Source organism: Malus domestica, chromosome 07 (genome assembly GCF_042453785.1).
Source record: "Malus domestica chromosome 07, GDT2T_hap1".
NCBI classification, from domain to species: domain Eukaryota; kingdom Viridiplantae; phylum Streptophyta; class Magnoliopsida; order Rosales; family Rosaceae; genus Malus; species Malus domestica.
Window position 1 is genome coordinate 20,345,972 of NC_091667.1, and position 72,089 is coordinate 20,418,060.

The following is a 72,089-nucleotide window of genomic DNA, read 5'->3' on the forward strand; positions in this document are numbered from 1 at the left end:
CTTCTGATGTTGACACGTGTCGCGTTATGATTGGCTTCTGATGTCGACATGTGTTGCACTATGATTGGCCTCCTCATTTGAGGGAAACTCTTCTGGGTCCTTGACGGTATAACGTTGACCGGTGCTCAGTAGTTTCGGGATTGGTCAAGTATGGTACAAACAAAGTCAAAATGTAACTTTTGTTTTGTAGCCGTCTTGGAAATCTTGTTTATTTCTTTTGCATTAATAAAATAATGTTAATAGTCATATTTGTTTGTTTGTCCGTTCGTTTATTTCAACTTAATAACAGAACAAGTTTGATCGTTCTGAAATTAATCTGCTTGTGTTAGGTATCCGTTCGTCTGTCGAATGTTTTTGTCTAGTTTGGATTTGTAAATATAGTTGTTAGCGGTTTTAAAATTAAAAAAAATTGTTGAACATTGAAGCTGGAGTTGAGCCACGCTAAAGCTACACCAAACTAAGCCACTGTCTGTTGTTTTCCCAAATTTGACTGAAACCTTCAACCTCTGTTGTCGTCCCCCCAAACTTGTTGATCTCGCCCACACCAGACTTTCTGCGCACCACCACCATCTCGCACCAAACCACCAGCCTCCACCGCCGTTCTGTCCAACATCACCCTCTTACCCATCGTCTACACACCTTCGTCGAATCTTTTGCGCTTTCATCCCAGGAAGAAAAAACGAGAGGAAGTGATAGGATTTTTACAACTTTCAAAAGTAAGGATAAAAATACTCAAAAATATTTGCAAGAGAACAAGGTAGTTTGTAGTATAAACGACTCAAGTAAAATTGTTTCCACAAGGATTGAATGAATAATTTAGGTAAAATTAAATCTTAATTAATTATTTGAAACAAAGTTTGAGAAAATGTTGATTTTGTGACTTAAAATAATAAAAACGCAAGTCAAAATGTAGCTCGGTTTGTAGCCATTTCGACAATCTCATTTATTTCTTTTCCGTTAACAAAATGATGTTCATAGTTATATTTGTTTGTTAGAGTAAATTGTAGCAATCGTCCATCAACTTTAATCAAGTTGGAGCAATGGTCCCTCAACTAAAAATCCACTACCATTGATCCCCCAACTTATCAAAATGTGTAGTTATAGTCCTTTTCATTAATTTTGTCAAAATTTTGTCAAAATAAGTTATGTTGGAATAACCATTTATATAATTAGGATCCCTCAACTCATTACAGTGTGTAATTATGGTCCTTTTCGTCAACTACGTCAAAATTTTTGTCAAAACGAGTTATGTTGGAAGGACCATTGCTACAATTGGGTTAAAGTTAAGGGACCATTTCTCCAGTTGAACTAAAGTTGAGGGACCAATGGTAATGAATTTTTAGTTGAGGGACCATAGCTGCAAGTTTTGATGAGTTGAGGGGCCATTGCTCCAATTGAGTTAAAGTTAAGAGACCATATCTACAATTTACTCTTGTTTGTTATGTGTTTGTGTACATTCAAGTGTGGGAATTTAAAAAAAAAAAAATTATAAAGAAAACCCAATTATTAATTTGGTTGTAGTCTTGTGGACTATTGGGACGTGCTATAATTATATGGTTGCAATATTTCCTTTGTTGTTAATTGTGTTAGTAGAACCCATAAATATATCCTGTAACACAATTGAGAGATTATAATCACAACCAATCATTTTATTTTTCATCATCATCTAAAAATTATATTTGCAAAATTTGAAGATCGTTTAGTCATCTATACGTGTTAAGGTTTTAAAAGATGTTAGGTGCTAGTCGGGCAATGAGTTGGGGCCTAGTGCCTAGGCGGACTAGACAAATTTAAGTAAATTTGTTATATTTTGTGTAAATAAGTGTTTGTTTATACTTAAAATATATATAATTACATCATAAATTACAAATTAGAATGACATATATATTATGAAGTATTGAAACATAATGAAAACATGGGGAACAAACATTTAATTTGTGTTCATTTTAGTATTCAACATGTTTCTTACAATTTATTAAAAAAATAATGCAAAATGATAGTTATCTATTTTTTGTCTAAGTGAGTCGCAACCTAGGCGGGGTGTCTAGGTGTGTCTGGGCGGGCTAGGCGGGTGCCTAGGCGATCTAGGAGGGCACCTTAGAAGGTCTAGGCACCATGTCTAAATTTTCAAACACCTAGGCATTAATCGGGACGGTGACCAGCCGTCTAGCGCCTAGGTGGGGCCTAGGTGGCGCTAGGCGGGGATTTTAGAACAATGATACATGTTAAACCAATCAACGGTTTTGATAACAAATACCATCTTTATGATGAATCGTCTATTTCTTTTATGCATAGGAATGGCTAAAATATCTCCAAATATTTGAATAATTTTTTGTGCGGATGACCTTTTGATGATGATACAATGAACGATTTTGATTATTATATTAAGATGATAAAAATTTTATAAGTGAAGGACAAGTAAGTTTCTCCATGAGAGGACACAAGCATTATCCATAATTCAATGCTCTCAACACTACCAAATATTGCATCTTATTCAAAACGAGGACAGTGTTATTTTTTAGTTGAATGAAGTCGAATAGAATCGCCATCAACTTTTTTCCTAGACAATTTTTTTATAGGGAGAAAATTAGACCATTTGTTTATATCTCATTCTATATTCTCTACTCTAGCCTGTACCTAAAATAGAGCTTTGGACATGTCTGCTGCTAAATCATCAGATTACATTGTGTCCATTTATATAGATATCACTAAAGCAATTTTTATTCAAATGAAAATAAAGTTACACCTAATTAGAATACATTTTATCACAATCAGAAGTCAATACGCTATATATATTGACTTCTATACATAATTATACAACACATTACACATAGATAGACATAATGCAACAAGTAGCTAGCTAGCTAGACACATTACACTAATTAACTAAGCATCGGACCACGTAATATCTAAGCCACCCCAATTGTCCTCGGGCACGCCCAAGGCTTTCCAAACAGCCTTCGAGGCATCAACAATGTTGTTAGGACAAGGAGGCTGGTAGTCGTGATCTGCATCACATCCCTCAGTAGAGTCACACTCATCGACCACCATCGCCACCACACTACGCCCATTAGCACTAATGGTGATGTTGTTATGGCACCTTTTTCCATGGTTGTACCACCCAGTCGACAATGCAACAACCGGTGTGTTATCATTGTGATACTTGTTGTCACATTCTGATGGACCGCCTCCATCACCGTTTTTCTCAAAACTGTTAAGAGTGAGGTAGGCCTTGGTGCTGCCAGACAGTGGTGGTGAACATTTGTAGGTTGTGTACATTTTTCCGGCCTTACAGCAATCAGAGTCATTCTCCTGGTTGCATTGTCCTGGAGGGGCCTTCCTTCCTCTAATTCTGCCGCTTGGACGACATTGCTGAGCTTCAGTGACCAAGCAAATTGCCGAAAGAAGAAGTATTAATACGGCAATGGATTCTTTGGAAATGAAACTCTTCATTTTCTCTGTTTCTCTCTATCTCTCTAATTGTGCTCTTGTGGTGGATATGCTTGGTTTGATGCTGTTTGGGCCCAAATTTACACCATCGGCCCGTGTAATCAAGGCCGTTGAGTAAGCATAGTTCTCAACCGTCGGATGGAAAAGGAAAGATATTTTTTGTTAAAGGATAATATTATGGTTTTTATCATAATTATCTTTTAATACGAATTATATGCATCTTCTTAAACCAGATAAATAGGGTTCAAATTATATCTCAACAGAGAGACAGCAGGAACAATCCGATTTAATTTGAATTTGTTAACAATGTACCGTGTGGGTTAGAACAACTCGGCTATATATATATATGATTATATACATATATATATATATATACATATATATATATATATATATATTTTGATTGATGGCTGCCGTAACATGCATGTGGCAAGAAAAAGAGGCCTAGCCTAGCTAGGCTTCTAATTTGATGGAAGGTTAGGTTGTCAGGATGACAGCAAGGTGATATTTTTACGTGAAGAGCCGTGTAGAACCATCCCAAAAGATTCAGTGTTTGGATAGAGATAAGTCAAAGTTGGATAAAGCGGGATTGGCATGCAGAAGTCCCTATTTTTCAGATTCACATGTGGTCATGATTTTATTTCTCAGGATATTCCGTCACAAAGACTTTGGGTGCGATTGAGATGTTTATCATCCAACCGCGACAAGCAGATGTTCTGCTACTATAAATACAAGACATTCAGCAACAGAGAAAAGCCCCTGCAAATCAACACAAAAATTGCCCTGCGCAAACTCTCACAACTTGAGATCTTTTTCTTTTCCTTTTTCGCTGACACATCTTCCATTGGCATCAACAGCACTGTGGAAGCAACCGGTGATATCTTAAGTCGGCATAGATAGCTCTGTCACCGTAGAGTCGGTCGGTCTCGCAGTATCTTCCGTTGGCATCAACAGCACTGCGGCGAGAACGGTCGATTGCCTATCCAAGTCTCGGTCGAGAAGGGTTTTCGAATCCTTGTTGGTCGAGGTCATCTCATTAGCCTTCTCGGCGAGGTGAGGTGTTACAGTTATTACATTCGGCACATTGCAAGCCGAATTCGGTTCGTGAACTTTGTAAGAAATAGCAGCCTTGTCTTCAGGCTCGAGAACCCAAGAGGCCGAGACGCGTTCCTTTCTCGGCCGCAATCGCAAGACGCAGAAGTCAGTAGCGCGACCCAACGCAGCATCATCAAATTTACTCCTCGGCCGAGCCTCGGCCGACGAGTTGGCACGCCCCGCAATCACCGAAGGACGTAGTTAGCTTAGAATATATTCGGCCTGCGCGCCACGTAGGCTTTGTAATTTCTAGGGTCAACATTTTGGCACGCCCAGTGGGACCCAGTGCTATACTACGAAGTTCATATGATATATCAAGATTCCAATCTGGCTCAACGTAGCCGATTGTACGAGCTCCTGGAGGAATTGAAAAAACATAATGAGGAATGTAAAAAATCTTTGGAAGCAGAAAAAATTCTTCGTGGCCATAGAGAGATGCAAAAGTCATTCGCTTGCATGTTGAAAATAAAAGCTCCTGTTATCCTACAAGGGCAATGGGTAAATGAAGACAGGGCTCGATTTAATGCCTGGCTAGATGAAGAAAATTTTCCTTACGTTTCTGACTACAGATCAATTCCATTTGAAAAATGGTTAGGCCCAAAGGCCGGGGGGCAATTTTTCGCTTCGGCCGTAATCAGACATCGGCCTAAGAAAATTGTTAATTTGGCCGAAGAACAAAAGCCACCTATTTTTTCGGTCGAGACTGAAAGTGTGGTAGGCCTAGACGAAAAAATTCAAGTTCTTGAGCTAGATACAAAAATTGACTTGGAAAATGATTCGTCAGAGGAATGCTCCAATGACGAACGAGGCCAAGATATTGGCCTAGCCCAAGAAACTACGCCAATTGATATGATTATTGGCAATAAAGCCGATATGGAGAAATCCTGTTTGGCTAAGTTGTTTGAATTAAAAGCCAAAATTATGCCTGGGGGGCATAATAATTGTTCAATACATTCGACGGTCGATAAAAAATATTTTTCCAAGTTAAATATATTTGGAGATCATTTTTTATTCGGCTTAATGCAAAATTTGAGTGGCTGTGTTGATATACAAAGATCTCGTTTTGGAATAAAGCATCGTTGGCCTCCTCCTGATTATGGTTTGGCCACTTTTCTTTTCGTTTGCTAAAAATATATATATAATAAATTATTTTCTTAACCATTCGGCCCCTTGACCGATACTTAAGAAAATAAGGGGGCAACAAGTGATGTGCTTGGCAAGTGATGTGCTTGGCAAAATTTTGGTCGAGCTCGGCAAACAAGCCGACTTGAGAAAAGTTGTTTTCGCTACTAAATTTTGGTCGAGCTCGGTAAACAAGCCGACCTGAGAAAAGTTGTTTTCGCTGCTATCGATAGTGCCATTCCTATGGTCACAATGTGGGAACAATTTCCAAAAACATTTAATCAGGAATATGCTAGGGTCAAAGTTTGGCCGAATAAATCATGGTTGCTGGTTTGAGGTTTAATACATACATACATATATATACATATTTATATATATGTATATATATATATATATATCTATATATATATAGTCATGATTGCTGATAGTGGGTTTGATATGTATATATATGTAGGCAGGCCGAGCTGCCAAGAAAGACTTTTCTCGACCTCGGCCAAATTTATCCTCGACCCCAATCCCAATTCTTCTCGACCCTGGTTCATGACTGTTTATTACTTATCTTCGGCCACGAGTTGTTCTTTGGTCGAAAGGAGCCGTGAGTGAACAGCAGCATGGGATGACGTTTAAAAGTACTTCTGATTAGGCTGGAGATATTTAATTTCCTTAATCATTCGGCTTACAAGCCGAAGCTCAAGGAAACTGGGGGGCAATGTTTGGGCCCAAATTTACACCATCGGCCCGTGTAATCAAGGCCGTTGAGTAAGCATAGTTCTCAACCGTCGGATGGAAAAGGAAAGATATTTTTTGTTAAAGGATAATATTATGGTTTTTATCATAATTATCTTTTAATACGAATTATATGCATCTTCTTAAACCAGATAAATAGGGTTCAAATTATATCTCAACAGAGAGACAGCAGGAACAATCCGATTTAATTTGAATTTGTTAACAATGTACCGTGTGGGTTAGAACAACTCGGCTATATATATATATGATTATATACATATATATATATATATATATATATATTTTTTTTTTTTTTGATTGATGGCTGCCGTAACATGCATGTGGCAAGAAAAAGAGGCCTAGCCTAGCTAGGCTTCTAATTTGATGGAAGGTTAGGTTGTCAGGATGACAGCAAGGTGATATTTTTACGTGAAGAGCCGTGTAGAACCATCCCAAAAGATTCAGTGTTTGGATAGAGATAAGTCAAAGTTGGATAAAGCGGGATTGGCATGCAGAAGTCCCTATTTTTCAGATTCACATGTGGTCATGATTTTATTTCTCAGGATATTCCGTCACAAAGACTTTGGGTGCGATTGAGATGTTTATCATCCAACCGCGACAAGCAGATGTTCTGCTACTATAAATACAAGACATTCAGCAACAGAGAAAAGCCCCTGCAAATCAACACAAAAATTGCCCTGTGCAAACTCTCACAACTTGAGATCTTTTTCTTTTCCTTTTTCGCTGACACATCTTCCGTTGGCATCAACAGCACTGTGGAAGCAACCGGTGATATCTTAAGTCGGCATAGATAGCTCTGTCACCGTAGAGTCGGTCGGTCTCGCAGTATCTTCCGTTGGCATCAACAGCACTGCGGCGAGAACGGTCGATTGCCTATCCAAGTCTCGGTCGAGAAGGGTTTTCGAATCCTTGTTGGTCGAGGTCATCTCATTAGCCTTCTCGGCGAGGTGAGGTGTTACAGTTATTACATTCGGCACATTGCAAGCCGAATTCGGTTCGTGAACTTTGTAAGAAATAGCAGCCTTGTCTTCAGGCTCGAGAACCCAAGAGGCCGAGACGCGTTCCTTTCTCGGCCGCAATCGCAAGACGCAGAAGTCAGTAGCGCGACCCAACGCAGCATCATCAAATTTACTCCTCGGCCGAGCCTCGGCCGACGAGTTGGCACGCCCCGCAATCACCGAAGGACGTAGTTAGCTTAGAATATATTCGGCCTGCGCGCCACGTAGGCTTTGTAATTTCTAGGGTCAACAGATGCATAAAAGCATTTGTGAGTGAGTATATATAGGAACTTCCCAACAACATTATCCTTGGATGTTAGCCGAATGACAAAATTACATTCTGACATGGAAGAAAATTAGTTTTTCTTTGCAACTTGGCTTTGCCAGAACGCAACGATGAAAGAATCATGATGTTTAAATTCAATAAATTATATACACTCTATTAACATGACGGTAACGTCACAGATTATTTTAAATGAAGATTCCACTTACGATTAGGGTTCCTAATACTTTTTTTTGGGGACATGCGATAGCATTTGTTGGTTGCATTGTTAAATGTTTGGGGAGGAGGGAGGGGTGGGGAGGGGATCTGTGGGGAATGAACCCGCACTCCTAACGATCCCCTACCAGGGTGTGTATGCATTATTAATTTTCGTCCCAGTGGTAATGCGCCATTGACGGGTTCCTAATCCTTTTTTTTAATCCTTTTTAATTATGTGCATTTACTAAAAATAAAAGTTTAATACTTTGATTCTACTTGGAGGAATTTTTAATAGAACAAAATAGAAATACTAGGAAATAAAACCAAGCAATAACCTTTAGAATATTATAAGTAAATTGATACTTTGAAATAATTTTTTTTTTAACATACGATATTATCTACACTAAAGGAGCAGGGGAGTGGGTTAAGCCTCATGATGGTCTAGCAATAATATGGTTCAAATTTTACGTTTGACGAGAATCAAACTTAACCTCTCACTTATAAACAGTATTACTAAGTGCCCCTTGGAATAAAGTAAAAACAAGCCTATAATACCTTAGAAACAAACACAAAATTCTTAATTACATCCATCTAAAAATTTCCTTTTTCTATTTCACTTTTTGTTTTTCCAATAGCATTTAGAAAGCAGGGCTTAGAAGTTAGGACTATCATAAATAATCCAACTTTTGCACTCAGTAGACTGTGGCTGTTAATATGGTACCATCGATGTTCTGAATATTTGAACGTCAGCTCATGTTGATATTGGAAGAGGTGAGTTTTAGAACAACGAAATTTATTTTGTATTTCAATCTCAAGTTCCAAGCATTATTAGGTTTAAATTTTTCGTCTTCTTGGGGCAAAAGTTTTGTGAACAACATAAGATTTAGGACGTTTCAAGTTTGGAATCAACCAAGTTCATCTGATACACTAATACATATTCAAATTGGGTACTTAACAGTAATAAAAAAATTATAATTATATGTGTTGCTACAATCACTAAACGTTTCGATATTTTTAATTCTGGCCTTAATTTAGATATTACATTCATGACTTCTTTTTATCTTATTGTGATTAGAAGGCAAGTATGTCTTGACATGAAAGAAAAGCTAAAAAATGACACCTGCTTCAAGGTTTGATCATATTGGTTTTTATTTCACAATAGTCAAAGTATAAGAAAACGAAATTTTAATATATATGTTCGATCACATAATTAAACGAAAGTCAATCCTGTATGTTGGCTTCTTAAACAGTATAGTACATGAACACAATCCACATTAAACGTAAACGTAAATCAGCAAGCTATAGACCGAAACTAATTAATGTCAGACCAAGTGATATCGAGGCCACCCCAGTTGTACTCAGGCACACCCAAGGCTTTCCAGACAGCCTTTGAGGCATCAACAATGTTGTTAGGACAAGGAGGTTGGTAGTCATGGTCTGCATCACATCCCTCAGTAGAGTCACACTCATCCACCACACTGCACCCATTACCATTAATTCTGATGTGGTTATGGCACCTATCTCCCTTGCTGTACCATCCGGTGGACAATGCCACAACTGGTGTGTTGTCATTGTAGTATTAGTTGTCACATTCTGATGGACCGCCACCATCTCCATTTTTCTCGAAACTGTTTAGAGTGAGGTAAGCCTTGGTGCTCCCACCAGACACTGGCAGTGAACATGTATAGGTTGGGTACATTTTGCCGGCCTTGCAACAATCAGAGTCATTTTCCTGGTTGCATGTCCAGGAGGTGCGTTCCTTCCTCTGATTTTCCGCTTGGACGACATTGTTGAGCTTCAGTGACCAAGCAAATTGCTGAAAGCAAAATTACTAATAGAACAATGGACTCCTTGGAAAAGAAACTCTTCATTTTCTCTCTATTTCCTTATGTGTCTCCACGCTAGCTGTGGGATATGCTTGATTTGATGCATAAAAGCATTTGAGGGTGGGTATTTATAGAAACTTCCCAACCAAATTATCCATGGATGTTTGTAGAAAGACAAAATTACATTGTGTCAAAGACGAAAGCTACTAGCATTTTTCTTAAATAAAAAACAAATGAAGAAGAATTTTTTTTTAAATTTATTTGACACTCCATCATGATAGGAGCATATTTATGCGACTTAGTAAGATTGTTTCCTTGCGTTTTCATAGTTATTTGTGTTTATTATAGTGATTTAAGCTACTTTCGTGTGTTTGTAGATCCAAATGACAAAGTTGGCAAGAAAGTGCATTTTGGAGCAGTTTTGAGCACTAAATGGATACATGTATGGGTCAAGGTGGATGGACGTTTTTGGAGTTCAAAAGGCTAGGAATCTGATAAGGAGATGAAGAAATTAAATTCAAGACAAAGAAGATAAGGAATCAGCTGAAAAAAAGAAACATTATCCAAAACCTTATCCAACCTTATCTTATCCAAACCAACCTTATCTTATCTTATCCTATCCTAATCTTATCATGCCTTAATTCTAGCTGCAAGGGGACCTAAATATCTATTTCTAGAAGCTATTTCTAGAAGCATTATCTTCTAGAAGTCCCAAATCAGCCACAAAACACATTGTTTCTAGAATTCCTAAAAAAGTAGCGCCTATTCCCTTCTAGAAGGCTTTTGCCTTGCCTTGCAAGCCACTCCTTTTCCCTCCAATCTGTGCCGCACCCTTCCTTACCCAATTCCCTTTGGATTCTGATTTAATTAGCCTTTTTCCTTGTGGATTTGGGTTATGCAAATCCTTTTCAGAAATTAATTGGGCCAAACCCTTTTCTTGGTGGATTTAAACCCTTGTGCCGCACCTTTAGGCCCTAATCCTCAAAATCTACTAAGTTCTAACCCTAATCTGATTAACCCTAGCTCTTGCCATGCCTATATATATGTGTTTTTCAGCCAAAATTCGTCACCACCCCATACCATTCAAAAATACAATATGCCGCAACTCATACACCATTCTACATCATTCTCCACCAACATACATCTTTGCTGCACCCTTTTGTGAAGAAGAAGATCCTTGCCATGCATTCTATTGATGAAGGAGGACCTTGTGCACAAGCCACCTGCATCATTGGGAATTCTAAGAGTTCTTTCTTCCCTCGTTTTAGTTTCAATGTTTATTTCAATTTGCTTTTCAATTGCTGTGAATATGTGTAACTAAGTTCTTATTAGTTAGTGGTGAATTCGAAGCCATGGACATATGTTAATATGAATTGATTCCTTTCAGTTATTGTTTCGTAAAACATGAATGTGATTTACTTATCTATTTGATTGATAACTTATTCTTGTGTGTTGATTACGGATGCATACTTAGTTTGCATACATGAATCTGATGCTAAATTGTAAGGGATTTTCACCTAATCGTTACGAACTTATAATTACAGGTAGTGGAAGTCACAATCGTGTTAAGTAGATTCTTGGCAAGAGTATCATGCAGTTCATAGTTATGATTGCCTTGCCAATGCTTATGATTTCCATGGAACTTAATGATCTTTGAATGTATCTCTATCATGCTGTTCATATAGGGAACTTGATGAGAATAATTTGGTTGCGATGCGTTGTCCATTCAGTTCAATGAATTTAGGGAACTTGTGCATTCACGATTAATTTGGGTCATTGTCGTTCATGGTTTAAAGAAACAATACTGGAAATCGATTTATGTTGCATATGTTTATGAGTGGAGAAGGATCCTCTAACTAGCCTATTTCACCATTCAATTCACTTTATTTCATACCTAGTTTGCTTTAGTTTCCAATCTGTTTAGTTTAATCAATTTCGTCCAAATCAATCCCCCTTTCAATTAAGTGTCTTAGATTAGTTAAAAAGGTGTTTCAATCTGTCTAAATTAGTGTTATGAGTCTCACTAGTGTTAAATTCATCCAAATAGTTCTTAGAACCTGTTTTGAGTCTTTTTAAGTTAGTTTTGCTGATTTGAGTGTTTTAGGTCAGTTTAGAGTTTATAGAGTCTAGTTTTGTGTTTTTAAGTCTAGTTTAGTGTTTTAGAGTTTAATTTAAGTAGATTAGCAGCCCTAGTTAATCCCCAATTTAGAACGATCCCTACTTGCTTAATACTACAATTACATATTCAATAGGGTTTAATTTGCGTGTTGGATTATTTCACATCAAATTTTGGCATCGTTGCAGGGAATTAGCAAACTTGCTAATCCCTTGTTTATTTTCATGTCTTTGTGTTTTCTTTAAAGTCAGTCCGTGTGTTTGTGTGTGTGTTTATGTGTTTCTGCCGTGCTACTACTTAGTTGCTGATTGTGTTTGTTTTCTTTGTTTAGGTACTAGTTTATGACTTGGAGTTCTCAACCGATTCATGAACATATTTTGGACTTCGACAATGATTTTGAAAGAACTTTGAGAAGAAAGAGGAAGCAACCGGAACCTAATCCACCTAGTTTAAGTTCAGAGGTCGAATCTGAAATTGAAGAATAAGAAGAAGAAGAGGAAGTCATGGCAGCAGACAATAGTACAATCAAAGAACTCTCAGCCTCAAGGTTGGCCAATGTCGTACCCCTTTGCATTCAATACCCCGTGGCTGCTCAAGGCAAGACCAATGAGTTTGAATTGAAGTTAAGCTTGTTGCATCACATTCCCAAATACCATGGGCTGTCCATGGAAGATCCAAACAAGCATCTTAAGGAGTTCAAAGTGGTTTGTTCGAGCATGACACCCATCAATGTTGATGGGAACATTTTGATGATGAAGGCCTTTCCATTCTCTCTTTTGGAAAAGGCTAACGATTGGCTTTATGAATTAGCACCCGGAACGGTCACTTCTTGGGAAAGCATGAAGAGGGCGTTTTTAGAGAAGTTTTTCCCCACTTCGAGAGTCATTCTCTTGAGAAAGAAGATTAGTGGCATTCAACAAAGCTAATGAGAGTCTTTTCCAGCATACTATAAGCGTTTTAAGGCTCTTGTCGCCTCATGTCCTCAACATCAAATGAAAGAAGAACTTCTACTTCAATACTTTTACGAAGGACTTCTTCCAATTAAGCGACAAATGCTAGATGCTTCAGCAGGAGGTGCATTGGTTGACAAAACACCAATGGCTGTAAAGACCCTAATTGCCAACCGAACGTTAAATGCACAACAATACGAATGACTTGGACAAAGAGACCCCCCACGGCAACAAGTCAATAAGGTAAGTTTTATGTCCGACATTCAATAACAATTAACTAACCTCACTTCTATTATATCTCAGATGGCCGAAGGGATGAAGATACAAAGACCAAGTGTTTGTGGCGTGTGTTTTATGCAAGGACATCTCAATGACCAATGCCCTCAATTGATTGAGAATGGTGGATGGGAAAGCACCAATAAAATTGGATTTCAAGGCCAAAACCAACCAAGGAACGATCCATACTCTAATACCTACAATCCAGGTTGGAGAGACCACCCAAATTTCAAGTGGAGGGAGCCCCAACAACCCCAACAACAAGGAGGCTTTAGGCAGCAACCCCCAAGCTTCTACACAAAGCCATACGTGCCAACACAAGCCCTACAACAATCTGCCCAAAACACTTCAGGTACTTCTTTGGATAATGACACACTTATTAAGTTACTCACCAATTTGTTTCAGGGGCAAGAAAATCAAACCAAAGTAATGCAAAACCAAGACAAAAGGGTGGATCAATTGGAAAGCAAATTGGGCAGATTGCGGAGTTTGTAAGACAGTTTCGAGACCAAGGAAAACTCCCTAGTTCAACCATTGTGAATTTGAAGGGAGGCTTTGAATCCGCTAAAGCCATCACGTTGAGAAACAGAAAAGAGGTGGGAATCAATCCAAATACGTCCAAACCAAGTCAAAAAGAGGACGAAAAGTCGCTGTTTGAAGAGGAGGAATTGGACAAAGCCACGACAAGGAAAGAAATACCATGCCGCAGCCACCTAGTGCAACTAAACCGTCCAATTCAAGTAAGGGTGATTTAATTTTGAATCATTCTAACCCTATTCCACCCAATGCACCTTTCCCTCGTAGATTTATGCAATCAAAGAAGGAAGAGAATGAGAAGGACATTCTTGAGACATTTAGGAAGGTGTAAGTGAATATTCCACTCCTTGATGCAATCAAACAAGTTCCAAGGTATGCTAAGTTTTTTAAGGAACTTTGCACAACAAGAAAGAGGATTTCAAACAAAGAAGTTGTAAAGGTAAGTGAGAATGTTTCAGTCGTTTTGCAAAGAAAACTACCACCAAAATGCAAAGATCCAGGTAGTTTTACAATTCATTGTGTTATTGGAAATACCAAGTTTGAGCGTGCTATGTTAGATCTAGGTGCATCCATTAACGTCATGCCATACTCTATTTATGCATCTATGAACCAAGGAGAGCTTAAAAACGATGGTGTTATCATTCAATTAGTCGATCGTTCTAATGCATATCCAAAAGGGGTTTTGGAAGATGTTTTGGTGCAGGTTAATGACTTAGTATTTCCAACGGACTTCTATGTGCTAAAGATGGAAGATTTGGCCCATTCTACACCCTTGCCGATCCTCCTTGGAAGAACCTTCATGAAAACTGCCCGCACCAAGATAGATGTGTTTAAATGGACATTAATAATGGAATTTGATGGGGATGTTCTTGATTTCAATATTTCTGAATCTACAAAACATCCTAAGGATGATCATTCTTGCTTCTCTATTGATGTATTTGATGCTTTGGTGCAGGACTACCTTGACTCATTGGAGAGGGATCTTCTTGAAACCACCATAATACATAGATTGGGATTTAACAAACCAAAGGCCGAAACTAAGCTCACTCACGACAAGAATAAGAATGTCTTTGCCATGCCCCTTAGTGCATAAATAGAAGAGATGGTTACTGCACTTGAGTCATTGCCACAACATCTTGGTAAGCCACCCAACCCAATTCTAATTCCGTTTCTACTAACAAGTTGTTACATTCCGTGATTCAGGCACCTGTCCTTGAGCTTAAACCATTGCCGGACCATTTAAAGTATGTATTTTTGGGAGATGAGGTGACATTGCCTATCATTGTTTCCTCATCACTCACGGCAATGGAGGATGAGAAGTTGATTCCGGTGTTGAAAGAGTACAAAACGGCAATTGGATGGACATTGGCCGACATTAAGAGAATTAGCCCTACAACTTGCATGCATTGCATACTTCTAGAGGAGGGGGCTAAACCAACTCGAGAGGCTCAACGTCGACTTAACCCTCTAATGATGGAAGTTATGAAGAAGGAGATTATCAAGCTTCTTGATTGTGGAGTCATTTACCCTATCTCAGATAGTCATTGGGTTTCACCGGTTCAAGTTGTACCAAAGAAATCAGGAGTCACTGTGGTGAAGAATGCAAAGAATGAGATTGTGCCTACACGTATCCAAACCGATTGGAGAGTTTGTATTGACTATAGGAAGCTAAACGCCACCACAAGAAATGACCACTTCCCTTTGCCGTTCATTGATCAAATGCTTGAAAGGTTAGCCATTCATCTTTTTATTGCTTTCTAGATGGTTATTCAGGATATAATCAAATTGTTATAGCTCCAAATGATCAAGAAAAGACTACTTTTACTTGTCCATTTGGTACTTTTGCTTATCGTCGAATGTCATTCGGTTTGTGCACCAGCCACATTCCAGAGATGCATGGTAAGTATATTATTAGATTTTGTGGAAAAGATCACTGAGGTTTTCATGGATGATTTTAGTGTTTTGGTGATTCATTTAATGGTTGTTTAGAAAATCTCACTTTAATCTTAAAAAGATGCATTGAAACTAACCTTGTTTTGAATTGGGAAAAATGTCACTTTATGGTTAAACAAGGCATCGTTTTAGGTCACATAGTTTCTGCAAAGGGAATAGAGGTTGATAAATCAAAAGTAGATCTTGTACGCTACTTACCCTCTCCCACTTCGGTGAGAGATGTTCGTTCTTTTCTTGGACATGCAGGGTTCTATAGGCGATTCATCAAAGATTTTTTCCAAGATTTCCCAACCCCTTTGCTAACTTCTTCAAAAGGATGTGACATTCAAGTTCGATGATGAGTGTGAGAAGGCGTTCAATCACCTCAAAGAAAGGCTAACTTCGGCCCCTATCATAATCCCACCAGATTGGAGCCTACCCTTTAAGCTTATGTGTGATGCCTCAAATTATGCATTAAGGGCTGTTTTGGGGCAAATGAGGGACAAGAAGCCACACGTCATCTATTATGCATCCCGGACCTTGAATGATGCACAATTGAATTATTCCACCACTAAAAAAGAACTTCTTGCTGTTGTATTTGCTTTAGATAAGTTTCGTTCATATCTACCTGGAACTAAAGTTATTATTTACACTGACCATGCAGCTTTGAAGTATTTGCTCACAAATAAGGAAGCCAAGCCAAGGCTTATTAGTTGGATGTTACTTCTCCAAAAGTTTGACGTGGAAATCCAGGACAATAAAAGAAGTGAAAACGTGGTGGCTGACCACTTGAGTTGAATGGTGTATGAAGAAGATGCCAATGCCGTGCCCATCCCAAAGACATTCCCAGATGAGCAACTGTTGTCTATTAAGGTAAGTGAGCCATGGTATGCCGATCTAGTTAACTATTTGGTCATTAAGCATGTCCCAAGCACCCTAAATAAGCACCAACGTGATAAACTCAAGAAAGATGCACGGTTTAATGTTTGGGATAACCCTTATTTGTGGAAACATTGCCCTGATCAGATTCTACGTAGGTGTGTGCATGATTCCGAGTTTCATTCGATTTTAACTTTTTGCCACACTTATGCACGTGGGGGTCATTTTGGCACACAACGCACATCACATAAGGTTTTAGAATGTGGCTTTTATTGGCCTACTATCTTTAGAGATGCTAGAACCTTTTGTATAACCTGTGATCGTTGTGAAAGAATGGGTAATATAACTTCAAAAGACTAAATGCCGCAGCATCCTATATATTCTGTTGAGATTTTTTATGTTTGGGGTATTGATTTCATGGGTCATTTTCCTTCCTCACATGGCTTTCTTTATATATTACTTGTTGTGGATTATGTGTCGAAATGGGTGGAAGCAAAAGCCACCCGTACTAATGATTCTAAAATGGTTGCAGATTTTATTAGAACTAACATATTTGCAAGGTTTGGAATGCCACGAGTACTCATTAGTGATGGAGGGTCCCATTTTTGTAATCGAACCATTAAGGCACTACTCAAGAAGTACAACGTTACGCATAAGGTTTCAACACCTTATCATCCTTAAACAAGTGGGCAAGCCGAGGTTTCGAATAGGAAAATCAAGCAGATTTTGGAGAAAATGGTTGGACCAACTAGGAAAGATTGGAGCTTGTGTTTGAAAGATGCATTGTGGGCATATCGAACGGCCTACAAAACACCAATTGGGATATCCCCATTTCGTCTCATCTATGGGAAACCATGTCATCTTCCAGTTGAGTTAGAGCATCGTGCACATTGGGCCGTCAAGACATTCAACATGGACATTGATGCCGCAGGAATCCATAGGAAATTGCAATTGAATGAGCTTGAGGAGATTAGGAATGAATCTTATGAGAACGCTCTCATTTACAAGGAGAAAACCGAGGCGGCCCATGACAAGATGATTTGTGGCAAGACATTCTCTATAGGGCAGAAAGTGTTACTCTTCAATTCTCGTCTTCGGTTGTTTTCGGGTAAGTTGCATTCTAAATGGATTGGACCTTTTGTTGTTACTAATGTTTTTCCTCATGATGCAGTCCAAATTCAAAGTTTGAAGACAAGACATGAATTCAAGGTCAATGGACACCGTTTGAAGCCCTACTATGAGACATTTGAGGAGCATGCCGTGGAGGACATACCCCTCCATGTCGTGGGCCCTATTCAAGCTTAACTAGAGGTATCGTTTGGCTGGAAGACGTTAAAGCAAGCGCTTCTTGGGAGGCAACCCATGTGTTCAAACGAGGGATTGAAGGAATTCAAGCTCCATAACCAGATTTACGTTCCTACACTCTACTCTTTCTTGATGTTATTTTGCTGTGTTTGTCATGTTTGTTAGTTGTGTTGATTGCTTGTTTGAGTGTGAGTCTATGTTTGAAACTTTGAGGACAATGTTTGGTTTAAGTGTGGGGGGGGGGGTAAACAAGTGTTTGATTGCAAATTCGTAGGATTTTACCACCTAGCATAACTAGGGTTGTTTCTCACTATTTTTAAGTGTTTTTAGAGTGTTTTGAATTGTTTTAGTGTGTCTTAAAAGAAAATTATGAAAATTTGAAAAAAAAAATAGAAAACGTTTTGAAAAACCCAAAAAGAATCATTTTAGAGTCATTTTGTGTGTTTATGTCTTAGAGTACCTTCCAACACAATGATGAGGATTTGGTTTTTAATTACATGACTGTTAAAGAAAGTTACAAACATGGGTGGAAGTTTGATTTGCTCTTGGGTTTATGCTTGGTTATAGTTGTCGTTTACGAATTCACATGTAATCACAAAGGAAAAAAATCAGTTTTTGTAACATACTTGAAGAAAGGAACTCAAACTAACGGTACAACCCTGAGAGACTTGAGCCTAAACTTTATTTGGAGAGTTATTATTCTGTGATTTCTTGCTTTCTAAAGTCATTGCATGATCTCATTATTCTTTGCTTGGTTGCTACTTAGAATGCGTTTCATCACTTTGGTTCCAAATACTAGAACTCATGCCCGTTTCATTCAAAACTTAAAATTGAGTGCATAACATATAACAAGATGAAGTTTTTTAGTAGTTACCACCAGAGCCAAAAAGCCTTTATCCCATGCATTTGTTTTGTAGGTTTAACCCCTTTGAGCCTTATTTAGCCTATTTTCTTTGTTAGCCACATTATCCCGACCTAGCCTAGAATAGGACTATCCACACCCTTGTTCTTAAAGTATAGTGGAGCATGACTTAGAGAGAATTCCTTTTGATCAACATTATTGCAGAAAACAAGTGTGGGGGAAGAGTTTCAAAAGTGTGTTTTGTGTGCCAAAGAAATAGGGCAAAAGTAGAAAAAGAAAAGCAAAAAAAAAAAAAAAAAAAAAAACAGAAAGAAGAAAAAGAAAAAAAAAGTTGTGGAATAAGTCAGAATGAACTCACAAGTATTAGTTGTTGAAGAAAGGGTCCAAAAAGTTTGAATATGACCCTAAGTTGTACGAAATCCCCTTAGTGTTTCAAGTTATTTGTTGCATTCAAGAGTGAACTCTAAGTTGATTTCATTACTTTGCTTACTATTGCTTTAAGAACCTTTGTGTATCCCTAACCTTTCTTTGTTAGCCGATACCCTTATCCCCATTACAACCCTTAGACTTTTATCTTGGTTGTTGTGTGTTTCAATATGTGGAGTTTGGGATTGGTACGAGCATATGGTATCCTTGGTTCTCGCGTCTAAATAATGACATTCCGTTCATGAGATCATATACATGTTTATGTTAATAACTCCAGAAAGTGCTTTCTTTGTTTAAAAACATATGTGAGTGTTAGTTTACATGTTTACATCAATCTTCTCACATATACTTAGTATAGGGAGTGTAGTCAGAAAATCTATGTGAAAATAGAGTGTACATCCGGTGAGGAATTGAGGGAATTCTCTAAGGCATGTTACTACATTCAAAAATATTGTTTTAATTGATTAAATGCAAACTAGTGAGTGATGAATGTGATTAAGTATGCGCTCGAGAGTAGGGATGACTAAAACCTATGTGAGTAGTGATTTTTAATCATGTTTCATTGGAAATCCTTGAGGCAAACGTTGGAAGGTTTATGTTATGTTTTTGTTTTGTTTGTTTTGTTTCCTTTGTTTTGCTCGAGGATTTGATAGGAGCATATTTATGGGACTTAGTTAGCTTGTTTTCTTGCATTTTCGTAGTTAGTTTGTGTTTAAATATAGTGATTTAAGTTATTTTCGTGTGTTTATAGGTCCAAATGACAAAGTTGGCAAGAAAGTGCATTTTGGAGCAGTTTTGGACACTAAATGGATAACACATGTATGGGCCAAGGTGGATGGACGTTTTTGGAGTTCAAAAGGCTAGGAATCTGATAAGGAGATGAAGAAATTAAATTCAAGACAAAGAAGATAAGGAATCAGCTCAAAAGAAGAAACATTATCCAAAACCTTATCAAACCTTATCTTATCCAAACCAACCTTATCTTATCTTATCCTATCCTAATCTTATCATGCCTTAATTCTAGCTGCAAGGGGACCTAAATATATATTTCTAGAAGCTATTTTTAGAAGCATTATCTTCTAGAAGTCCCAAATCAACCACAAAACACATTGTTTCTAGAATCCCTACAAAAGTAGCGCCTATTCCCTTCTAGAAGGCTTTTGCCTTGCCTTGCAAGCCACTCATTTTCCCTCCAATCTGTGCCGCACCCTTCCTTACCCAATTCCCTTTGGATTCTGATTTAATTAGCCTTTTTCCTTATGGATTTGGGTTATGCAAATCCTTTTCAGAAATTAATTGGGCAAAACCCTTTTCTTGGTGGATTTAAACCCTTGTGCCGCACCTTTAAGCCCTAATCCTCAAAATCTACTAAGTTCTAACCCTAATATGATTAACCCTAGCTCTTGCCATGCCTATATATATGTGTTTTTCAGCCAAAATTCGTCACCACCCCATACCATTCAGAAATACAATCTGCCACAACTCATACACCATTCTACATCATTCTCCACCAACATACATCTTTGATGCACCCTTTTGTGAAGAAGGAGATCCTTGTCGTGCATTCTATTGATGAAGGAGAACCTTGTGCACAAGCCACCTGCATCCTTGGGAGTTCTAAGAGTTCCTTTTTCCCTCATTTTAGTTTCAATGTTTATTTCAATTTGCTTTTCAATTGCTGTGAACATGTGTAACTAAGTTCTTATTAGTTAGTGGTGAATTCGAAGCCATGGACATATGTTAATATGAATTGATGCCTTTCAGTTATTGTTTCGTAAAACATGAATGTGATTTACTTATCTATTTGATTGATAACTTATTCTTGTGTGTTGATTACGGATGCATACTTAGTTTGCATACATGAATCTGATGCTAAATTGTAAGGTACTTTCACCTAATCCTTACGAACTTATAATTACAAGTAGTGGAGATTGTTAGCCACAATCGTGTTATGTAGATTCTTGGCAAGAGTATCATGCAGTTCATAGTTATGATTGCCTTGTCAATGCTTATGATTTCCATGGAACTTAATGATCTTTGAATGTATCTCTATCACGCTGTTCATATAGGAAACTTGATGAGAATAATTTGGTTACGATGCGTTGTCCATTCAATTCAATGAATTTAGGGAAATCAGAGAGTTAATTTGTGCATTTACAATTAATTTTGGGCATTGTCGTTCATGGTTTAAAGAAACAATACTGGAAATCGATTTATGTTGCATATGTTTATGAGTGGAGAAGGATCCTCTAACTAGCCTATTTCACCATTCAATTCACTTTATTTCATACCTAGTTTGCTTTAGTTTCCAATCTGTTTAGTTTAATCAAATTCGTCCAAATCAATCCCCCTTTCAATTAAGTGTCTTAGATTAGTTAAAAATGTGTTTCAATATGTCCAAATTAGTGTTTTGAGTCTCACTAGTGTAAAATTCGTCCAAATAGTTCTTAGAACTTGTTTTGAGTCTTTTAAAGTTAGTTTTGTTTATTTGAGTGTTTTAGGTCAGTTTATAGAGTCTAGTTTTGTGTTTTTAAGTCTAGTTTTGTGTTTTAGAGTTTAATTTAAGTAGATTAGCAGCCCTAGTTAATTCCCGGTTTAGAACGATCCCTACTTACTTAATACTACAAGTACATATTCAATAGGGTTTAATTTGCGTGTTGGATTATTTCACATCACATCAACATAACGGCAAACAAGAATAATTTTAAAATGGATTCTACCCAATCATTCTAAGGTTCCAATACTTCATTTTGTAGATGTGAGTTGGACTAATTCGTTAGGGTACTATGTATCTCTTATACCGAAGTTTAAATCGCCTCCGTAAAAATTAAAGTTGCTTAGAATATCACCTTATAAAAAAGGTAAAGAAAAAAAAGGAACGTTTTAACTACTCACATGTCATCGACAAAAAGTTCGAATCCCAAACAACTGAAATATGTTGGTATTGACAATAAATGAACACGATTGTAAGTCTTGGCTTATCTGAGCTAGAGTAATATTTTTTTTGTATAATACAATTGGCGTTGCTTCTTGTTGTCCTTTGGCATTGGTGATGTGATCTTTGCCCTCTGGGCAAACCACTGGGACTCTTGTATGCAATTTTAAAAGTTGGCAAATTGTTGACTCAAACCATGGATTAATGTTCATGCCCATGACGAATATAAGAAATAAAATACTACCCATACCACAAGTTTCCACAAGCAGTCAACTATGAAATTGGCCCATAAGGAGGAATGAAGTGGAATGGATAACTCTCTAAATTCAATGCCTAATGAAGGAAGAGTAGAATGATTTTTATTTTAGAAAAGGATTAGACATGAAGAAAACTTCTTCCTTTTATTGCCTCCCGTTTTGGGAATGATTGAAATAGATAACTTTTTTTCTTGAATAATCCATTTCTACCTTCAAATTGGCTACAAATTTTGATTTCTTCTTTCGACGTACCTTGAAAATAATTAGTTATCCATTCAATCCAACCATCCATACCAAACAAGGCCTTGGTCATTCTCCTTTCCCCAATATGCTTGTCACTGAGCTCAGCAATGTTGTCGTCCTAGCAGCAGAATTAGAGGAAGGAAAACCCGTCCTGGACAATGCAACCAGGAGAATGACTTTGCTGTAAGGCTGGCAAAATGTACCCAACCTTCACATGTTCTCCACCATTTTTTTTCCTTTCAATAATTTCAGTTTGACCATTTTCAATTAGTTAAAAAGATGTTTATATTGATGGACATATATACATACATATATAAAGGGAATTATTTCAATTTCATTTCTTTTGCTTTTATTTCAACTCTTGTCGTCAAATTTTATTAATTAAGCTATTGAATTTCATATATGTAGCTGATATTTACCCTCTGTCCAACGCCTAATATGTCTCAGTTAATTAAAGGATTTGTTTAGAGTGTAAGGTTAGAATTCCATTAGGCTATAACTTGGACCCTAAGTAAAAAGTCAAAATATAAAACTAAATTCCTGCACATGCTGCTACACATAACTAAGAAAGCATCTCAATAAATTTGGCTGATCAAAAGCATAGAAGATCTTGGTTTACTTTGATCATGGCGATGTTGACTCCAGGTTAATGATTCATTTTGTGTTTTAATATGCATGGACATGTAGGTTAACACTTAAAGAGGCTCATCTCTATATGATAGCTTTATATCATAGAGATGGAATAGTTCCGTCTTTAGATCAGAGCAAGTCCACCCCTAAGGATTTTGTGCCAGCACTCAACCCATTTATCCACTCTAGTGAACAGTAATATACTCCAATGAATAGTAATAGGCCAATACATCTCCACCCCTAACAAAAAATAGCCTAGTCAATTTTATTAAAATATAATTATTTTTTATTATAAAATAATAAAAAATAATTATTTTTTATTTTAAAATCATTATTATAAAGCTGGGCACCAAGCTAAAAAGCTCAGAACGAAACCAGGAACTATGGAGCTCTGTATGGGCGTTGTCAATGGTATCTCCATGTCGGTCGTCAGCATATACCCATCACCCCCTTCACGCTCTCTTCTTTCCCCAAGAAACACCATTTCTCTTCATCCCTTCACTTCTCTCCGACCCCCCTCCTCCCTTTCCAGCCAATTCCAACATCTCTAACCGCCACCACTCTCTCACTCGGTGGTTCCGGCTTCTCCTTCTTCAACGGCTGTCAGCGATGATAAAGATCAACTTTCAGCTTTCCACTTCCGAAGCGTATCTGCTTATCCCGGCTCCGTGGCTCCTTCCCTCCGTGGCTCCTTGCCCTCCGACACCACGCTGGCGTCAGCTAGGCGTCACTTGAGCCAGTCCCAAGGTCTGTCGATTTTAGGCCGGCCTGTGGACTGGCTTAGGCTGGGTGCCAGTCGATTCCACGGGCTGGAGTGGATTGGCTGAGTCTCAGCCTGTTTTTTCCACTGGGTGCCGACCTATCCCACCCCCGGTGGACTTGCTCTCATAGAGACGGAACTCAATTCCGTCTTTAGATAATCGATTAGGAGGCATGATAAGAAAAAAATAATAAACAGACAAGTTTATGTTTACTATTCACTACTAGAAAACAGGCCATAAGACATTGTTTTGAGGACACCGTTCACTATCAGTGTTTTTTTTAGAGTCGGTTTCACCGTTGTGTATGTTTGGTGTCCCTTAGGCTTTCCGACACCAATGATAGTGTCATTCTTCAAATTTATAACCTATAAATTCATTATTTTGCTTTATACATGCAAAATAATAATTATTAGATTCTTTTAATGTCAAAATAATTATTATTAAGTTTTTTAATTGTTATTATATTGTGCCCAAATCTAATCAGCTAACTCTCTCTCTTCATTTTCCTTTTTCTTCTTTGTTCCCCCCCCCCTCTCTTTCTTTTACTTTCCTTTCTCTCTTTGTTTTCACCGTCACATCTCTCTTCGTTTTTTCCTCTTCCTCTTGTGTTTTTCCTTCAGAGATAAAGTTTTCTCTCCCCTTTGTTTTATTTTGGATTGCAGAGGAGTTGGTGAGAGTTTTTCTCTCCCGTTTGTGAGAGCTTTTCTCTCTCTTTGTGGGAGCTTTTCTCTCTCTTTGTGAGAGCTCCTTCTTTTTCCTCAATTTCAGATCCGATTTTGCTTTCATTCAGTTTGCCATTTTGAGAGTCGGCAACTTTGGCATCCGGCATCCATCGCCGGCTTTTCTATTTTGTTTTGTTTTTTTCATTGGGCTTTTAGCTTTCTTTTCGAACCTCAATTTCAACCTTGAAGCTCCTTTCTTTCAACCCCACCCTTTCCATATTTGTATCAGGTTATCTCCAACCGAAGGGTCAGAGGGCTGAAAATAGCCCTAAAACCGTCTCCAGCCGAGGGCTAGGCCAAAGGGCTCGGGAATCTGGGAAGGCCCCATGGAATTTCAAAGGGCCAAAGGGCTGGCTGCTTTCGGCCAGCCAGCCAGCCCCGGGCTGGTTATTTTTTTTAATGTTTTGTTATTCCTGTCGGTTATAACCGACAGGATTTATTAAGAAAAAATTCAAATGAAACGGCTACTAGCCGTTGCATTTGATTTGATTTTTTTTTTTACATTATTAGTATTATTTTTTATTTACAAAATTTTTCATATAACTTCTATTTTTTCCTATAACTTCTATTTCACAAAATTTGTTTCATATTTTTTTTAAATTCCATTTTTTTCCTATAATTTCTATTTCACAAAATTTGTTTCATATTTTTTTTTTTAAATTCCATTTTTTTCCAATAACTTCTATTTCACAAAATTTGTTTCATATTTTTTTTTAAATTCCGTTTTTTCTATAACTTCTATTTCACAAAATTTGTTTCATATTTTTTTTAAATTCTATTTTTTTTTCCTATAACTTCCTAAGCCATTATACAACATTAAATTAAATTAAGTAACATGAAACAACATTAAATAACATTAACCAACATAAAAATTATACAACATGAAACTTAAACAACATTTTTAAAAATATTTAAAAACATAAAATGTAAATGCCTACTCCATGCTTCTTTGGACCCAAAGATGTGCAACAAGATCTTATTGTAGGTACTTGTTTGTGGCACGAGAACGTATCATTCTATAGCGCCTCATGTACTCATCTATAGAGATACTACCAGTTCTTGGATTGAAAGGCAAATTAGGCTCATCATATATTTTTGCACGAGCCCTTCTTGACCTATTTGGATCTTCCTGGTCGTCATCAGACTCTCCATTAATATACCCATCTCACTCATCCTCCACTATCATATTGTGTAATATGATGCAAGACATCATGATGAAGTCCAAATTTTCTCAACTCCACCCTCTTGCCAGTTCGCTGATGATATTCCACCGTGCTTGTAGAATACCAAAAGCTCTCTCAACATCTTTCCGATATCCCTCTTGGTGTAAGGTAAACAACTTTTCCGCGTCATTCCTAGGGTTTGGCATTGCTTGGACAAGTGTCGCCCACTTTGGGTAGATGCCATCTGCCAAGTAATACCCCATATTGTATTGATGGGCGTTGATGTAATAGTCAAGTTGAGGTGCTTTACCTTCCATCAAGTTATTGAAGAGGGGTGAACGCCCAAGAACTGTAATGTCATTTTCGGATCCAGGGACTCCAAAGAAAGCATGTCAGATCCATGTGTCATATGAGGCAACCGCTTCTAACACAACAATTGGCTTTCTCGACCTTCCACTGAAGCCTCCTTGCCATTCGGTGGGACAGTTCTTCCAATCCCAATGCATGCAATCTAATGACCCTATCATGCCCGGAAACCCACGCTTTCCAGCTTTGTGAAGGAGCCGATTCTGATCTTCTTGATTTGGCTCGCAGAGGTACTCGTCTTTGTAAAGCTGAACAATTGTGTCTCAAAATTCTTGAAGAGTATCAAGGCATGTAGACTCAGACATACCATGGGTTTCATCTATCGAATCAGCTGGGGAGTCATAGGCCATCATTCGGAGTGCAACAATAACCTTCTGATAAGGTGAGAAACTAGGACGGCCTGCTCTGTCCCGCTTCTGTCAAAAGTACGGATTGACCCGTTGGACATCATAAAGTAAACGCTCGAAGACATGACGCCTCATCCGGAAGCGATGTCTGAAATCCTTTTCTATGTACACCGAGTTGGGGTCGAAGTAGTTGTTCATCAGATTGGCATGCGTCATCGCTCTGTTTCGTGGTTTGTAAGAGCGACCAGCAATAGAGCCACCCATTGAGGTTGTTCCTCAGTAGGTTGACACACCATGGCTGCTGCTATGTTTTGTTTGTTGCACCTTACTTGAACTTCTTCATCAGACTCCTCATCTTCTCGTCTCATTTGTGCCCATTTTGCTTCTCTTTTGGAATTGGATGAGGTCCCCCAGTTGGAATCTGAAGAGGATCCAAAGTTGGAATTCATTGCAAACTTGAATTGAAAGAGATTGAATTTAAATAGATTGAATTCAAAGTTGTGTGAATTATATCCCAATATCCACCTTATTTATAGCAAAAAAAAATTTCAAATCCAACGGCTAGCTGACGTCAGCATGATGTCAGCTACCAACGGCTAGCTGACGTCACTTAGTCGTTGGATTTGAATTTATGTTGTAGTTTTTCAATAATAAATTATGTTTGGCCCTATGGCCCTTTGGTCCTCGGTTGGAGACGGTTTTTTGTGAAAAGGCTAAAACGAGCCCTCTAGCCCTTTAGCCCTCGGTTGGAGATGGAGACAAATATGACCCTATACTGTTCATTAAAATATTAATATCTTGAAAAATCTTGGAAGGCTAAAGGGCTAAAACGAGCTCTCTGGCCAGCAATCGGTTGGAGATGGCCTCAGTTACCCACCATCGCTAACACTGCTCATGCATCATGGTCTCTCTCTCACCCTCTCTCTCCTCTCTTTGTATCAGATCAGGTTCGAGTTTTTTCCCACTTTGAGTTCATATCTTCTAAGATCTGAATGTATATTTTCAGATCTCGCATGGGTCTCCTCTGCATGCAATTTTTTGTTAATTCATACGATGGATTGTTGTTTTGCAGTGAAACTTGTTGAGTACAAAAAGGTTTGGCATTGAGGAGGAAGCACATAGAGGCATAACTATTCTGTTTTCGCTATAATCATTTTTTTTTCATTCTGACTAAAAATTTAATTTTCATTGCTTTTTTAAGTAAATTATGATGTTTATTTGTGGTTTTTTTGTGTTGTTAACTTTTTTGATAGAAAGAAAGAAGTGCTGAAGATGATTTAACCATTAGATCTTAAGTGATTTATTCAGAAATGAACTATGAAGTTCTTATGGAGGTAGATTTTAATTAGTTTTAGTTGTTTTTATACTATTTTAAATTTAGTATGATTATGTGATATTATCTTACAAGTTTTTATTATTTTTAATATTTATAATTTTGCCCAGGTTGTTCAAGAACACTACCGATGGAGGATGGATGGAAGTATACAGTGAAATTGTACTTGATTGCAAATTTGTCTTGGAGGACTTGATTGCAAAAATATTAAATTTTATCAAAAGCCCACTGACATTAATAATGGGATTAGACAATGCAATGGGTGCTCAGTAGGCATTTTCTCTAACAAGATTTACTTACTATTTTTAATTATAAATAAATAAACAAAAAGATTGAATATAATGGAAGACTTGTACTATTCCTTTTTACACGGATGTAGAAATAGTGGCGTTTGTTACAATGGAGATGTTTAAGCCATCTCCATTCGAAGGGTTCAGAGGGTTGAAAATAACCCGAAAATCGTCTTCAACTGAGAGTTAGGTCAGAGGGCTCGTGGGCCTCATTGAATCTGAAACAGCCAAAGGGCCAACTGGCTGGCCCAAATGAGCCAGCCAGCCAGCCAGCCCCGAGCTGGGCCAGAAAACTGAGCACTTCTGTCAGATATAATCGATAGGAATTTTAGGCCAAATTTCAAATGGAAAATGATATCAAAAACAACATTAAATAACATTAACCAACATAAAAATTATACAACATAAAAAAAAAATTTACAACATGAAACTTAAACAACATGTTCATTTTTAAAAACATGTTGTTTAAGTTGTTGTAGCTTTTAAATTTAAATAATAAATTATGTTTGACCATTTGGCCCTCCGTTGGAGGTGGTTTTTCGTGACATGGCTAAAACGAGCCTTATGGCCCTTTAGCCCTCGGTTAGAGATGGAGGCAAATATGATCATGTACTGTTCATTAAAATATTAATATCTTGAAGGATCAGATAGCTAAAACGAGCCATTTGACCTTCGTTTGGTTGGAAATGATCTTACATAGGACATGGATTCTTATTCAGTGGCTGCATGGTGGCTACTGATAATTGCCTTCGAAGTCAGTGTTCTTTCATCTTAATCTACACCAATGCAAAGGCTGTGCTATGCTCACATAAACCAAAGTCAATGCTCTATATATTGGCTTCTATGATATACACACAACATATTACAAGTAAATTTCATAAACATAAACAAGAAGCAACATGATAGATTAAGCTCAATGTAGCTAAGCGTCAGACCATGTGATATCTAGGCCACCCTAATTGTCCTCGGACATGCCCAAGGCTTTCCAGACAACCTTTGAGGTATCAACAATGTTGTTAGGGCAAGGAGGCTGATAGTCATGGTCTGCATCACACCCCTTAGTAGAGTTTCACTCATCTACCACCACAACCACCACACTATGCCCATTGCCATTAATTCTGACGTGGTTATGACACCTACTTCCGTTGTTATACCATCCAGTCGACAATGCCACCACTGGTGTGTTGTCATTGTGGTAATGGTTGTCACATTCTGAAGGACTGCCACCATTACCATTTTTCTCAAAGCTGTTAAGAGTAAGGTAAGCCTTGGTGCTCCCGCCAGACAACTATTGAAAATTTTGAGTAGAAATTTCATTGTCTCACTTTGGCCATTCCCAAAAGGTTTTCTCACTTTATAAGGCTTTGTCTCTTATAGATAGTGATTGGAATGATAAACCATTAAGAATGAAATAGGGCTCAACTTTAGGGTTGGGATTTGAGATGTACTAATTAATTGATAATTAAATAATAATTAATATATATAATTAATTAATATATAATTAATTACCAAAAGATGGAGAAAAATCAAAGCACTTAGATCCGATAGAGAATGAGAGTATGAGTCTACTGCATTCTCAGATTTTTGTGCAGAACATGGAATTATACTGATTGTGTATTCATTGGATATGCAAATAATAGTGCTGCTTATAGGTTCCTTATTGTAAAATCTTCGATTTCTGACATACATGTTAACACTATATTAGAATCAGCGGATGCAGAATTCTTTGAGGATATATTTCCTTACAAAGAAAAGGAATCTGGTTCTAATACAAAGAGGGTTCATAATCATAGTCATGATGAAGCCTCTTCTTCTGGTGTCCAAGAAAATGATGTGGAACCAAGAAGAGGAAAAAGAATCAAAGTTTCTAAAAACTTTGCATCAGATTTCATTGCTTTCTTGTTCGAGAATGAACCTAGAACTTTTAAAGAAGCAATGTCTTCTTCCGAGGCTCCTTTATGGAAGGAAGCAATTAAAAGTGAAATGGAATCCATTATGGAAAATAACACATGGGAATTGGTTGATTTACCTCCTAGTAGTAAACCAATTGGTTATAAATGAATTTTCAAGAAGAAACTTAAGGCGGACGGAACCATTGATAAGTTCAAGGCATGTTTAGTAGCCGAAGGTTATCGCCAAAAGGGATAACCTATTCTCCATTTTCTCGCATAACGTCAATTAGGACGTTAATAGTGATTTCGGCTGTATACACCTTTGATATACATTAAATGGATGTAAAAACAACATTTTTAAATGGATAACTAGATGAAGAAATATACATGGAACAACCTAAATGGTTCGTGCTTAAAGGACAAGAAAGTAAAGTGTGCAAATTAGTTAAGTCATTATATGGACTTAAACAAGCATCAAAACAATGGCATGAGAAATTTGATCATACTTTGTTGACACATGGGTTCAAAATAAATGAATTTAACACATGAGTCTACATTAAGAGTAATGATAAAACTTGCATTGTTGTCTGCTTGTATGTGGATGATATGCTCATAATGGGAAGCGATAATGATGTAATAAACAAAACAAAGAAAATGTTGAATTCAAGTTTTGACATGAAAGACTTAGGTCAAGCCGATGTCATTTTAGGAATTCAAATTAAGAAAAATAGTGAAGGGTATGTCCTTACACAATCCCGTTATGCAGAAAAATATTACGAAGGTTTGGTCAATTTGACTACAAACCTGCTGCAACTCCTTTTGATGATGGGTGCAAGTTGGAGAAAAATAAAGGTACTGCCATATCTCAACTTGAATATTCTCAAGTAATTGGAAGTCTAATGTACTTGATGAATTCAACTAGGCCCGACTTAGCTATGCAGTGAGTAGGCTATATAGGAGTAAATGGGGCCGCATTTATGAGAATTGAAATGGCTAAATTATCTAAAGCTCCTACGAAATCCAGGATTTGTTTAGGGCCAAAATGAACACAATCCCTATGAAAACGACCTTACTTGAGCTGCTATACTACAACAACCTTATACTCTTGCAAATATTTTTGTGTGATTTTAACCCTATTTGCGTAGAAGGTAAAAATCCTAACACCTAGCAAACTACTCGCCAAAAACTACTAATCACTAGACAACGTATCTTTTGCTATGCAATTTTGTATTACATTCCATCGGCATTACGCCACTGGCCTGAATAAATTTTATGATAAGGGTAAATCCTACTGTCGTACTACTCAACTATGCTACGATATATTCCAAACAGAAAAATTTAGGCCAAGGATCAAAATTATAAACTTCCATTGGAATTTATGGTTTATATGCGAAAGAGTTCTTATTATTATATGCGACTGCCTTGGACAGACGATTTGTTCAAACTCGAAAAAGACGTCCTACTAGTTTATAGTTCACACAGAACAGGAAGCAGCCAATTTTAGTATACATAAATATGCCAATTTTAAGATTAAGCTTCGATCATACTGTGCAATATGAACCTGTAAATCAAATATTTGTACTCACTACTCAGCATACAGCAGGCCGTGACAGCAATCTTAAAAGCAACTCTTAACATGCCAAAACAGAGGACCCAAAGGATGATTAGTGCCAGCTTGCAACACCAAATGAACTGTGAGTGCAGATTCTAATTCCACCAATAATTTGTTAATCCTTAATCTTCTGTCAATTGTATGTCCAAATAAAGTCCCCATAGTTCAGCAGTAAGAATCTCACCTGTATCAAAATTGGCGCAAAACTCAGAAATCCATTTACCATCAAAAACTCTTAAAACACCACTTGCTCCAATATAATTATTATTTTCCCTTTTTGCAACCATCAAATTGCTTAAATCAATCTGAAGGAGGAGCTTCCCAATGGAGCAAAGATTCAATCCTATAGGGTTTATCAATCTTGTGAGTAATAGCTTTTAACCATTTACAAAGATAAGAAAATAAGTAGGAATAACAGCATTAGGCTCATTAGTCATTACAAAATCTTGCTCAAAAACAAATTTATTTCGCCAATACCAAATAAACCAACAAGCAACGGAAAAAACTAAGATTCACTCTAACCACCCAATGTGAGTGATTTAGTAATGAGATTAAATGAAATCAATGATGAAAATTAATGTGGGCTGACTGTTGATTATACATTTCCTAATTTAAAAATAAATAAATAAATAAATAAATTTATTTGTACCAAGATATCAACTCTTGTTTGCTAATGCCGTGTTTTTTGCTTTGTTTTCGATCCTTCATACAAGGAAACTCAGTTCACACATCTTCCTTGCAATGACAAGAAAGCAGTTTAACTATGTTTCCAAGTAAATTGAACTCTCTAACCCTAATGAATACAGCACATATATTATTTTATAATTAATCGCCGTTGACATTCTAGCTGTTGAAAAGTTAAAATCGTACGTGGGAATCGCATCGTATATGTCACCTAAAATTGACTACTTGTTTGCTTACTCCAACTGAGGAAACTTGTAGCAGGTTTTATTGTTTCAACTTTCATATATTTGTCATGGCATCTCGCCATCGGCAGGCTCAGTACTCTCACCGCCATCTGATTCAGTTGTGAATAAGACGAAGCACAATAAAGAGGATATGATATAGCAAATGTCACCTTTCCGATGAAAATTTAAAATCGTATATGTGGTTTTTCATTGGGAGATGGAATGTGTGAAAGGAACTATTGGCCGTCATGAATTTTATACCGATTTAGCGTAAACAAAATGATTAGTGAATTAGAAAAATCGCCAAAAAATATTAATTTTATAGAAAAACACTTCAAGAGTCCAAATATTGGAGAAAAATATCAGGAGTCTATCCAATGGTCATGTGCCATAATTGGTTGTTGGTTGTGAAATTCATTTGGCGTTATAAAATTAGGTTTTTCTCTAAAGAGTTTGAAGTGTTTTTCTCTAAATTGTGATATTATTGCATGTGAAAAGCCCTAAAATAAGAATATAACATTTGAAGTGTTTTTAACACAGTAACTTTTTTCGACTATCCTATCACAACGGGTACTATCAATCCAATTAACCCAATTATTTATTCATTCAAAGGTATCATATAAGTAGATGATTCACTATTCATATTTTACTTGATACCTACACCACTGATTTATTTGAAAGTGGGTACCAAGAAGCAAGAGGTTTTCAATTAGCTACTTCTGCAACATCAAGTTCAATATCCATGTATTATTCTATATATTATTAAAACGAAAATAAATTACATTAATCAGACGGGAATCAAAAGGTCCAATTTTTATTACAGAAACTATACTACTACGAAATCATTTATTAGTGTCGCTATGATAACTGTAACATCCCACATCGCCTAGGGGAGTGATCCTTAAATGTATATTCTCATCCCTACCTAGCACGAGGCATTTTGGGAGCTTACTGGCTTCGGGTTCCGTAGGAACTCCGAACTTAAGTGAGTTGGGGCTAGAGCACTCCCAGGATGAGTGACACACTAGGAAGTTGCTCGTGAGTTCCCAAAAATAAAACCGTGAGGGAATGGTAAGCCTAAAGCGGACAATATTGTGCTACGGTGGTGGAACAGGACCGGGATGTGGTGGACCCGGGCATGGATGTGACAAATGGTATCAAAGCCAATCCCTGGCCAGAAGTGTGCTGACGAGGACGTCGGGCCCCCTAAGGGGGGTGGATTGTAACATCCCACATCGCCCAAATGAGTGATCCTTAAATGTATATTCTCATCCCTACCTAGCACGATGCCTTTTGGGAGCTCACTGGCTTCAGGTGCCGTAAGAACTCCAAAGTTAAGCGAGTTGGGGCTAGAGCACTCCCATGATGGGTGACCTACTGGGAAGTTGCTCGTGAGTTCCCAAAACAAAACCGTGAGGGAATGGTAAGCCCAAAGCGGACAATATCGTGCTATGATGATGGAACGAGCCCGGGATGTGGTGGACCCGGGCTGGGATGTGACAATAACCGACAAGAAACATATATTACTGTTGGATTGTAAGCAACATCTGATAGAAAATGGATGCAGTGGCGGATATAATAAGTGACAGAATTGCCAGCGTCAAGAAATGAATTTTTAGACATAAGTGTTCTAAACAGCGGCCTAGGCGCTGAGCGGTGGTTGTCATATCCGATTTAGAACAAATCGTTTACAAAATCGGTGAGGAGCCAGGCGGCCGAGTAGGCGCTCGCTAGGCGCTCTAGGCGGTCTACGGCGCTAGGCGGCATGTCTAGGCAAATTGATACTGGTCTTTTTCCATCGCCAGCGCCTCTGCAACTCTGGTCTTCTGTTCCATGCCCTCTCGTCTTAGGCAGACTCGTATATGCAAATCAACTATCTGGATACTAGACTTGACGAAGAAGGGAACTTACAGAGAAAAATATAAGAAGTATATGTGAGTGATGAGGAAGAGAAAATGGAAAACAACCCAGATTGAAGAAAAAGAAGATGTTCGAGAGAGGACGAAGATGTGCGAGAGAGACTTCTCTAGTGATGTGAAAGAGGCGTTGGAAAACAACCCACTTTACTGTATTTGTTCCCCACTATGCCTTACCATTAATCATTAAATAATATAATTGATTTTTTTAATCTTTTCTCTACTATTACATATTGAGACTTCTCTGGTGATGGGAAATGGGGGTTGGAGATAGGGGTCAGACGAGATTTTATCTCTTCCCATTTAAAAAAAATCTTAAAAATCCAATATTATATCACTTATTTTGAAATATCTTAAATTACTATTTCATCTTTATTATTTTATTTTAAAACCCTAAAACAGGGAGAAGAAGTTCTTCAGCTTTTGAAAACTTCGCATTTTGCACTTTCTGACATATATGTATGTATGTATTATATATATATATATATATATATATATATATATATATATATATATATATATATATAACTAATATCACTATTCTTTTATTAGCTTATTCATGAATTTCATACAAGTATAATTTTTTATGTGTAAATATGCATTTATTTACAAGATATACGAGAAATTTACCTAAATCCGCCTTGGCCGCCTAGGCGCCCGCCTAGATCCCGCCTAGCCGCCTAGGCGCTAGGCACCAGCTCACTGCCCGACTAGCGCCTAGCGATTTTAGAACCTTGGATATAACCGACAGAGAAAGTATTAAAAATGAATAAATAAGAGCATTCTTTGTCGGCTAAAACTGACAAAAAATACTAAAACCGACATAGAATGTATTAATAATGAATCAATAAAAGCATTCTTGTTAGCTAAAACCGATAGAAAATGTATTAATAAAAAAAAATATAAACCACTTTCTGAATCATTTCTTTCCCCTTCAAGTTGGCCTCCCTTACATTCACTGCATTTTCCATATTCAACCTATGTTTCAAATCCTTCCTCTCTGATGACCACATGTTTGACAGGGAAAGAATTTGTATGGGCACACTAAAACTGTCATGGTTACTAGAATTCAAACTAATAGATTTCTTCGTCGGAGCACTTGAATCCTCCGAGCCAAGAACTTCTATGTTGATCCTTCATGAGCTTCCAGAGCATTCACCAGCCTGCCCAAAAGCACTGCCATAGTACCTTCCCTTCCCTGGTTCTTGTTCTTCTTGTCCATGACCAAATATCTCAAAGAATCTCCTAGCACTATTCTTTATACCATAACAGTGATTTTCCAATTAAACAAAAAGGGGTCAGCTAGGTTGCTTAGGAAGGAGCAATAAAATCAAGTTCTCCAATTTAACCGCCATAATCATTACTTTTCGATACCAAAAAAAAACACATACGAAGAAGAAACTTAGCAGAGCTTAATTTTAAATTATCTTAAAAACAATAAAAAATGAGAACGAACAATCCGACAAAGAAGAAACATTCATCACAAAGTTTAACAACAATAACATTAATTCCAAGGTAAGTTCTAGTGTTCAATTTTTATACAAGAAGTGAAAATTGGACAAAATTGAATTAAAACCCTAAATCTTGCACATATACTAATTCAACAAAATTGAACTACATAAAGCACAAAAAATCCCAAAATTGAAAGTAATCCAAAACCCTAGAAAAATACCTGTAGTAATTGCTGAGATTCCACCATCAATTTGCATAACTTATCACTTTGTTCGTTGAGATTCCAAATTGATAAAAGTCGTCCCTAAGATTGTCCACCATCCATCATTTTGGTCCTTCCGTTAAAAACTCAGTTAAGTGTCCCGGAGCTCTTAGCCGGAAGTTTGGGCAATTTTCAAAGCTTCGTAACTCAATCGTTTCTTAACCAAATTCGACCCATACTATATCACAATGAAGATAGGAAAATTTAGAATAAGATTATATCTATTTCAAATCCCAATGGTTTCCGGAGATGGCCAGAAAATAGCCTCAAAATTGACTGGTCCGAGTGAAAACTTGAAAACTCGCCGGAAACAGGGTAAACTTTAAACGTTCATAACTTCTTCAATACTCAACGAAATCAAGTGATTTAAAAATGAAAATCATACTTCTCAATGAGATGAAGAGAATGGTATCTTTTTCTATGGCTAAATCTCTGTGGTTTGGCCGGAAAACAGGTCGAAAGTTGCTAACTCGAGACCAAGACAGCCACTTTCGACCTGTTTGCCGGCCAAACCCCAGCGAGTTAGCCGTCAAAAAAGGTTCCATTCTCTTTGTCTCATCGAGAAGTATGATTTTTGTTTTTGAATCACTTGATGTTGTTGAGTATTGAAGAAGTTATGAACATTTAAAGTTTACCCAGTTTTCGGCAAGTTTTCAAGTTTTCACTCGGATCATTCAACTTTGAGGCTATTTTTAGGCCATCTCCGGCAACCATTGGGCTTTGAAATAGGTATAATCGGATTCTACACTTTCCTATCTTCATTTTGATATATTATGGGTTGAATTTGGTTAAGAAACGATTGAGTTACAAAGCTTTGAAAATTGCCCAAACTTTCGGCCAAGAGCTTCGGGACACTTAACAGAGTTTTTAACGGAAGGACCAAAATGATGGATGGTGGACAATCTCAGGGACCACTTTTATCGATTTGGAATCTCAGGGACCAAAGTGATGAGTTATGCAAATCTCAGGGACCATTTTGGCGATTTACCCTAATAATTTTATGGCATTTCATCCGACACTAAATATCCGCCAGGAATTTATGTTGGATATAACCGACAGGATTTCATTGTTATTCGACACTAACTGAATGATGTGTTGGATATCTTTTATCCGACATAATGGCTTATTAAACCGCCACCATCATCCGACACCTAAAGCTAATATTGTAGTAGTGTTAGAATTGCGTTTTGGAAGCCTAAACAATTGTTTTTGGTCTTAAATGCATGAGCCTCATGGTTTATCATGAGTTATGTTCAATTCGCAATTCTCTTTGAAATCGACATATAATAGGCCGAATTCTAATACTAGTATATTTCTTGCTGATTTTCTATAGCCATATCGATTGAATGCGATATTTTCCAACTTTAATTCTTCTTTTTTTTAAATTTGAAACATTTTATTTTCTTCATCGTGCTTTGTTGGAATTGACCAATATCTTATCCTACATCATACTTCTCCACTTGAAAGGAACTCGGCCCGTGTTTGTCTGCAAACGATCTTGATAACTAGTAGATAACTCCCTTGTTAAGAAAATAATTTCTTTAACTCAAGAAGCAAAAATTTCTGTGTACTTGGTGGAATAATCATGAAGTTAATCCATACAAAATTAAAATATGCCAAAAATAATCAAAATATTTGTCCTTTCTCAATTTTCTTGTTTGATCAACAATGAAAATTTAACTCCAAATTATTAGATTGATGATTCTAAAAAGTCATAACAGTTTCCGAATCACTCATTCCTTGAATTTTGAGCCTTCACTTGTCTTCTTCAATGAGACTGTCAACAAGAAAAATTTCTTGTTCTTTTTCTTCCACCTTGACATCCACCGTTTTTTGGCATAATGAATTATTAGTCTCCATCATTTTAGCTTCTTTTCTAATAGTTGCTTGATCCGTCTTTTCCAATTACAATTTGTAGAAATCGGAAAAAAAATTGCTTACCACTTAGTTGCTTCAACCAATGCCAAGTTTGCATAGTAATTTTTCCTTGTTGTCGCCTAAGCTCTTGCATTTGATCACACAATAAACGCATATCACCTTGTTGTCGTTTACTATTTTGGTTTTAAGATTTATACACTTTTTATCATGGAATGTTTAAAACCAGTTTTAATTCATTTCGTCTTTCGCTTCTCTTGGGGAAATAAATTTGAACAAAATTGTGATGTCCTTTACACTCGAGGCAAAGAAAATAATTTAGACCGAACCAATCCCACTCATGGCACAATCTCTTGGTCCATAAATTGATTAAATGCACAAAACACACACTAGCACTCAATCACTCTATCTGTTGGAAGCATCAAATAATAAAACGCTCGCCTTTTCTCTCAAGCCTTTTTTTAGCACTGTGAGCAAAAAACGGATTCAGGGAAAATAGTTCATCGAGGAGACCTCATAAGCTGCATATTTTGGCATCCAACATAATTTTTGGCACATTTTGCACATCTGTCTGTCCAAGGTTAAGCGGTGTAAGGAATCCAAGGATCTTTCTAACTAGTATGTTTTTTTTTTTAATTGATGGATCTTTTAGTATTTCACATTGATAATCCTTATGTATTGGAATCACCTAATCCCTCTTACACAACTTGGATAACGAACGAACTAACAGTAAGTACAAAACTGATACTTAATTCTTGTATGTAGTGATATTCTTTAGAAAGTAAATACTGTGCAGATAATCATTTTGAATGTTTAAGACAGTAAACTTTACAAAGTCAGTGAGTAAAAAATTCATAATTTAACATAAAAATACCCGCTGTTTGAGGCACTTCAAAGTATCCAAGAAAAAAAAAACCAATGTTGCGAAAATTAGATAACAAAAATTAAACTTATTAAGTCTCGAATTTTAGTGCTTGCAAGTATACGAATCCGATGATTGTATAGTTTATAAGCACGGATATCGTTCCACAGAGATCGAATTGATTCTAAAATCTTAATAACTCAATCGAAACAAATTATAGTGGAGAAACTTTAAAGGAAAAGATAGAAGATTTGAATTAAGCTAAACATGAAATATGACTTTAAAATAAAATGCATGAAATAATAAAATTTAAAACATGAGAAAATAAAACCTAGGGCATCCGAATTCACCGTAACCAATTCTACTTAATTCCCTTAATATGTTATACTCAAGTAGTTCCCCAATATTGATGATCAATTTTCCCTAAATTATTCTATGGCCATGGCATCTGGTTACATCAAAAGTATCCTTACATGTTAACCCACTCATATTTGTGGGTTAATATGTATCACTCAAATGATCTCATAAAACATGCCGCCATATGCTTTCTTGTCTACCTAACTCGGTATCAATATCAAGTAACTTCTTGGATCAATAGGACTTTATTATGGTTGTAATGGGATTAAGGATGATAGGCTAATGAAAGAAAGGTTATGGAAAAACGTACAGTGTAAATAGCTTGTAGAGCTTTCCAATCGAATTTGAGAGATTAATGCTTCAACTCATGAAGCTCATCAAAACCTAACAAAACGGGAAATATTTTTTATTTGATTTGATCTTTGGAACACCCCCTTTTTTTCGTAACAAGCAGTTGATTGTTTTTTTTTTGTTTTTTTTTTTCTTCTCTTGTTTTCTCTTTTACAGCAATTATCAACTTTTTTTTTCTTTTCTCTTTTCCTTGTCCATAGCAATATTTACCCCCAAAACTTTGAACTCTCTTCTCTTAAAGAATTACTCTACAAGCCTTTAGATGGATTTGAATTTTTTTCTTGAGGCTAGGTTGGGACAATTTAGGTAAAAGAACAAGAAAAGACTCACATAAAGGCTCAACGGGGCTAACTAGGAAAAATAATTATAACAGTTGGCTAGAAAGGCTCAAATGAAAGAAACAAATGCCTAAATCACTTCCAAGTTTGTTATGTGAATTGATGAATGCAACGAAAGGTATAAAGCAAGTTCTAGAGATACATGTAAAAATGAGATCATACGCACAAGAATAATGAGATTGATGCATAGTGGTTCAATCATAAAATAGGCTCAAAAGCTCACAAGGATTACATAAGCTCACTAGATTCACATATGAAACTTTAAATCATGCTCTAGTTTCACATCAACAAGGCTATGTGCATATATATTTTCCAAGTCATGATCATAAAAAAAATGATTGAAACAAAGATAATGTAAAGAACTAATGCCAAGCTAAAATCTCTTGAAAGTTAGGAAACAATTAAGACCGAATCTCATAATTGAATTGGAAAGTAGCCAATAAAAACAAGGCTCAAAGAAAAATAAAAAAAAAATTTCAAAATTTATATTTTTTATTTTATTTTTAGAAATAAAACAAAAGGATTGAAAAAAACACATGAAGATAAGAATAACAAAAACAGACAACAAACGTATAGAAAAAGAAGAATAAATGCATAAGCTCTTGGACAAAGAAATTATCCGGGTTTAAAGGAGACATGCAAGCGAAGATGTACATGGAATCCACCCCCAAACTTGAATTTTGTAGTGGCATCAAAGCTGAGTGATTCCAATTTCTACAAAAAATACAAAATAATGAGTAAGTTAAACAAGAGACTGAGGAAAATAGTTTATTATTAAAAAAACTAAAAATAAACATTAAAGCTAAACCAACTAAAAAATGTAACAATCCAATTAAGTAAGGAATAGAATCAAATTCGATCCCCAGCAACGACGCTAGAAACTTGTTGTGAAAATTAGATAACAAAAATTAAACTCATTAAGTCTCGAATTTTAGTGCTCGCAAGTATACGAATCCGATGATTGTATAGCTTATAAGCACGGATATCATCCCACAGATATCGAATTGATTCTAAAATCTTAATAACTAAATCGAAACAAATTATAGTGGAGAAGCTTTAATGGAAAAGATAGAAGATTTGAATTAAACTAAAAATGAAAAATGACTTTAAAAATAAAATACATGAAATTATAAAATTATAATAACGCTCACATGCGCCTTTTCTCTAAAGCCTTGTTTTAGTACCGTGAGCAAAAAATGGATTCAGGGAAAATAGTTCATCGAGGAGACCTCATAAGCTGCATATTTTGGCATCCAACATAATTTTTGGCACATTTTGCACATCTGTCTGTCCAAGGTTAAGCGGTGTAAAGGAATCCAAGGATCTTTCTACCTAGTTTTTTTTTTTTAATTGATAGATCTTTTAGTATTTCACATTGATAATCCTTATGCATTGGAATCACCTAAGCCCTTTCACACAGCTTGGATACCGAACGAACTAACAATAAGTACAAAACTGATACTTAATTCTTGTATGTGGTCATATTCTTTAGAAAGTAAATACTGTGCAGATAATCATTTTGAATGGTTAAGACAGTATACTTTACAAAGTCAAAGAGTAAAAAATTCATAATTTAACATAAAAGTCCCCGCTGTTTGATGCACTTCAAAGTATCCAAGAAAAAAAAAAAAAAAAAAACAAACGAACACTTCATGCATGTTCTCTATATATATCCAACAAAAGGATCCGACTTCTTCAAACCAACGTAAACCAAGGCCAGAGAAAGAAAGAGAAGATGAATAACAAGATGTTTTCAAGTTCTTTTTTCTTCATCTTAATCATTCTTGCTACGAACTGGTTGAGCATTGAAGCTCAAAAATGCAAGCCTAGTGGCAAGCTTAGGGGGAAAGAGCCTCCTCCAGGACAATGTAACCAAGGGAATGACTCCGAGTGCTGCAAAAAAGGCAAGCTTTACCCCACCTACACGTGCTCACCTCAGGTGTCTAAGAAAACGAAAGCAACCTTGACCATCAACAGCTTTCAAAAGGGTGGTGATGGTGGCGGTCCATCAGCATGTGACAATAAGTTCCACTCGGATAAGAGTCCTGTTGTGGCATTGTCGACAGGCTGGTACAACAAAGGGAGCCGGTGTTTAGACCATATTACCATCCATGGTAATGGAAGGACTGTCAAAGCGATGGTTGTCGACGAGTGCGACTCCACAGTAGGATGTGATGCCGAGCACGATTACCAGCCTCCATGTGCTAACAATTTGGTTGACGCCTCTAAAGCTGTTTGGAAGGCCTTGGGAGTGTCAGAAAGTGACCCAAAATGGGGTTTTATGGATATATTCTGGTCTGATGCGTAATTGAGTGGTTTCCTCCATTTTTCCAATAAAAATTAGTGTGAAAGGTTCAATGCTTTTGTTGGGCTAGCTCATGCCTAATACTGCGACTGTGTCAAGAGTGTGAAGCTGTACAACATGTTGTACTATCGTCATCTCTCTTGTTTCTTCATTCCTATTTCCAAGTTTATGGGGAATAAAGTTCACTTGAATTAGTGAAATGAGTAAACTTCTTTTGTCATATAATTGGCATTGTATGTTTGTCTTTCTCTTTCTGGTGTCTTATTTTGTTAAACTGTCAATTTAACACCGTATTAATTCAAACAATAGTCCAAATAACCAATCGTTTTTAATTTGACAGTATGATATAATAATCAACATGACATTAATATTCAGCGTCTGAATTACAAGAAGACGTTATCATAAGGTGTAAAGCTTATTTTGCATCTATATTTAGTCCTAAGTTTAATTAGAAGCCCTCTCAAGATCCAAAAGGATTTTCTTTCTGGCTATTTCTTTAGTTGATATCTTTTAGTATCTTTTTTAGCTATACATCATCAGATATTTGAATCAACCAAGAAATACAGAAGAAACAATAAATACATGATTTGTATGGTGGTGATATAATAAAAACAGAGAAGCTTTTCGACGTTTTCATTACTGTCTGCCGATCATCAGATAGTGTTTATGATAACTTTTTAATTCATTTACCTCACTAATTGTATTACAAAACACCACGTATTTGAAGCAGTATACTCTATCTGCAGAGAAGATTACAAACATATCATAATTTGACATAGAAAAAACAGCTGTTTCAGGCAGTATTAGGCATCAGAAGGAAGATTGAAGAAGATCATATGAAGGATCAGATTTATATATGCAGATGCTTTTCTCTTCATCTTACTCGTTCTTGTAACAAAGAGAATGACTCCGACGGCTACAAGAAAGGAAAGGTTCACGTGTTTGTAAGATATTTATCATGTTATATTGTTAGTTTCGTTCAAACAACGGTGACACAAACTAACAGTTTTATGTCGACAAGTCCAAAAACATAACATACAATTACGTCTGGCAAAAGAACATTTTCATTCTTATATGTCGAAAAGAAGGTTGTTTTCATCACAGATGGTATCTGAAATTGACCATCACCATCAAGATGGTCTCTAAAATTGAAAATCAATCAATGTAGTTCCTGAAAATAGGTGTCGCAAATCAACGTGGTCCTTCCGTCACAATTTTGTTAAAATTCCGTTAAGTGCTAATGTAGCACATATATGAGCGCAACAATATTTACGGGTTTTTATCACAAATGATCCCTGAAATTGACTCACACCATTAAGATGGTCTTTGAAATTGACCCACATTATCAAGATGGTCCCTAAAATTGAAAATTGATGAATGTAGTCTTTGAAAATAGGTGTTGCAAATCAATATGATCTTTCAGCCACAATTCCGTAAAATTTTTGTTATATGTTGATGTGGGTATAATAATTAATTAAAAAAGTTGTCTAAATACTTTTTTGCACAATATAATTTTTTTTCTTATAGTATGACCTACTCCAAAGAGAGATCCCTTCTAGAAATTCTCAAAGGCACAAGGCTTAACCAAGGCCTAAGAGGGGGTTTGAAAATAGTTTTCAACCAACAATAGACGCACCTCGATTATAACCTCATTATTTCAAGGTAGACCTCGTCGTTCTTTGAGTCACCAGACCACCAGGGAAGCGTCAAACAAGCTCTCCAAGATTAAAGTTGTGAGGATGTTGATCGCCTAAATGTTAACGGTGATGTCCCAAAAGTCGTTGCAATCAACCAAGCCATCACCAAAGGTGATCTCGATCGAGGTTCAATTTGATGAAGGGTGTTGAATTGTGTAAATTTTGATGTTTTGAGATTTTTTTTAGAGAATAGATTGCGAAGGAGGTAGATGAATGTGGACAGGGATTGGAGGTGATTGTAGGACTAAGTTTTTTGCTTCACAATTTTTTATTAACAATTAAATTATTAAACCTATTTGTAATTTTTTTAAATTTAATTAGGCTTTTGTGATCCATTTATATGTCACATCAGCACATAACAGAATTGTGACGGAATGACTACATTAATTTGGGATACTTATTTGCGGGACTACATTGATTGATTTTCAATTTCAGGGATCACTTTGATGTCACAGGTCAATTTTAGGGACCATTTTGATGTTGCGGGTTAATTTCAAAGATCATTTATGAGAAAATAGGACTTATGGAACCTATTTATGTGCCACATCAGCACTTAATGAAAATTTTTAATAGAATTGTGACGGAAGGACCACATTAATTTGCGACACTTATTTTCAGGAACTGCATTAATTATTTTCAATTTAAGGGATCATGTTGATGGTGAGGGTCAATTTCAGGAACTATTTGTGATAAAACCCCAAAACAAAACGACTGGAAGCCAAGCCACTGATGCTTAACCTGTTCATCAATCTCTGAATGTCAAGTTTCCTTGATAGCTTTGATAAAGTTAGGAGGTTTGATTTAACCATTTATAGATGTTTGAAAATGCAGAACAAAACATCAATACTTCTAACCATGATTACAACAGTTTGCATACATCTGTGTACACGTCCATGATTGACAATAAACATTAAACAGAACACCAGCAGATACGCCTTACGATTTACAAGTACTGCTATGAAAATCCAAAACCGGATACATTGGCAGGACAAACTTTACCACATCCAAGTAGACCTATTACAACATACTATCCGTTCTTGCTGGCAGCCTTCTGAAGAAGTTAATCGGGGTTGATGGCATCTTACCCCTGAACCTCGGGTGCCTCATGAGGTAAATGCCACCGAGAAGAACCAGGACCTGGAAAGGGGTCACGTACAACACAATAGCAGCCACGAGACAGAAAGTAATATATAAAGTAGTGGCACGAGGATCACGCCAACTGAGAAGTGCCTGAAGCCTCTCCCCTTGGGTTGCAACATCACCCACCACGGTTTGAATTCTTCCAGCAACACTCCTCAAGCGGTCATACCTCATTCGAACTATATCTGAACCCCGTGATGTTGGGAATGTGTCAAATTCCTCATCAAGCTCGTCAGGGTGCACAGCATCTGCATATGAGATTCTTGTGTTCATGTGAGGAGGGTACCTTGGGCGGTACCTCCAGTTCCAAATCCCTATCAGAAACATGTATAGGAACACAGTTGGTAAAATCAGTTCTGGGAAACACACGAGCATCATGAACAGAACATGTACTAGTACTGTTGTGATGGGGTTTTTCCATTTGCAGACTTCTCCAAACCATTTTGCAATAGCAAACAACCCTGAAAAAACTGCCATCAGTCTGAAAAAGTTTGCCTTGCTGCGCCTCATGCTCCAAAGATGAGAGTCTGCATCCGACATGTATTCTACTACTTCCTTCCTGAGAGGTGGTTCTGCCCGACTAAGACGAGCTGCCACTATGTTGACAGCTTGATGACGTAACATATCTTGCTGCATCACACTCAATGGCCTTGCATAATGCATCTTTGGCAAAAGGGGTTTCGAGTATTTAAACATCATGTTAACGAATGATGTGCATGAAAATCTGATTGCAAGATGCAATTCACCCATCTTTTTTACACCTGAAGGATGAAGAACTAGTAATGGGTAATTGTGTGTGTAGACACGGCCAGTCTCAAGGGTAGAGATTCGAATCCGGACCTTGCCAATTTTCACATCCCTGCCACTGCCATTTGTATTACCAATCTGACTGTTATCAAAAACCCCCACCGTGAGAACCGTGGCAGGATCATAAACCTCCCAAGTGTACTGCTCATTGTATTTTGGGCTCAGGCTGTTATTTATAGTTCGAGTACGAACCCATTTTTGCCCATACTTTGCTACACAATATGTGTCTGATACACCCTTCCCATCCCTTGTTTTCATTGGGTGTAGCCCTTCAGCATTTAGAATTCCGAGCTCCAACATACCAATATGTGACTTCCATAGCTGCTTAGCTGTAGGTCGAAGGTCGCTGCTGTAGTGAGTTGACTCATCAAGCACATGGTACCCTCCATCAAGGCAAACACGGAGATGGATTCTACTGGAAAACTTATCTTTATCTTTCTTCCGCTGTTCCCCCTCCATGGCATCTGACATATGCTTTTCAAGGTTAAACCATCGGCCACGAATTAATCGATCATCAGCACGCCTCTCAACAGCGTTCAATGGTATAACAACCCTTCCTAGGATCTCGTCTTTGCTTGGACCTACGCGATCTTCAACTGAAATGATCAGATGATCGTCAAAGGGTTCAGCAGCAACAAACATCAGGTCCTCATTCCACATTGGGTTCATAGCTCGAGATTGAACTGGTTTTGTCTTTAAAACCTGATTACCGATCTGTACTTTTGCATATGCATCTGGAAAGCGGGACCTGTCAGATAGAACCAAGTCCTGTGCCTCAATCACATTTACTCGAACATACCATAGTCTTGGTGAATGGTAAACTTTTGAACGGATGTGTCCATAAGCAACCAAAGAACCATCATCAGGACCAATTGCATCAGAATGCCAGGCCTCTGGAAAAGCCTCATCAGCTTGTGTGCCAATCCATACAGCAAGCATCAGCTCTCCTTTGTCCTTCTTCCCATCCTTATCTGCAAGCCGATACCATTCTGGGGCCAATGGGCTGTCTGGTGGAAATCGACGAGGAACTTCAAGGATCTCAAACCGCACAAACCCAACAAAGTCATCTTTCAAAAGATCCTTGTCTTTGACTACAACGTCCAAAACAGATGATTGCTGATTATCCTTTGCAAAAGCAAATACCTGGTTCCATTCAGGGTTCTGCCTTTTCTCAAAATGCCTTGTAATTCCTTTGAAGTTCCCAACTCTTACTTCAACATATGGGTCAAGGCTACCTGTTATATCCATGTGAGGGAGGTCACGGGCTTTCACAACTCGTACAAACAGGTACTCCATCTTTTCAACAAGGTCATAGGTGCCGGATGGCCTGTCTCCAGGTATGACTCGCCCTCCAACAATTCGCCCCCCTCCAAGGTAAGGACTTGTCTCTTTAAGGGAATAATCAGGAGCTTGAGCTGATGAACCTGGGTACGTGCTGCGAACAACTGGAGGCTGTGGTTGAGACCTCATTTCCTGCATCCCATAGTTCACTGACGACTGCATTGGTGCTGAAGGAATATTCTGCTGCTGTGCTACGTTGGGGTTTGGAAGGTGGTGAAATGTACGTCTCGACTCAGATTTTCCATTGGACATCATGTTTGAGATAACATTTGGAACTTGTGGCGATTGTAATTGAACACGTGCAGAGCGTGAATCTCTGTCCAGAGGTGAATCCAGTGCAGGAAGTGGATTTGAGGATCTTATAGACGGGTCATCAGTAACAAAAACTTTTAGACCAAGCTCTCCCTTAACGCGTGAGAAAAGGCCTCGCTTCTCCAGAGGGTAGTGCAAAACAACAGCATCAGAATATGGAACAAATGATGTCCCAGTAAGACAAACCTTTCCGAGGAAAGAATTGGAGTTGCCCTTACCATGGTGATATATATAGGCTTCAAGACTGAGGTTAGAGAGATCGCTTGGATCAGAGATGTTGAAGTAGAAGCTCTCGTTCCAAACGGGATTGAGATCTTTTTCTTTTATGGTGGTTCGGAATCTCTGATGATCAAAGTGGAGCTCCACAAATGCGTTGGCAGCGCCCTGCCCATCTTTGGGCATAAGGTCATGGGCAGCCACAACCTCCACCCCTAACTTAAAGTTCATTGAACTTTGACAATCGAAGTAATACTGCTGAAAGAAATATATCTAGCTGTTTAAAGGAATTGGTAAGACCGATCGGAGTACCTGAGAATGAACCAAAAAAGTAACTCAAAATTTACAGATGATACCTCAAATGCCGAAATTAATAGCAAGATAATCACATAGAACCTGTACATATGGAACTGTGTAATCATTAAAAAAATAAAAGTGTTTGAATGATCAATAAAAATAACGAATGATATTCCCAATTTGTTTAGTACAACTGCAACTAATCACTTGTTTTCTGGTATCTAATTCTATAAAAATCCGTTTACAAATTACAGTCACTTTTTTCCCTCAGATATTTCAGCAACCAAACAGAACATAAATCTGTTCTAAAGGAAATCGGGAGGTATACGTCTCATTTTAAACGTCCCAGAAAATTGATACTCCAAAAGAAATTAAGAAATCAGAAGGGTGATGAGAATCTACAAGTCCTTGTCTTCGACAAGTTAGATTCTCGCAAACAATCTTCAATGCTTTACCTTCTTATCAAGTACATGATCTGTAATACCAAGATATTCCGAAACTAAAAGAAAAGAAGAAACAAACAGGAAAAAGCCCTGCACCCTTTTAAGATTCCAGAGAGTGGAATCTTCCTAAATCATTATTTTCCACTTTCCCCAGAGCAGAAATTTCTTGTTCTGTTCTTTGGGATTACTAAAAAGAACTAATTAATTGAAAAGTAAGGTATCCAGAAAGATATGTATATACCATGTCCCTTTATTCAGCTAAAGGAGAAGTAACCTCCATCAAAACACACAGTGCAAACATAATATTTCATCCGATTACACAAAATTTGAAGTGAAGAAAGTTGCTGGAGACCCAGATAGAGGAAATATATAATCAGAAATAGGTATATTGAGGAATCAATTATCATGGTAAAAACTAAAAACTTTCACAAGAAACAAACAGGCATATATTCAAACTTATAACCTGATTTTTTTTTTTAAACTTGACGAAGTTATACAAAACCCACCTCCCTTTTGGACCAAACTTCATAAATTTTCTCAATGATCATAAACCAATTAGCTTTAATAACCATCATTTACCATCCAGAGAAATAGTATATACCATGTTAACTTGTGTCTAAACACACAGAGAAAAGATAAGTTTTACATCCGATTAAACAAAATTTGAGACATGAAAAATGACTGGAGATCAGATACATGAAAGATAAGAAACAACAACCATGGTAAAAGATAAAAACTTTCTTAAGAACAAACATACGTATATCCACACAAACAATCATATTATCATAAATTTCAAAAATATTAAAACCCCAGAAGAGATTATCTCAAATTTTCACCAAACTTCAATTCCAAACTCCAAATTTCTCATATTTCCTCAAGGTCAGAAACCCCATCAGTTCAAGTAACCATAATCTACCATCCAACACAAAAGTACGCAACAAAGTACATAGCATTAAAAAGAAGCTCACCTTGTCTTTGAGCTTGACAGGCTGGGTTCAGAAGCACACAGATTTTGGGAGACAGATTGAATTGAACCCAAAAACAGAGACCAGAAGGAGGGTACTTATGCACAAACAGAAAACTGAAAAATGGAAGAAAAAAAAAAGATGACAGAGTTTCTGGGATGGTTCCAAGAGAAAGAGAGTCGTCGAAAACGAGTTAAAAATGGACTTTGATTGGCTAGAGAGAGAGAGGGTGGGGGGTCTACTCTGGCATACGACCGAGAGGAGGGTCGTTGTGATTTGTATTTTAGCCGAGGCGCGTTTATGGCAAAAGACCGGAAAGGCCAATACACATTTGAGACGAAGTTCTCTGCACTGGCCGGTTGCGTGCACCACGTGGCCTTCAACTACAGCGCTACCTTTTTCTTTTTTATTGAATTTTTGTGTTTTGTTTTACCAACTCACTCCAGCATATCTAAATTCCCCATTGTAAGTAAAATATCATAGGTTCGATTCTCGTTAAAAGCAAATTTGAACTACATTATTGCTAGCTAATTGTGAGGCTAAGTCCACCTCCTCCCTTCATAGTGTAGATAATATTGTTTGCTCAAAAGAAAAAATAGGCTACTTGATAAATAAAAAATGCAAATCAACATTCAGGTTATGTGGCTAGCCACAATAATAAAAATGTAGCTAGTATTGTTCCTTCCAATCTTACGCTCATAATTCTGAGTTTCATATTATTTATATAAAAGAGAATTAGCTGGTGAGTTCGTCATGGCATTTCACCTTTTCGTAGCCCTAGAAAACTCATATATGCGTTTCAGTCTCTCTTTGACCACCATAGTGTGATTTATCAGTGCCATGAACCAATCACAAAACGTTCTATGTGAGATACAGGCCTAGAATTCATCCCTAACCACTAGGGCACCCCGTGGTGATTAATTTAGCTAGTATTGTTAGAGATGCTCTAAGTTTATACATCATGTCTTGGTTGTTTATTAGTTTTGAAGGTAATAAAAAAAAGGGAAATACCTAGAAATAAGACAATTTCATAATCTTGGGACAGAAATATGACATTTCAAATATGCACACATCATGCACAAGCCATGCACAAACAATCGGACAGAAATAGGATTTTTCCTACACCTTGAAATGACCTAATTACCCTTGTATATAAATGGGTTATTTCTTCCCATTTTCTTATTTCTCTCTCTACTCTCTCTCTCTTCTCTCACTTTCTCCCTCACGCACTATCTCCCCTTCTCACTGTGCACACACAGTGCACAGTCATCCCGACCAACACCGTCCAAATTGAAGCCACCACTAATTTCATTTCGTCCTTACAAGTCCAAAACACCTAGCCTTGTCACAAATCTCGTCCCCAATCGTCGGGATCGAAACTCAAGCAAGCCATAAGTTTTTTGGCCATTTTCCAGCAACACGGCAAACAATCGAGACTCGAGACCACCACCACTAGACTCGCATTGAGGGTGTGAACAAAGCCTAGTCATTAAATGCTGGTGTTTTGTTGGATGAATTTTTCAGGATTTGCTCATTGTATGTACACGACATGCATATGATACGCTCACAAATTGAGCCAACCCAAAAACTAAGAAGTTAAATTAGGGTTTGTGTTTCATGTTGGGGCCTATGGGTTGTGGAATAAATTTCAAGTTTTGACGTGCTACAAAACTAGGAAGGAACAATTTCTGGTTCAAGTGTCCAATTGCAGAAATTTGTGAAATTTTTTCCGTAATGTGCATGTAGTGTGCATGGCTATATATTAATATGAGAAGCGGAAATGTTCACTAGTTATGATTCGTGTATGTTGTGCCCCGGAATTTAGCGAGTATGACCACAACCTAGTTGGCCTCGGCAAAAACAAAAATTAAGAAAATGATTAGAGGATGTTAAGGATCATGCGTGTTCATGAAATAACGACAACGAGTATCATGTTTTCCACTTGCATGGTTAAGCGGTGATTGATATATGTAACAAGACTTTTCAAACTGCCATTGTAATCTTATATACATAACAATTATGTTTTAATTGTATCCATTATACCAATAGGTTGCCGTTAAGGTTTCTTATTAATGTGAAAAATAACACGTTGCTCGATCTCCAGTTCTGTGCATAGCATGTGCATGTAATGTACATATGATGTGCATGTGGTGTGCATTTAGTGTATATGGTGGTGACGTCACAGGTGATGACATTATTTTTTTTTTTTTTCAAAAAGAGGGTTGTGAGCTATGGATTTTTTTGTTGGCTCATAATTGTGAGCATATCATATGCTTGTTGTGTACATACAATGAGCAAATCTTGAAAAATTCATCCAACAAAACACCAACATTTAATGACTGGGTTTTGTTCCCACCCTCGATGCAAGTCTAGTGGTGGTGGTCTCGAGCCTTAGTTGTTTGCCGTGTTGCTGGAAAATGGTAGGAAAATTCGTGGCTTGCTTGAGGTTCGATTGCAACTATCGAGGATGAGATTCATGACAAGGCTAGGTGTTTTGGACTTATGAGGACGAGATGAAATTGGTGGTGGCTTCGATTTGGACAGTGTTGGTCAGGATGAGAGTGCATCGTGCGTGAACAGTGAGAAAGGGAGAGAGAGTGCGTGAGGAAGAAAGAGGGAGAGAGAGAGAGAGAGAGAGAGAGAGAGAAATCAGAAAATGGGAGGACATAACCCATTTATAAGTGGGCATTTTAGTAATTTAAGTTTTGTGCATGGTCTGCATGGCTTATACATTGCCGATATGTCCTATTTTTGTCCCAATATTAAGAAATTGTCCTATTTTGGAGTATTTCACCCCCCCCCCCCCAAAAAAATAAAAAACAATCTGTCTCTTAATGATACTATCTGGCATTTGCAAAATCCCTCTTACATACATTTGAATGATTATAAAGTACATTTCTAAATCTCAAATCTAAAATTTTTGTAGTGTATCTCTTGGCCTAAATTTTTGAGGCATTGATAGTTTTCAACAAACCTAAAGGCTTCGGAAGCATGATCAGAATAATACGGAGTGGTTACAGTTTTGAGCAAAATATGTATGTCTTCGGAAACTTTGCTAAAAACATATTTTGAAAACTTTGGCCCCTTTTTTTTTTAATTTTAATATTTATTTAATTAAAATATTATTTATTGAATAATATGTTGAAAATACGTAAATTTTATATGTATTATTAAAGATAGATGAACATAATGTGTTTTAAACGAAAAAATTATGTAATTGTATAATGCATTTATTCTTCGTTGGAGTTATAAATAACATACAATTTAAAGAATATTAATAGGTGTAAGGACAACGATAGTTTAAAAAAAAAAAAAAAATATATATATATATATGTACATAGTCGTACATGTATAATACACAAATTTATTAACTATGCCCAAAACTTGAATTCTGGCTTGGCTTTCAACTTTAGCATTTGGAAATCTCTCATTCAAACGTATATAGTCAGAAAAAAATAAAATAAAATAAAATAATCACCACAAGCACAATGGAAGTCCGCATGATTATCATTATCATTACCACTGTCACGTAGAATTTGAAGCATATGTGCCAGATGACTTGGCAACCGCAACTGTGTTTTGCTGCAAACTGAAGCATGCATATTTTGCATGTAAGTGATGCGACCAACGTGGTTAGGTGATGCCTTATCACAGAAAGTAAGGATAAATTATAGTCAATTTGTCCATTATTCCGAATTTATTAAAAATTAAAAATTAAAAGATTTTGATAAGTATATATACCTAACATACAACAAATTACAGTCTTGCAGATTATTAGGGATCCAACTTGGACGTGCCAACAACACAAGACTTGTTATTCTTTAAAGTCATCCCCTTGGCTAATTCAACCACGAGAGAATCACGCCTTTTTAATGGAGAAATTGTTTTAGGAGAAGAAAAGTAAGCGAAACTACATGGAAAAAGATATATATGTCCAAAAAAAAAGCTCTTTGACTAAATGAAGCGATGTCGTGCAATAAATCCCTTTTTCAAATTTTTATCTTTGTACAAATTTGGGATATGTTGAGAGTAGAATTTTATACAAGGAGAAGAAACATTACAATAGTAAATGACCTGACTCAATTTGGGAAAGTGTTGGATTAATTCTCAAATTCATAAGAGATGTTTGTACCATACTTGACCAATCCCGAAATTACCGAGCACCGGTCAACGTTATACCGTCAAGGACGCAGAAGAGTTTCCCTCCAACCAGGAGGCCAATCACAACGCGATACGTGTCGACATCAGAAGCCAATCATAGCGCGACACGTGTCAACATCAGAAGCCAATCACAACATAACACGTGTCAATGTCAGAACAAAGCTAGAAACTCTCTTCTATAAAAGGAGATCATTCTCCCACAATATTTCCTAATGTCATTTGTACTAAATCATTCACTAGTACTCACCAAAGAAGAGCTTGAATCTATGTACTTGTGTAAACCCTTCATAATTAATGAGAACTCCTCTACTCTGTGGACGTAGCCAATTTGGGTGAATCACGTACATCTTGTGTTTGCTTCCATGTCTCTATCCATTTACATACTTATCCACACTAGTGACTGGAGCAATCTAGCGAAAGTCACAACCTTAACACTTTTTGTTGTACCAAAGTCCTCACCGATTTTGTGCATCAACATTTGGCGTCGTCTGTGGGAATGACACTTATTCTCACTATCTTCAGCTTTGTCAAGCTGCTTTCCACCATTCGTACACTTTCTTTTGACCAGGCATCCTTCTCCAACATGGGGAGTGAAGGAAGCCGCAGAACACAGAATGACACCCCTCTTACACCTATTGCGAAGCAATGAAAGAATGAAGGAAAGAGGGTTACCCTTCAAGCTAAAGTCAATGAGCTAGAAGCTCAAAACACCAAGATAACAATGAAAAATGAGGTCCTCCATGAGCAGTATGAGAAGCTCTTTGAGACGCTTCACGAAACTAGGCGTACTCAAACACGCGAGCTCGTTACCCTTGTGGACATCAACCATCATCTGGGTGCCCTCCAACACAAAGGGTCACCTTCCTTCGACATGGGTATCCCTGACAAGGAGCGAGCTAATCATCAAAACATTGATCAACATGAGACTTCTCTCAACCCAGCTGCTTCGACCCGAAACAGGAGAAGTGGAGGAAGACACCTTCTTGCAGAAGGGTTGGAAGGATCAAAAGTCATTTATCGTGACTGCCAAGACTTCCTAAAGCAACATCGAGAGAATCCCCTCCACATATGCTCGAAGATCAATGACCCAAAGGTTTCTGAAAGACTCGGTCCCCTCCCACGACCCAGGCCAGCTGCCAATCTAGGGAATGAACGACAGGTCCCACAGGAACATGAAGGTACAGAAGACTTGGAGATATTCCGACAGACTCGCCCTAGAAGGTAAGTACGGCAAGTCCAAGGAAAAACCACACGCTCTTGCTCAAACTTTCCTACTTCTAAGAGACGATGGAAACTTACCAAAGAAAATTCCAGTGGTATATGACTCCACTCAGGACCCTCTTATCCTACAGCTCCTTGAGGAAGTAAACAAGTTGAAGGCCGAACATCAGGCCGAGATACCTAGCTGGAACCAACCCAGGCCTGACCCTCTCACAAGGAGGATCCTCGACACCCCCCTCAAGCGAAGACAAAACAAAAGCTTGGTTTACAGCTCTATATTGGAAGGGAGGACCCGATTGAACACCTTAACCTCTTTAAATCCACCATGGCATATCAGTTGCACACCAACGAAGAGCAATGTCTTATCTTCCCCTCCACCCTCTCTAGCGGAGCTCTAAACTGGTATTGTCGTCTTCCACCTAAGACAGTAGACTCAATTGAGGAGCTGAGGAAACTGTTTGTCTCTCAACACATCTTTCAAACCGATCGCTTGCATTCTGCAGATGACTTGTACACTATTCACCAAAAGCCGGACGAGTCACTATGAGAGTATGCCGATCGCTTTAGCCATGAGTATTCTCGCTGTGCTGAGGCAGATGACAAGACCGCCCTCAAGGCCTTCATGGTAGGCCTACGTGATTGTTTCTTCAAGTACATAATCAATGCCAACACTAGAAGACTTACTCTGAGGTGATGGCACAGCCTTACAACCACGCATCCGCCGAAGTAAGGACATACCAAGGGAAACCCCCCACAGCTACCCCTTATCAACAAGTAGGGAGTGGAAGCCAGATCCAACCAAATGAGAATACCTCAACCTTCTAAACGGCAACGATGCCTCCCCTTGCCTTACTTAATACTTCACCAAGTCAACAGACATATCAATCTCAGGGCAAAAGGAAAGATTTTCATCCTCACCAGTCTCATTTTAGTAAAAGGAGTAAGGACATTATTGCGATAACCAAGGGTATCGCCATGATAATGCCCGTCCCTAGGCAATCAACATAGTGGGTCAAATACGTGTCAGGACAAGCCCTACCCTGAGGTATGAGACATACACAACTTTTAACACCACATAAGTGGCCATTTACCCCAACATAGCACACCTGATACCAAAGTTAATGCCGAGGCAGTCGGGTTATAAGCCCACGAAGAACATGGGCACATTTTTCTGCTACCACGAGCATAATGGTCATGACGGCGAGAAGTGTATCACCCTTCGTGATCATATTAAAGCTTTGGCGCATGAAGGACAAATTGATCAATTCCTCCTTCACCATTCAAGGGATAATCGTAACCAACGCCAAATGAATATGATATATTCCATAAGCGGCGGCACACCTATATCTGAATCTTCCAACAGAGCCATGAAAAACAGCGAACGAGCTTTAAGGCTTGGTCACTAAGTGTTTCACGTGGAAGACATCAGGGGAGGCAAGTATCAATAGCCTAACTTGGATCCAATATGTTTCTACCCTGAGGAAGAAAGAGGTATCATTTACCCTCACAATGACCCATTGATCGTGAAAGCTCACATAGCCAACTTTGAAGTATGACGAATCCTAGTAGACATGGGGGCTTCGGTAAATATCCTGTTTTCTGAAGCTTTCAGGGCACTTAATGTAGCTGAACACTTGCTCGATCACTCGATTTCTCCTCTAATAAGCTTCTCCGGTGATATTGTGCAACCTTTAAAAAGCATACACTTACCTTTCACCATTGGTACAGACCCTTACATAGCTACCATTACCACTAACTTCCTGGTGGTTGATTGCCCAACAACATACAATGTCATCTTTAGACGCACATGCATCAATGATCTCAAGGCCATGGTATCCACACATATGTTGTTGATGAAATTTCCAACCCCTTATGGCAATGGTTACATCAGAGTATATCAACTTAGTACACGGTCATGTTACAATACTTCGGTCAAGCAACAACACCTGTCTGTGCCCAACGAAACCCTTTCTATACATGACCAAGTCATAAAGACCAACCCGAACGAAGCCAACTTGGATCTTCACAGTGGCAACAGTCAACCCGATGATTCTCGAGACAACTTTTTCACCCAGCAAGCACAACTCGCTGAAGAGTTGGAGAAGGTTTCTATCTCAAAAGATTATCCAGATCGCATGGTGAAGATTGGCACCATCTTGTCACCACCCATTCTTTTGGCATTGATCTCTTTTTTACAAGAGAACACTGAGGTCTTCACCTGGTCATACGAGGACATGCCAGGTATCTTTCCTAATATCATCCGTCATCGCTTAAGTATTGACCCCAAGACCAAGCTAGTGATACAGAAGTGAATATCTTATGACGCTGAACGGTACGAGGCAATGAAGGCAGAAGTTGAAAAACTCAAAGGCATAGGCTTCGTCCACGAAGCCAATTACCCAACATGGGTAGTAAATGTGGTCATTGTTAAGAAAAATCAGACCAAAGAAAGTCTCATGCTCCGAAAGGTCTTGTGGAGAATGTGTGTCAACTACACTGACCTAAACAAAGAATGCCCGAATGATAGCTTTCCTCTTCCTCTCATTAACAGACTTATAGACTCTACTGCAGGGTGTGAACTCCTGAGCTTCATGGATGCTTACTCAGAATACAACCAAATCCTCATGAACCCTCCGGACCAAGAACATACAGCTTTCACTACTGACAGGAGACTATATTGCTATAAAGTCATGCCCTTCGGCCTAAAGAATGCAAGGGCGACTTATCAAAGACTAGTCAATTCAATGTTCGCTGAACAAATTGGGAAGAGCATGAAAGTTTACGTTGATGATATGCTAGTCAAGGGAAAACATGTTGACCAACACATCACCAACCTATCTGAAACTTTCACCATTCTGAAGAGGTATCGAATAAGGTTGAACCCCAACAAATGTGCCTTTGGAGTAGGCTCTGGCAAATTCTTAGGCTTCATGATAAGCCAACAAGGCATTGAGGCTAATCCCGAGAAGATCAAAGCAATCCTCGACATGAAGGAACCAGTAACTTCAAAAGACATCCAGAGCCTCACTGACAAGGTGGCAGCCTTAACTAGGTTCATCTTTAAGGCCACAGACATATGTGCTCTTTTCTTCGAAACACTTAAGGGAAGTAAGAAGTACATTACATGGACTAATGAATGTGTCGAGGCATTCAAGAACCTCAAGGACAACATGAGTAAAGCCCCTCTGCTCTCCAAACCTGAGGTTGGTGACACTCTCATTATCTATCTATCGGTATCGACTTCAGCAGTAAGTTTCGTTCTCATTCGAAAGGATAGTAATGTCGAACGGCTTGTCTATTACGCTAGCAAGGCCTTACAAGATGCGGAGACACGATACTCCAACATTGAGAAATTAGCTCTAGTATTGGTCATGTCTGCTCGAAAACTTCACCCTTACTTCCAAGCACACTCCATCATCATGCTTACCAATCATCATCTTCGACAAATACTCCAAATTCCTAACACTTCGGAGTGAATGATCAAATGGGTGATAACATTGGGTGAGTTTGACATCTCCTACCAACCAAAGCCAGCTGAAGGACCAAACAGTGGCAGACTTTATCGCCAACTTCACATATCCTGTTGACATTGTTTCTACGCCTAAAGAAGTGGTTTCATTACCCTCGGAAGCTCAAAAAATATAACCAATAACCCCAGCATGGAGTCTATATGTTGATGGCTCGTCCAACAAATAGGGTTGTGGAGCAGGACTAGTCCTTACGACCCCTAACAAAGTGGCGATCGAGTATGCTTTTCGTTTCAAATTCAAAGCATCAAACAATGAGGCCGAATATGAAGCCCTCATAGCAGGCTTATGTTTGGCCAAACACCTTGAGGTTAAACAAATTGATATATTCAATGACTCCCAATTGGTGGTTAACCAAGTCACCAACAACTTTGACACTAAGGATAGCTCCATGGCAGCATATCTGGCACAAACACAATTGTTGCTCAAGCACTTCCACTACCAGATCACCCAAATTCCTCGAGCGGCAAACAGTCATGCAGATGCTTTGGCTCGCCTCGCCTTAGCGGTGAAAGACAAGATTGGGAGAAAAATTCAGGTCGAATTGTTGGCAGCACCAAGCACTATAGTTGCGGAAGTGTGTAATTTACAACATGGGGATAGTTGGATACCCCGATTTATAGATTCCTTGCTCATGGCACCCTTCTAAATGACAAAGTCCAAGCTAAATAGATTCGATACAAGTCTACCAGTTACTTGATCATTAACGACCAATTCTACAAGCGGGGTTTTAACCTACCATACCTAAGATGCCTTACGCCCACGGAGGCGGAAATTGTCCTTCGGGAAATATATGAAGGAGTCTGTGGAGATCATGCTAGATCTCGATCCATAGCACACAATGATTTTTGCCAAGAATATTACTGGCCAACACTTCCCCAAGATGCTATCAGAATATCCCGCTCATGTAATAAGTGTCAACTCTACGTAACTATTCCTCACTCCCATCCCGAGTCGCTCACTCCTATGATCAGCTTTTCACCTCTTCGCCCAATTGGGACTTTATTTGATCAGCCCAATGCATGTAGGAAAGAGCAAGGTCCGCTATGCAATCGTTGTAGTTGAATACTTCACAAAGTAGGCCGAAGTAGAACCCTTGGCAACCATTACTGAGGCAAAAATAGAAAACTTCGTATGGAAGAACATCCTTTGCAGATTCAGCATTCCCAATGTGATAGTCACTGACAACGGGCGACAGTTCAACAACAATAAGTTCAGGATGTTCTGCTCTAAGTTCAACATCAACTTATGTTTTGCCTTCCCAGCTCATCCCAGTCTAATAGACAAGTTGAAGCCATTAACAAAATAATCAAGCCAACTTTGAAAACCAGCTTGGACAAGGCTAAAGGTTGTTGGCCATAATTTGTACCCTAAGTTCTTTGGTCATACCGCACTTTGTATCGGACGTCAACAGGAGAAACCTCATTCTCACTTGCCTTTGGTATAGAAGCAGTTGCCCCAGTTGAGCTTGAGCAAGCAACGTTCCAAGTCCAAAACTACGTGCAAAGTGAAAATTACAAACAACTTACCCTCAACTTAGATCTAGTCGAGGAACACAGAAACCAAGCTCACTTAAGGAATGTCGCCTACAATCAGCGCATCTCCAACTACTATGACTCAAGGGTCAAACCTTGTTCTTTCAAAGTGGGGGACTGGGTATTGAATGAACACTTAGTCTAAACTGGGATGGACCGTTTGAAGTTGTTGGCATCAGTCGCCCTGGCTCCTACAAGCTTAGAAGCTCCGATGGCAAGACCTTTGGCCATCCATGGAACGTTGATCACTTGAAGTACTATTACAAGTAAACTCACATTGTACAAGTGTTAAGCTTCAGCCGTTCGACATCCTATGTAACGAAGACCATTTGGCATGAATTCAATAAAGAGGTGATTTAGACAACTCGGTCATAATCCTCTTACATTCTTAGCAATGAAACACTTGGGTTCAAAGCTTCAACATGAATACTTCCAACATGAAACAAAGTCTAAGTATATATCAACAAGACTATACAAATAAACTAACAGCTTCATAGTATATTCATTCAATCATACATTCCAACACATTCATACATAAGCCAACTGTGTTTCGAAAGGGTCCAACACATTCATACTAAATTACCACCTGCAAACGTAAAGTATCCAAATGTAGATCGCCGTTGAGTGATAGAACCTGCCCAATCTGCATCTATATACCCTTCAACATTCAAATGACCATTCTTGGAAAAAACCAAGCCTCTGCTAGGAGCCATCTTCAAGTACCTCAAAATACGGGTTACTGCATCCATATGAGCTTCACTAGGTGAGTGCATAAACTAACTTACCACACTAACTGCATAAGCAATGTCAGGGCAAGTGTGAGACAAATAAATTAATCTCCCTACAAGCCTCTTATACCGTTCCTTATGAGTAAGAACTTGATGTGGAAATAAGCCTGGACGATGATTCTGTTCAATCGGAGTATCAACAGGTTTGCAATATATCATACCTGTTTTAGCTAATAAATCAAGAACATAATTCCGTTGAGACAGAAAAATACCATGCTTGGATCGTGCAACCTCGATTCCAAGAAAATACTTCAAATCACCCAATTCTTTCATCTCAAATTCAACAGCTAGGTACTTTTGAAGGCGTTGTATCTCATTATGATCATCACCATTCATTATCATGTCATCAACATAAATAATCAACGCAGTTAGCTTACCATTTTGTCGCTTTAAAAACAAAGTATGATCTGAATGACTCTGGATATACCCAAACTTCTTCATTGAACTTGTAAACCTTCCAAACCACGCTCTAGGAGATTGTTTCAAACCATACAAAGTCTTTCATAACCTGCATACAACTCCTTTTCCAGGAGATGTTCCAATACCAGGTGGGAGATCCATATAAACTTCATCCTTAAAATCACCATGAAGGAAAGCATTCTTAACATCAAACTGCAACAGAGGTCAATCCTGGTTTGCTGCTAAGGACAAAAGAACACGCACAGTATTAAGTTTAGCAACATAAGCAAAAGTCTCCTAGTAGTCCACCCATAGGTTTGAGTATAACCATTAGCAACTAATCTGGCTTTATACCGGTCAATAGAACCATCTACTTTGTGCTTAATAGTAAACACCCATCTACATCCAACGGCTTTCTTCCCGTTTGGTAAAGGAACCAAATCCCAAGTAGAATTCTTTACCAAAGCTTCCATCTCAACTTTCATGGCATTAACCCACTTAGGTTCAAACGAAGCATCTTGCAATTTTGTTGGAATTGATACACTAGATAGCTGACATATGTAAGATGCATATGGTTTGGACAAACGATGAGTAGACACATAATTGTTGATAGGATATTTGGCTTTGGCATGCATATCAGGCTTATATTATATTTTAGATTTTCCATGATCAGCTCATGGAGGCAACTGATAAGTAGAAGAATCGTCAGAATTTACCTCATGTATGCCACCATCTTGTACCAAACTGTTAGAAGAATCATCATTGGACGAACCATCATCAGGCAACTCGTTAGACATATCAGCAGCAGGCATCCTATCATCAGAAGGTAATTCGTCAGGCATACTAACAGGCAACTCGCTAGGCACATCTAATCTGTCGTCAGTAGAAATAGTTTCGAGAATGACAAGTGATCGATCACTATCTGTAGCCGACTGATCAGTATAACACAACATAATAGGTTATGTTCCCAACTCTGCCTGAAACACATCATCCATACCATCTCTTTGAATCTGCACTTTACTCCCCATCTCCCCCTGAAGTGGAGAGTTAGAAGAGGGCTTCACAAAATACGAAACTACCTCGTGGAATGTGACATCCATGGTAATATAAGTTTTTTTAGTCGAAGGATGATAACACTTATAACCTTTTTAATTGTTAGCCTACCCAATATAGATGCATTGGAAAGCACATGCATCAAGTTTACTTCGCTGATAAGAGTAGACATGCATATACGCAATACACCTAAACACTTTCGAATGAAGCTTTGATACAAAAACAAGAGAAACATATTTTTGTAGCACATCAAGCGGTGTCTGAAAATCAAGAACCCTACTTGGAACACGATTGATCAAATACACAGCAGCTAAAACAGCATAACCCCACAAATGATTAGGAACACATTTATCCAACATCAAGGAACTAGCAACCTCCATTATTTGACGATTCTTCCACTCAAACACACCATTTTGTTAGGGTGTAAACGGAGTAATCGTCTGGTGAATAATACCATAATCACGAAAAAAAAAACATGCCAAAGTGTGATTCACATATTCTCCTCTGTTATCAGACCTGAAGACCTTAACTTTGGTCTGAAACTGAGTAGACACCATTGTACAAAATTCTTGAAGAAGTAACGGAACATCACTCTTATTCTTCATCAAAAACATCCAAGTTAACCGAGTACAATCATTAATAAAAGTAACAAACCAACGGAATCCATTAGAAGTAACTTTCACCGGACCCCACACATCAGAATGTATCAAATCAAATGGCAAAGTAGCTTTAGAATCACTTACAGGAAATGAAGCACAATGACTCTTAGCCATGACACATGTTTCGCACTTGAACTTTGAATCACCACAAGTGCGAAACAAAGAAGGAAATAGATGCTTCATATAACTGAATAATGGATGTCCCAATCGTCGATGCCACAACCAAATTTGATGTCTGTCATCCACTTTAGCACTTAAAACTTGATGATTATTTGAACCGGAAACAATAGTATCCTCCATAGTCAAGATGTATAAACCCCGTATTCTTTTACCACGACCAATTATCTTCTAAGTTCTAATGTCTTGAAAATAACAATACGTAGGGTAGAAATGAGCATAACAATATAAGGTATCAAGAAGTTTTTCGACAAACAAAAGATTGCACTTAACATCAGGAACAAGTAAAGCACGGATCAATGATAAGGATGGAGTCTGAGAGATAATGTCTTTGCCCTTCACAGGGGAAGGTGCTCCATTTGCATTAGTAATATACGGATCACGAACATAGTCACATAACTCATCAAACACTCTAGGGTCACTAGTCACATGATCAATGGCCCCAGTATCAATTATCCATTTATTTTTTCCACCAAGATGCATAACAACACTATGATTATATTGAGCCATTGAACAAAATCACGAACAATAAAGGCACAAAAGATACGCAGACTGTAGCAATCACTTTCAAGGCACTATAGCAGAGTACTATTCACGCTGTAGCAATTACTGTTTACAACACTGTAGAGGATCACTGTTCACAAAGCAGACTAGTGTTCACGTACTGTAGCAAAGCGATGTACTGTAGCGCAACACTATTCACTTTTTTTTTTTTTTTTTTTCAATTTAGGGTTTAGGGTTTAGGGAAGGAAATCACGAAAAATGTGGACACAAAATTAAAGCACACATGTCACCAAGAGCGAACTGCTCTGATGCCATATTAAACTAAACATGGTAAATACCAAAAATATATATGACAATATTTGGGAATTTCTTATCTGTTCATTAATCTTTAAAGTGAAGTATATATAGGAGTTACAATTGGTATTACATATATACTTCACCAATGTGGGATAATAAACTACTATTTACACTTTAACTAATATATAACTCGCAACAGATAAAGGGGGACTTTGGGGGAACATTCCTTGGTAGCTTTCTTCCTCCGATGCATGCATATATAATTAAATGCATGACTCTGAGTCCCCAAAGAATAGACACCACATAATCCACGCGCAGTTGATAATTTGTAAGGCACATTTTGTTCCTATGTTGTTGACTGCTAGCAGCGTTTAGATTCTTCATGACAAAAATAAATTGGCCCCTTAACAAAATACATAACTTGGCATAATCTCACTCTAATATTTCTTACATGTCATAATCTCATCAAAAAATATTTTATTGAGAGAGAGAGAGAGAGAGAGAGAGAGAGAGAGAGAGAGAAAATGCTCCTTATGTTTGACCTTCTCTGTGTTGGAAAATATTCATACGCTTGAGAGGAAAATGTGTTTTGCTTTCAAATATTTATAAAGCTTATATATATATATATATATATGCTGGTGGTACACATTCTTGTCGATCTTAAAAAAAAAAAATTCCAATATCTTCATAATGGTATTGTTGAAACTTGAAATATCGACGTGTATTATTTATCAATACTGTTTTTAACTTCTTTTAGTAGGATTCAATTTGAAACCTTTTTTTTTAAGAAAAGCAATAAGCAATACCTGGTTTAGTCGGGTGACTTCACCTTCTGCACCCAAACTTGAGATTAATGAATTTAATGTCGTTATCTGTTAAAAAAAAATAGTATAAGATGAAGGGTTGAAAATTAATAATTTTTTTAAGGAGTGTAATTTAGGTATATATGGAGTTTATCTTCAAGGACTTCGAATCAACTTAAGCATAAATCATAATATTAGGTTATTACTCATGTATCGTGAGACCAACTATTTTATCCATAATTTTCAACAAAAAGAAGAGAAAATAGCACTTTCAACCTTTCATTAATTTATCTAGAACTTAACCATAAAATTTTTTACGACACATTTTTTAATAAAATATTGTCATCTAGTCAAACTCCACAAGCACTTTGTACTTATATACTGAGTTGTACATAAAGAAAATGTGACGGAATATTTGGTTTAAGTCAATCAACGGAGGCCTGCAGAAAGATCACAAAAATCTTTCTACTGGTGATCACAAAGCATTGCAACGTTACCACTTCTCTAGAAAATTCCAATACGAGCACATTATCCACAAGAAAATAATAACAAAGTCTGATTGTATATTAATTATTATCCTGTGACAGCAGTATTTGCAACTTTTAAAATGACACAACACAATTAACTACCATAAAAATAGTTTATTAGCCTTCACCTGTATGGATTATGGAGGTATCTGGATTTGATAATCGAAAATTAGGCATCTGCAGACCGCATCTTGATAATTAAAATGCGTTTAGAAAAGGTAGATCTCTTATTATATTAATTTCATGAAATTGACAATCATGCATACCACAAGCTTCACGTTCTAAAGTTGATCATTTTGCTAGTGTGATTCCTTGAAAGTTGAAACTCATCCATACGGACTTTTGCTAGACATTGCCCAACTTTGATTAAATTTTAAGATGGGCTTTGAACAATATTTAAGCTAAGTTTTTGGGCTTCCATTTGATCTTTGGGTGAGCTTGTAATTAACTTTCAATCTACATAAAGAGAGAAAAATAAATCCATAAGAATCATATGACTGTAGGTTAAATCTAAACACTGTAAATAGTAGTGACGGATTCAAGAATTTTGCTTGTGGGAGACAAGATGAAGCATGCATGCCACTTGTTACTTGTTTCCCTTGTTCGTCTCCATCTTTTTTAAGTATTTTGTCGAGCACCTATCCTTGTAGCTGCCTTGCTCAAGAACATAAAAAATCCGAATATTTCGTGTGAGGTAGTAATGTCAAACTGGGGACAATATTGTTCTTGTTGATGCACAAAATCAGTGAGGACTTTGGTACAACAGAAAGTGTCAAGTTTGTGACCTTCACTAGATTGCTTTGGTCACTAGTGTGGATAAGTATGTAAATGGATAGAGACAGGGAAGCAAACACAAGATGTACGTGGTTCACCCAGATTGGCTACGTCCACGGAGTAGAAGAGTTCTCATTAATTGTGAAGGGTTTACACAAGTACATCGGTTCAAGCTCTCCTTTAGTAAGTACTAGTGAATGATTTAGTACAAATGACATTAGGGATTATTGTGGGAGAATGATCTCCTTTTATAGAAGAGAGTTTCTAGCTTTGCTCTGGCCTTGACACGTGTCATGATGTGATTAGCCTTTGATGTTGACACGTGTCATCCTGTGATTGGCCTCTTGGTGTTGACATGTGTTGCGCTGTGATTTGCCTCCTGGTTGGAGGGAAACTCTTCTGGGTCCTTGACGGTATAATGTTGACCGATGCTTGGTAGTTTCGGGATTGGTCAAGTATGATACAAATAGTGCTCCCCTATGTTCCCGAGTGAGGAAAGCTCATCGGTTGGGGACTTGCAAGATCCAAGCCGCTGAGTAATCACGAAACTTCTAAGTACTGAAGTGTGGTATCATTTTCACTTGCCTTATCTATCTCATAAGTAGATGTGGCATCTTTTTTGGAAGTACTTTTCCTCCATCCAGGGGTGGTATCTTTAACTGATAGAGATGCACAAGGTAATGTATCAATTTCACTTGAAGCTTACTTGTAGTTTCAGGCTTGGTCAAGTGCGATATAAACCCTATAGTAGAAGTCCCCCAAGTCTCTAAGCTAGGAGATCTGCCGAAAGAGGTGATAGACAAAGTAAGCAATCAGAGTTCCAAGCAGTCAGTCTTAGATTGAAAGTTTGATATCGTGTTCCGGCTGATTGTTCTCATTCTCCTTGTTTTGTAGACATCAACAAGGACAAAGAAAAGGACATGGAGAGGAGATGATATGAGATACTTTTGCTTTTGAAGAAGTATCTTTCTACATGCTTATTCTTGAACTGGGCTGGAGGGTTTTCTGGTTTCCTCTAGAGTATAATGCCGACTCAAGAATTTGAGGGTCAAAACCAGTCCATCAAATTAAGAGTGCATTCGACCTTTAAGATATGAGATACTTTTGCTATTGACAAAGTAATAGATGAATCGGCAAGTGTTCTGTTGCGCTTGTCTCCACATGCTTCCTTGTATCCTTCTCACTTGCCCTATTTGTTCCTTAGGCAAATGTGGTATCTTTTCTGGAAGCATAAGATGTTGAAGATGAGTACTCGAAAGCAATAACATGTAAGTAATCAGGCAAGGAGTTGCAGGCAGTCAGTTCCTAACTGGAAGCTTGATTCCAAGTGCTGACTGATTACTCTATTTCTCCTTATCTTGCAGGTAAGAACAAGGGTAAAGGAAAAGACGGGGGAAAAAGCATGATATGGGATACTCTTGCTTTTAACCCTGATGATATGAGATACTTTTTCTTTGGTGTGGCTTGTTTGCAGAGGTATTATCGGGGGGAAAAGAAGCTGAGTATTTCGAGAGACTCTGCTGAGAGTACCCTATAGGATATGAAGACAAGTTGAGCATTTTTTCATTTGCAGGTTTGCCTGGCTATGGAGGATGAAGGTCGACATATATAGGAATTGTCCTAACAGCGAGTAGTAACACTGTTCCTTTACCCTTCTCAGTCATAGCAATGTAATGGGAGCTGTAAGATTCACGTGTTTTAACTTTGTCAGAGCACTTTGAAAAAGTGGTCTGTGGTATCTGGAAAGCTGATGTTGCGTGTGAAGATTGTAGACAAGCTTTATCCAAGGAAATCTGGCTCTTGAAGTTCGGAAAGCGGTGCCTCTTCGGTTTTCAAACAAGCAATCATGTTGGGGATCTGGCTCTCGAGATTCGGAGAATGGTGCCTCTTCAATTTTTGAGAAAGCAATCATGTTGGGAGTCTGGCTTTCAAGATTTGGAGAGCGGTGCCTATTCAATTTTTGAGAAAGCAATCATGTTGGGAGTCTCGTTTTCGAGATTCAGAAAGCGGCGCCTCTTCGATTTTTGAGAAAACAATCCTGATGGGAGTCTGGCTCTCGAGATTCGGATAGTGGTGCCTCTTCGATTTTTGAGCAAGTAATCCTGTTGGGAGTGTTTTCTCGCATGTGAGTAAAGGTTGGGCATTTTTGCCAGTCTGCCTTGCCACGGAGCACAAAGGTTGACACACATAGGGACTTTCCAGTTATCAAGCAGTGGTGCTATTCTTTTACCCTTGCGGGTAATAGTAGGGTAGCTGGACCTTCAAAATTTATGTGTCTAAACTTTGTCAAAGATCTTTGGTTAAGTGAAGCATGTAGGTTGAGGTAATGCTCCTTAATTTCCCGAGTGAGGAAAACTTCTCGGTTGGAGACTTGAAAAATCCAAGTCACTGAGTAGTTGTGAAACTTCCAAGTACCGAGGTGTAGTAGCATATGGTAGGAGTCCCCCAAGTCTCCTGTCGAGGGAGTTGACGAAGGAGGTGTCTTGGTAGTAGCCAAGTTTCCAAAGTAACAAAACTTCACCATTTTCCTTTCTAAGTGGTAGCTCAAAACTCCTTTTTCATCTACATTTGTTATGAAAGTTATTAGGCCCAAAGCAGGGGAGGCCTAGGCTTTCCTTTCTTTTTTATTTATTTTTTTGAAATTTCAAAATTTTGATTTTGATTTTTTTTTTCGAATTTTCGAATATATATTTGAAACTTTATAGGTGAAGCTTTGGTGTTGAAGCTTTTGTAGGTGAAGCTTTGGAGTTGAAGCTTTGTAGGTGAACCTTTTGTGTTGAAGCTTTTGTAGGTGAAGCTTTGTAGGTGAAGCTTTGAGGTTGAAGCTTTGTAGGTGAAGCTTTGAAGTTGAAGCGTTTGTGTTGAAGCTTTGTAGGTGAAGCTTTAGAGTTGAAGCTTTTGTAGGTGAAGCTTTGGAGTTGAAGCTTTGTAGGTGAAGCTTTGATGTTGAAGCTTTGTAGGTGAAGCTTTGTAGGTGAAGCTTTGGTGTTGAAGCTTTTGTAGGTAAAGCTTTGGAGTTGAAGCTTTGTAGGTGAAGCTTTGATGTTGAAGCTTTGTAGGTGAAGCTTTGTTGACACCATAAATTGATTTTGCTTCACACTATCTTGATCAAGAGTGTGTGAAGCTTTTGGCATTTGTAGTTGCCCTCCATTTGTTGAAGCTTTTGTTGGTGAAGCTTTTGTGGTGAAGCTTTTGTTGGGTACCATAAATTGATTTTGCTTCACACTATCTTGATCAAGAGTGTGTGAAGCTTTTAGCATTTGTACTTGCCCTCCATTTGTTGAAGTTTTTGTGGTGAAGCTTTTGTGTTGAAGCTTTGTAAGTGAAGCTTTGAGATTGAAGCTTTGTTGGGTACCATGAATTGATTTTGCTTCACACTATCTTGATCAAGAGTGTGTGAAGCTTTTGAGAATTGTAGTTGCCCTCTATTTGTTGAAGCTTTTGTGGTGAAGCTTTGTAGGTGAAGTTTTGAGGTTGAAGCTTTGTTGGGTACCATGAATTGATTTTGCTTTACACTATCTTGATCTAAAGTGTGTGAAGCTTTTGAGAATTGTAGTTGCCTTCCATTTGTTGAAGCTTTTGTGGTGAAGCTTTGTTGGGTACCATGAATTGATTTTGCTTCACACTATCTTGATCAACAGTGTGTGAAGCTATTGAGAATTGTAGTTGCCCTCCATTTGTTGAAGTTGTTGAATTTCCCAATTTCCTTTTTTTTTTTTTTTTTTGGGAAAACTAGAAATTTGAAAATGTGGGAGAGACAATATATACAAATTTTACTTCCACAATGTTGAGCAAGAAATTGTGATGCAAGCCACACCTTGTAGTAGTCGAAGGTTTGGATGAACCATATAAATTGAATTTGCTTCGAACAGTCTTGATCAAGAGTGTGTGAAGCTTTCTACGAGTTGTAGTGTTCGCATTGTTACAGAGGAGAAATGTCTGAAGTAGATGCAAGAAGGTTGAAGAGTTTGATCTTCGTATAACATGCACTGAAGCCGTTGTTAGCTTGCAATAAGACTTTGTTGGTGACTATAACTCTTGTTAGGCATGAGTGTTCCCCTAGTTGAGTTAACTTGAGGGTTTTTTATTATTTGTGAATGCTAAGAGTTCACATGTACAAGTTGTACCACTCGTCTTCTGGTTGGTGGAATGAATGGTAAGTTTCTTTCATCACTTGGTTAGTGGTATGAAGGTGAGTTCCGTCATCACCTTTCATCACATTTCATCACCTGGTTGGTGGCACGAAGGTGAGTTCCTTCTTCACCTGGTTGGTGATAAGAGTGGCAAGTTGCCAAATAATATTAGAGTACGGGTTGTACATTTCATCACCCAGATGGTGGTACGAAGGTGAGTTCTTTCATCACCTAGTTGGTGAGAATAAGGGCAAGGTGTCGAGGCATATTGTAGCAAGTGCCGAATGACACAAAGTATGCTGAACCCTTTTGAAGCACAGTTGGCTTATGTATGGATGTGTTGGAATGTATGATGTTTATGTATGAATGTGTTGGAATGTATGATGTTTATGTTGATTGACATGAGTGATGCTTATGAATGTTTTTCTATGAATGAAGGGATCTATGCTTTCGATATGTGAACCATGTTGGTTGTAACACTTAGTATCACATACTTTGTGTCAAAGTACGCATGTTGAAGCTCTGAGTTTGAGTATAGAGGTAGGTCAGCGTAAACTAAGTGTTCCAGTGCTAGGAATGCAAAAGACTCAGAAGAAGTTTTCTGAATTCCCTCTTCTTTAAATATTTTCCGAATGGCTTGTGTGACAAAAGATCTCAAGCGGTTGAAGGTCAAAACATTTGTAATGTGTTTGCCTTCTTATAATAGCATTTCCTTAAGTACCTAGTCCTCCACTTTGAAAGAGTAAGGCTTGGCCCCATAGTCATAATAGTCGACAGTACGTTCACCCCTGGTTGTCTTGATACGAACTTTTATCCCTCTTGTTGTAATGGGCTTGCTGAGAGTAAAAATTCTTCCTCTTACCAAGAGACAAATACGTTTGGTGACTTAGCGAGTAGCTAAATGAGGCAGGAGATGATGTAATGGGTGTTTGAATGACCAAGTTCTCCTCACTTAGTAGAACTTGACTTCCACTTCCCACTTGTTGATAGGGGTTAACCATATGGGGGTTCCCTTGGTATGTCCTTGCTTCGGTGAATGCGTGGTTGTAAGCTTGTGCCATCACCTCAGAGTAAGTCTTCCAAGTGTTGGCATTGATTATGTACTTGAAGAAACAATCACGCAGGCCTGCCGTGAAGTCTTTGAGAGCGGTCTTGTCATCTGCCTTGGTGCAGCGAGAATACTCATGGCTGAAGCAACCGGCATACTCTCTTAGCGACTCGTCCGACTTCTAGCGAATAGTGTATAAGTCATCTGCAGAATGTAAGCAACCGGTCTGGAAGATGTGTTGAGAGACAAAAAGTTTCCTTAGTTTCTCAAATGAGTCTACTATCTTGAGTGGAAGACGACAATAACAATTTAGAGCTCCACCAGAGAGGGTGGAAGGGAAGAGAAGACATCACTCTTCGTTGGTGTGCATCTGATATGCCATGGTGGACTAAAAAAGGTTAAGGTGTTCAATCGGGTCCTCCCTTTCAGTATAGAGTTGTAAACCAAGCTTTTGTTTTGTCTTCGCTTAAAGGGAGGTGTCGAGGATCCTCCTTGTGAGAGGGCCAGGCTTGGGTTGGCTCCAGTCAGGTATCTCAGTGTGAGGACCTGTATTTTCAAAAATAATCATATATAATTATGTGTTGTGTATACTTATTAATTTAAAAAAAAAATTTGTATTACTTCTTATTTAATTGTTAATTCCTTTATTTCATTTTTCCATACTCTAATTTACTGTTATTTTGAACCAAATAAGTTCAGTACACCATTACGGTAGTATTTGAACTATATATTCATATTATTCATCTTCTTTCCTTTTACATTATTTTATTAAGCTGTTTGTTCTATTCTAATTGGACCAAAACCATAGCCAATTAAAGGGCTTTTACATCATTCCTATCGATAGCTTTGAGGCGGTGTAAGTTTGCTTGGTCTGATCTCACCTTCCTCTGTGCCGACTTCCTTCTCCTATAAATAGAATGTTATTGCTTCGGTTTTCTTCGCTGGCGAGATGAAACGTTTTCTATCGGGGTCTACTCTCTCTCAGGTTTAAAGAGTTTTCCTTTCTAGGTTTTCCTCTTAGTTATTTGTCTCATATCACTGTATGTTATTAATAAATTATAAATGTTTGTATCTAAACCAAAAAGG

General features: G+C 37.8%; 4 protein-coding genes, 1 long non-coding RNA gene and 1 pseudogene across 5 annotated transcripts in view; 4 read left to right on the forward strand and 2 right to left on the reverse strand.

Moving 5' to 3' along the window:
- Positions 1-2,886: 2,886 nt before the first annotated feature.
- LOC103439256 (uncharacterized) lies at positions 2,887-9,764 on the reverse strand (annotated as a pseudogene).
- A 4,384-nt stretch (positions 9,765-14,148) lies between these two features.
- On the forward strand, positions 14,149-16,328 carry LOC139197749 (uncharacterized). Its single transcript, XM_070825705.1, has 3 exons — positions 14,149-14,664; positions 14,802-15,328; positions 16,010-16,328. Exons 1-3 carry the CDS (start codon positions 14,149-14,151, stop codon positions 16,326-16,328), a joined length of 1,362 nt encoding a protein of 453 aa, XP_070681806.1.
- An 816-nt stretch (positions 16,329-17,144) lies between these two features.
- Positions 17,145-17,714, forward strand: LOC139197750 (uncharacterized). Its single transcript, XM_070825706.1, has one exon. It carries the CDS (start codon positions 17,145-17,147, stop codon positions 17,712-17,714), a length of 570 nt encoding a protein of 189 aa, XP_070681807.1.
- Positions 17,715-41,605: 23,891 nt separating this feature from the next.
- LOC103410186 (kiwellin-1-like) lies at positions 41,606-42,404 on the forward strand. The gene has a single exon (XM_008348931.4). The coding sequence runs from the start codon at positions 41,610-41,612 to the stop codon at positions 42,180-42,182; it is 573 nt and encodes a 190-aa protein (XP_008347153.3). The 5' UTR covers positions 41,606-41,609; the 3' UTR covers positions 42,183-42,404.
- Positions 42,405-44,702: 2,298 nt separating this feature from the next.
- Positions 44,703-49,686, reverse strand: LOC103420681 (FT-interacting protein 7-like). The gene is made up of 2 exons (XM_029105706.2): positions 49,401-49,686; positions 44,703-48,004 (listed from the first exon to the last, which is right to left on the reverse strand). Exon 2 carries the CDS (start codon positions 47,921-47,923, stop codon positions 44,894-44,896), a length of 3,030 nt encoding a protein of 1,009 aa, XP_028961539.2. The 5' UTR covers positions 47,924-48,004; positions 49,401-49,686; the 3' UTR covers positions 44,703-44,893.
- Positions 49,687-71,852: 22,166 nt separating this feature from the next.
- Positions 71,853-72,089, forward strand: part of LOC108170806 (uncharacterized) — a 1,671-nt gene continuing 1,434 nt past the window's right edge. The window contains exon 1 of the long non-coding RNA XR_011583233.1: positions 71,853-71,988. This is a non-coding gene — a long non-coding RNA (uncharacterized lncRNA). The remainder of the gene's footprint in view (positions 71,989-72,089) is intronic.

Bases quoted from the DNA above. Each gene is read 5' to 3' on its own strand.
- LOC139197749 (XM_070825705.1), top strand. From the start codon at position 14,149: ATGTTAGATCTAGGTGCATCCATTAACGTCATGCCATACTCTATTTAT. The intron at 14,665-14,801 runs GTCTTTGCCATG...TCCGTGATTCAG, and splicing joins CTCACGACAAGAATAAGAAT to GCACCTGTCCTTGAGCTTAA. The intron at 15,329-16,009 runs GTTAGCCATTCA...TTATGCATTAAG, and splicing joins ATTGATCAAATGCTTGAAAG to GGCTGTTTTGGGGCAAATGA.
- LOC103410186 (XM_008348931.4), top strand. From the start codon at position 41,610: ATGAATAACAAGATGTTTTCAAGTTCTTTTTTCTTCATCTTAATCATT.
- LOC139197750 (XM_070825706.1), top strand. From the start codon at position 17,145: ATGGTTGGACCAACTAGGAAAGATTGGAGCTTGTGTTTGAAAGATGCA.
- LOC103420681 (XM_029105706.2), bottom strand. From the start codon at position 47,923: ATGAACTTTAAGTTAGGGGTGGAGGTTGTGGCTGCCCATGACCTTATG.